The 71,204-nt window shown below is 49.6% G+C and overlaps 1 protein-coding gene across 1 annotated transcript; it reads left to right on the forward strand.

The window, feature by feature from the left end:
- The first annotated feature begins 31,341 nt into the window (after nucleotides 1-31,341).
- On the forward strand, nucleotides 31,342-46,307 carry RIMS3 (regulating synaptic membrane exocytosis 3). The gene is made up of 6 exons (XM_052637899.1): nucleotides 31,342-31,558; nucleotides 37,220-37,361; nucleotides 41,018-41,130; nucleotides 44,563-44,664; nucleotides 45,007-45,146; nucleotides 46,095-46,307. The coding sequence occupies exons 1-6, from the start codon at nucleotides 31,342-31,344 to the stop codon at nucleotides 46,305-46,307; spliced, it is 927 nt and encodes a 308-aa protein (XP_052493859.1).
- Nucleotides 46,308-71,204: the final 24,897 nt, after the last annotated feature.

Raw genomic sequence — 71,204 nt, forward strand, 5'->3', positions numbered from 1 at the left:
TACCAATCACTCCTGATCACTTTACAAACATTTTTCTCATTTAATCCTTACAGCTCCCCTGTGAAGTTGGTACCACATTTGACACGCATGAAAACAGGCTCAGACAGTAGTTCGCAGATAATAAACAGCACAGCAGGACTCTGATGCCGAAGCCTGCTCTGGCAACCACTGTGTTGTGCGGTCGTCACCATGCTGTTTGAGCACAGAGGACCACCTTGGACTAGGGAGGAGGCAGGGGGAGGACTGTGGAGAGCAGGAAACATCCAGGAGGAGTTGATATCTGAACTGAGCCTTGGAGTAGGGTGGGGCGGGGAGGTTGCTATTGTTCACTCACCAAGTCACATCTGACTCTTTGCAACCCCATGGACTGCATGCCAGGCTTCCCTGTCCTTCACTGTCTCCTGGATCGTGCTCAGATTCACGTCCATAGAGTCAGTGATGCTATCTAACCATCTTGTCCTCTGCTGCCTCCTTCTTCTCCTGCCTCCAATCTTTCTCAGCATCATAGTCTTTTCCAATGAATCAGCTCTTGGCATCAGGTGGCCAAAGTATTGGAGCTTCAACTTCAGCATCAGTCCTTCCAATGAATATTCAGGGGGTGGGGGGAGAGTCACTGTAAACAGAAGGCTCCACAGTGTGAACAGCACCTGTGTGACCAGGGTGCAGGGCTGCAAGCAGGTTGCATGCCCCTAAGAGCGAGTGCCTCCCTAAATTTGCACCCTGGGCGCCTCTCTTGCCCCACCCTCATCTGGATCTGGCAGAGAGGGTGGAGTTTGGGCAGGAAGAGTTTTGAAGAGAAGGATCCAGGAGAAGAAGGTGAATTCAACACAGCCTAAGAGATGCAAGTAGTAGTGTCTTGTTTTCAGCATCTGAAATGGACTCTCAGGGCACATCGATAGAGTCCAAAGTGGAAAACCCAAGAGGAATGAGAACCTTTAAAATAACCACGCGAACAACCCTCTCTGCCTGGATTCCCCACACACCTTTCTTCTGCTCACCTTCCACTCTTGCCTTGGATATCACTTCCTCCTGGAAGCATCCCTAGGTCTCCCAGGCTTGCCTTAGGGTACTTGGGTTCCTATTTTGGAATTGCTCTTGGCCTTTCTGTTTCCACACTAGGCTGTGAATTCCCTGAGGACAGGGGTTGGGTCTTCTGACCCTTCCATCTCCAGCAGAGCATGTGGCTCATAGTAGCTGCTCAGTAACAGTCAGATGCAAGAATAACAAACAGCCTCCCAGGGGCCTCTGCCAAGTTCAGGCCATTTTCTCTTTGTCTCTGGAGTACTACCAACCTCAGCATTAGGAATCCTACATGTGCTGGAACCGGGATAAAGCTTAAAACTCATTTATTTATCTCCTTCCTCCCACCTTTTCCAGATGGGTTGATTGTGGTACAATATTCACGTATATGCCAACAATTTCAATCTTATGTCTCCCGCCACAATTTCTCATCTGAACTCCAGACCTAACCAGATGCTTCTGCAGCTCCTCATTTAGGATACTCCAATGTACCTGAATCTGAACACGTCCAGACCTGGACTCAGCATCTCCCCAACCTGGTCCCCCTCCAGCCTCCCCTACCTAGTAAAGAACATCACCACCATCCCCTGCTGCCAGGGTCACAATCTGGGGAGGTCCCTTGCCACCTGTCACCAATCAAAGATCAAGGTTAGTAGTTTCTACTACCTAAATCATAGAATCTCTCCAAGTCCCCTCTGCTGCCTTAGTTTAAATGCCCCGTAACTCTCAATGGACCCCTGTTAAAATCTCCTAATTAAACCCTCCAAATCTGTTATTTCTTTGTTCCAACCCATGCTTCCTACAGCCAGAATGATCTTTAAAAAGTGCTGCTGCTGCTACTAAGTCACTTCACCCGTGTCCAACTCTGTGCGACCCCACAGACAGCAGCCAATCAGGCTCCCCCGTCCCTAGGATTCTCTAGGCAAGAATACTGGAGTGGGTTGCCATTTCCTTCTCCAATGCATGAAAGTGAAAAGTGAAAGTGAAGTTGCTCAGTTGTTTCCGACTCTTAGCGACCCCATGGACTGCAGCCTACCAGGCTCCTCCGTCCATGGGATTTTCCTTCAAGAGTACTGGAGTAGGGTGCCATTGCCTTCTCCAATGCATGAAAGTGAAAAGTGAAAATGAAGTCGCTCAGTCGTGGCCGACTGTTAGCGACCCCATGGACTGCAGCCTACCAGGCTCCTCTGCCCATGGGATTTTCCAGGCAAGAGTACTGGAGTGCTAGTTTCATGTAATTCTTTGCTGATATATTTCCAATGGCTCCCCATTTAAATAATAATAATAACTCATATTGTTATTATAGTTAACACATATGGAAATTTATTATATCCTAGGACCTGTTCTGAGGACTTTACGCACACAGATGAGAAAACTGAGGCTCAGAGAAGCACTTTCAGGGGTTTTGCATCAACTCTTACCCCATACTTGACTCTTTGATCTGGTTGACTGCTATTCAAACTTTGGATGGGTACCGTGGGGAACATTCTGGGACCTCCCTTTCTAGGTCAGGCATTCCTCTGACTCATACCCCAGCTTGCAATCATTGGACTGATGTCTGCCACCCCAATCGGCTTGAAATTCTATGTCCTTCCCATTGTGTCCTCAGGACTCGACATGTAACAAATGCTTGCTCAATATTTGTTGAATGAATTGATAAAAAGGGTTTTCGTTTTTCAAATTTGATTGAAGTTTTGTTGACATGATATTGTGTTAATTTCTGATATACAGCCAAGTGATTCAGTTGTACATATATATATTCTTTTTCATATTCTTTTCCATTATGTATTAGAGGATATTGAATATAGTTCCTTAAGCTATATAGTGGGACCTCATTACTTACACATTTCCATATGCAATAGTGAAAGGGGTGTTCCATAGAAGGGGGGATGTGGTCAGATTTGCTGTAGAAGGATTTCACTTATGTGAAAGTCTGGAGGTGGTGAGACCCAGTCACTGGATTCAGCAGCTGGATTCAGGAGTGAGGATGGCCCTTTGGAGGAAGGGAGTGGCCACGGGGGTGGAGAGCAGACAGGGAACCTGGGAGCACTAGGAGGTAGGCAGGACAGGCCCTGAAATTAATTGGATGGAGGGGAGGACAAGGGTGAGTCAAGACTGACTCCCACGTTTCCAGTTTAGGCAACCTGCACCTTGATCCCAGGTGGGGAACATCTGGGAGGAACAAGGCAGCCTAGACTGGCAGAGCAGGTGGTCCCTAGACCAAATCAACAGAAAACATGGAAAAGTTCTCAAAATCTTTGTGCCCTAACTCCTCTGTGCCCCAACTCTAGCTTGGTCAAGTATATTTGTCCCACCTCATCTCTCCAGCTATCCCAACAGCTCCTCCCCAAAGCCCCAGTCTTCCTTCTCATAGGAGGCTTGTAAGTTCCGTTCCACTCCTTCACCCCTCCTTGAAACTCAACAAGATTCAGCTTTAAGGACATCTCTGGGATCCCTCCCCACTCCCTCCACCCCTTCCTGGGATTAACATGTTCTCTGCTGTTTCCAGGATTCATTGAGTCAGAAATGTTTCTCTTGTCTGTCTCTCCTAATGGCTGTTTTTCTCAATTCTAAATTGCCAGCACCTGGGATAAGGCCGGGATCAAGGTTAATTAAAAAAAAAACACGTTGTTTTATTGGTTTCTCCACGGATTTGGCTTTCTTGCATTAAAAGTAGGGCCAGGAGGCAGACCTTGAATCCTGATGGCACCACTTAAGAGACTGGACAAGTCACTTCTTTCGAATTCTGTTTTCTCATCGGTCAAATGGAGATGATAGTACAGTGGACCCAACTAGAAGAGTTGTTTTAAGGGTCAAAGGAAATAGTCTATGTTAAGTGTTTAGCACAAGGCCTGGAACATTATTAGCTTCCTCAAAAATTTAACTCTTATTTACATTAAGAAAAAGTCTTCCTGCCTTAACTCCGGGAAATGGCAAAAGCGGAATCGAAGGTTGCAGTTCCTGCTATGGCCACACGAGGGAAGTGGTGAGCAGCCTTGGCACACACGCTCCGCTGTGCTAAGGCACCTGCTGCGGACCCAGATGGCCAGGCTGGGATTTCCGGGGCTTCCCGGCCCCTGAACAGGTGGACCCTGGCCAGGGTGCCGTGGGAGGAGCCTTCTCGATGTACTCTGCCTTGACTGTCACTGCCACATCCGTCCCTTCTGCTCATGCCCTTCGCGGCTTGGGGGAGGGGCTGGCAGGGCAGAGGGGCAAGAGAAGAGGGCAACTGGAATGCAGCCCTTCCCGGTTGTATTTCAAGTCTTTCAAACTTGAATGTGATCACACTTCTCTATAGAAGTTTTTATAGTTTTATAATTTTTACAGTCAAATTTATCAGTGTTTTCCCTTTGGTGTACAGGTTTCATCATGCTTAGAAAAATCTTTTCCATTCCATCCCCCCAGATTGTGAAAACATTCACTTATTTTTCTTCTGGTATATTACAGTATTTTTATTTAAATATGGGCTCCACCTGTAATTTATACCCGTGTAGGGTAAGAACACAGCTCTCTCTTATTTTCCCAAATAACTTGCTTGATGGTCCACCTATTTGTTAAAAGGCCTATACTGAATTTCCCCTCATTTACCTGAAGTGCTACCTTCATCCTACACCGAATTCCCCTGTGTGGTTGTCCATTTCTGCTCTCCATTTTGTTTCACTGATTCCTCTAAGTCCGCTTCAATACCACACTGCTTTGAATACACTGGTTTTAGAACATGGTTTTTGTTTTATTTCTTTTTGGCTCGGCTGCTCGTGCTTTCCTCTAGTCGTGGTGAGCAGCGGCTGCTCTCCAGGTGCGGTGCGAAGGCCTCTCATTGTGGGGGCTCCTCTGGTATTGGAGCACGGGCTCCAGGGTGAGCTTCAGAAGCTGCGGCACATGGGCTCAGCAGTTGTGGCTTCCAGGCTGTAGAGCACAGGCTTAACAGTTGTTGTGCGTGGGCCCAGTTGATCCACAGCATGTGGGGTCTTCCCGGACCAGGGACTGAACCTGTGTCTCCTGCATAGGAAGGTAGATTCTTTACCACTGAGCCACCAGGGAAGCCCCTTGAATATGTTTTAGTATCAGGTAAGGTGCAGGAATTTCCTGAAGGTCCAGTGGTTAGGACTGGGCACTTTCACTGCTAAGCATGGCTTCAATCTCCAGTCCAGGAAGTAAGATCCCACAAGCTGCGCTATTCAGAGGGTGGGAGGGAAATCAGGTTAGGCAAATCCCTTTCCATTCCTTTTTTCTAGCTTTATTTTTTTGTCCCTGCCTGTTTAGTCTCCTATGTGCACTTAAGGATCAACCTCTATCCCTCCCTCTACCCCCTGCCCAATCCTTCTGGAAGCCATTATGGAGCTTTGGAGTCCCTGAAATTATGTAAGGAGTGTATATCTGCACATTTCTCCGGAGGGAGGGTCCAAGTTTTCATCAGATGTGCAGAGGGACCTCAATTCCCAAGGAAGCCCCTGGTTCACATGGCTTTGTGATGGGGCACATGGGAGGAGCACAGAGCAGCCTGGATTCCTCCCATCTCTTCCACATCTTCACAGACTCTGCTCTCCCTGTCCTTCACCTCCACCATCCCCAGGAGGGTTGTTTTTATTAAATAATCCCAGTCATTTTCCTTCCCTCCTCCCGCTCACCTTTCCATTCCCCAGTCACATTGTAATCCATGCCCTCAGCAGGGAGACTACTTGCTTTGCCTGCCTTCAGGGAACAGTTAGGAAGGCAAATAGTAATAATACTGGCGCCTCTCTAAGTCAGTGAATTTAGAACACTGGAGCCCAAAAGTGAAATTGACCAGCTGAGCAATGTTAGGCACAAGAAGATGGGACAGGCACGACTCTAGGAGAGACTGTATCAGCAATCTTGTGTCCCAGTGCTCGGGCAGCCCACTTGGAAGCTCCAGTTAGACAGAGGGCAAAGTCCTAAGGCAGGGTTTTTCAGCTTTGGCATTAGTGACATTTGGGGGTGTCCTGTGTGTTGGAAGATGTCTTTCAGCAACCTTCATTTCTTCTCACTAGAAGTGAAGTGAAGTCGCTCAGTTGTGTCCGACTCTTTGCGACCCGTGGACTGTAGCCCACCAAGCTCCTCCGTCCATGGGATTCGCCAGGCAAGAATACTGGAGTGGGTTGCCATTTCCTTCTCCAGGGGATCTTCCCGACCCAGGGATCGAACCCAGGTCTTCCACATTGCAGGCAGACGCTTTAACCTCTGCGCCACCAGGGAAGCCCTCTCACTAGATGCCAGTAGCAATCTCAGATGTGAAAACCAAAGATGTCTCCAGACGCTCTGGAATTGGGGAAGCAGAATTACCCTAAGGTGAAAACCACTGCTCTAGAAGAGGAGAGCGGAGGGTCTCAGGGCAGGACACTACTCTCTTAGCCTCTGTCTGAAAGGGACATCGTAAAGTCTTTTTCTTCATGGCAGGCACTTGGGCAAGCCTTCTCTCCATTCTGGGCCTCAGGTTTTGCATCTGTAAACTGGATTTGAAGTTTGTAGATCATTTCCCCCTTCTCTCACCATCTGACCATCCTGGATCTGGTCCACAGTGTGAAGGGGTATCATGGTGCCAGTGAGGTCCTGGGAGATCCCCAGAGAGAAGGAAGATGAGAAAGAACAGAAAGACGTAGAGGTGGGGGCGGGGGGAGACAGGCATTAGCAGGAGCGTTCTGAAGAAAAGTAGAGGCTTGGCGTGTCCTCTGACCCCGTCCCTTCGAGGCCTTATTAGCGTAGGTCGCCCCCAACCAGGCAAACCAAGACTCTCCAGATTCCCTTAGGCCCCGCCCACCACCACAGGCCCTGCCCCACCGGCCCCGCCCCTCCCAATGGCCCCACCCGTCCGCCCGAGGCCCCGCCCCCATCAGGCCCCGCCTCCCTCTTTGCCTCCCGCCAGCCGGGGCTTGGGCTTTGCACCCGGCGGCGGCTGAGAACCTTGGCGGCTGCGGAGCCGGCAGCGCAGGCGGGCGGAGCGGAGGTGCCCGGCCCGGTGGCGGGCGATGCCCCCGTGAGCCTCTCTCGCCGCCCCTCCCCGCCCCGCGCCCCTGCCCCTCGGAGTCCGCCGCGCGCCTGGGACCGGGCCGCGCCTACCGCCGGGTCCGCGGGGCGGGGTCCCGGGGCAGCACCTGCCCCGCCTTGCGGAGTCGCCTGGGCCAGCCGAGACCCCTCCCTGTCTGGACCCCGGCCCCACCTCCGGGTAAGTCGATAGGCCTTGCTTACCTAGGAATGGATGTGGGGAGGGGATGGCGGAGGTCCGGGGGACCACGGGGCGGGGGAAGGGTCTCTGATGGTGAGGCGCCACGTAGGGACCTAAGTGTTCAGGGTCTAGGGAGGGGGCTTCGGGGAGGATGACAGTGTGTGTGATGACTCGGGTGGGGGGCTAAGGTTTGAGAAAGGAACATTTGGTGTTTGGAGAAGCCCGGAAAATGGAGTAGAGGGCCCCAGAGTCTTGAGTTCTTTGCTGATGCTCAGAGCACCTGGGCCCCTGCTCCTCAACAGCATTGCCTCCCATGGCATTTTTGGAAAGTGCTTAAAATCTATCCTGGAAAGGGAGCTGGCAGGCAGCCTGCCTTTCTTTTTGCTGCCTGTGCCTGGTTGAGAAGCTGGCCACTCTTTCCTCCAATGAGACATCATGGTGGTGCCCAGAGGACCCCCCCCCCCCCCCCACCCCATATAAAGAAAAGGGGTAATGCCCACTCCAGCCCCAGGGTGGGGAGAAGGGACTCCTGGGAAGCCAGGAAAGACAGTTGGTTACTCCATGGTGGGGAATCCAGGGTTCAAGGAGGCTTGGCAAGACCCTTGGTGCACAAACTGGGCATCCTCTCCTTCAAGAGGAGGGTGTTTTCACCTCCTGGCCCCAGGATGCCTGGACTGATGCCCATATCACCTTCTCTGGACAACCCATCCTGAGAAGGAGGTTTCTTCCCAGTACCCTGGGCCTGGAAACCCAGGGAAGGCCCATAGCCCCCATGGTCCTGGTTGGGGAGAGCAATGCCATACCAAGGCCAGAGGAAAGGGGTGCTGGCTGCCCTGCCACCTGGGGCTCTCTGGATGTAGCCCTCTGTGTCTGGGGAGCCTGAATGGAGATCACTATCCAGTTCCAGCCCCAGGGGTGGGGTCTGGATGGAGAGAGGAGGGCTGCCACCTTGGGTCCAGTCTTCTGCTCATGATGACTTAAGTCTGGGGTCCTTGAATTTGGGGCCTGAAGTGATGGGGCAAGGGCTTTTCTGGGCCAGGCCTGGTCACCAAGGGGTTAACTAACCAGCCCCACCATTGCTGCCAGCCACCAATTAGTCTGTCATCAGGCAGCTGCCAACTATCCCTGGGGACATGTGGGCAGCCTAATGGGGCATTCTCTTGTGGAGGTGAGGCGGGGGGAAGGGGTCTGTGAAACCTGTGCGCAGCCCAAGCTCTGTGCCCTTCGGAGGCTGTTTAGGGCCCACAGACCCCTTCCGCGCCCGCTGTCCCGATGCCTGGCTTAGAGACCTCCAGCCCTGGGGTTCCATACCTACCCGACCCTCTGCAGGGAACGAAGCCCAGAGTCAGGCAAACTTGGCTTCCAACCCAGGCTCTGCCACTTTCTGGCTATGCGCTAATGAGGAAATCACTTCTCCTCTCTGAGCCTCCTTCAGTAAAACATACCCACCTTCTAGATCTGCTGGGAGGAGAAAATGAAATGGTGGATTTGAGCCGCTTAGCACAGAGGCTGGCACTCAGGGGAGCTCAGTAGGTAACTGCTGAACTCCTGAGCAAGCCCAGGGCCAAGGACCCGACGGGACAGACAGACAGGAGCCCAGGGCTGAGGACTCAGCAGGGACCAAGATCCCATCCCTTGGGGCGTGAGGTCTCAGTGGGCCAGGCACTATCTCTGCCTGAACTCTCCTCTTTCCCTCCCTCCTTGCCCACAGACACTTCTGGTTCTCTGTACATAATTGGATTTTACTGTGCGGAGCCCAGGGCTGAGCTGCTCCTTTCTGGGCGTGCCCTGTCCCTAACCAGCTGCTAAGCTCTGTGGGGTCTGTCAGGGGTCTGGGTGATGCCTGCAGCTGCAACAGCAGCTGGCCCTTTAAGGAGGGAAGAAAACAATTATCTGGCCTGGGCATTGCATCAGCTGGAGGCTGGAGGGTCCCTGGGGAGGAGGGGGCAGGCTGGTGGTTGATTTCATTAGTGCCATGTGAGAACTCTCACTCGCGTCTATCCCACTCCCAGGCTGCAGCCTTGTCTGCCCTGGGCAGCAGCTGAAACCCAGCCCCACTGACTCCCCCACCCCACCCTACCCTACGCCACCCCCCACCTTGGAGGACTTTGTATACACCCAAGACATGCAGGGGGAGGTAGGGAAGTGTCTCCCACACTGGCCTTTTTGCTGACTTGGGGTGCAAGAATGCTTCCTTGCTGACAATTAGGGGTGTCTCCCCTTCTACTGTTTGGCTGACCTGGGGCGTGATTCTCCCCCACTGGCATCTTGTTAACTCAGGGGAGGGCTGCCTTCTGCACAGGCTTCTCACTGACAGTGGGGCTGTCTCCTGCCCTGGTGCTTTGCTGACCTGACAAAGGAGCTATGCTGCCTGGGCTGTGTGTGAACTGAGGCCACGAGTTAGAAACAGTTGCTCTCTGGTTGGAGGTGAGCTGCCTGGGAACTGTGAGTCACAGAGGCAGAGAGGACTCCAGGTTCTTGGGCACCAGAGAGACCTGGGTTCAGGACCCACATCCTGCACTTCAGCCTCTGTTACACTTCAGGACTCAGATGTCTCTGGAAAATAGGAACCATTTACACCCATACTGCCCCACCCCATCTGGAAGATGCTTGGTGGGTTCAATGTAACTGGATGAACAGCCCGTAGCCCAGGACTGACGGACGGAGGGTGCAGGCTATGTGATGATTCTCTTGCCTTTGTAAATTTGGGCTCCTCACACCTTGAGTTCAGGATGCCTGGACAAGAAAGGAGGGTTGGGGAGGCATTGGGGGAAGGGGAGAAAGAGCACAGGGCCCTTCTGCATCTGTCGCAGGACACCTGATGCGCTCAGCTCTGTGTGTCGGGCAGCTCCTGCCTCCATGGGGTGGGCATTCTAGTCGGGAGACGGCCCAGAACGGGTAATAACACATGTGACATGTGTTGGAAAAAAAGAGATGCAGGGAGGCTAGCATGACAAGGAATCGAGGAGGCAGAGGAGGAGGGAACTGGGTGTGCTAGGGCCTTGATGTTGTGGAAACAGGCCTGGCATGGTGGGGAGGGCAGCAGAGGGGAGGAGAGGGAGCGAGGGGACAGGAGTCGGCACAGTCAGGCCAGACGTCCTGGTCTGTCTAGCAGGACACTAAAGACTTGGGAATTATCCTGAAGCCGATGGCAGCCTCTAAAGATTCTGAAGCAGAAAGGGCAAGGGGTGATTTCCAGAGCATGCGGGCTGGGGTCTGTGGCCCTCAGGCAGAGCCTTCTTGGGGGTAACCTTCTGCCCTCTTATTCTCCTTCCCTGCGCAGCAGCCTGGGTGCCCACGGGGCAGGTTGTTTATGTGACTCATTCCAGGGGGAAGGAGGCCAGTCCCAGTCCCTTCAGCTCCCTCTCTCTGGGCCTTGTTGACGAAGTTTATCTCTTGGGCCCATGTTCTCCCAACCTCCCTGGGGAACCAGAGCGTAAGAGGCAGGGCTTTGGCACCAGGCAGGCGTATATTCACATCCCAGTTCTGCAGTTCATGGGGGTGGGGAACCTCTGGCAAGGCACACCTGTCTCTGATCTTCAGTATCCTTGGTTATGTTGATGTTATGTGTCCATAGGAAGGATAAAATGAAATTCCAGATGGAAATAACAAAACCCTATTGCAATGTCAGTTGGCATTTTAACTCTCTTGCGTTGAGGCTGACCCCGAATCCAGGCTGGGCCCTGGGCTGGCAGGGGGTGGGGACTGGGCTGGATTCACCAGTCTGTGGTTGCACAGAGCAACCTGTGCTTGGAAGGACCCCATACTTCATTTAATGTTTGGCTGTCACCATCTTGCAATTCTTAGTAATTTTGAACAAGGGGTCTTGCTTTTTCATTTAGCACTGGGCCCTGCGTATTATATGGCCCCACAAACTAGGTTGGAATAGGAAGAGGCAAGGAGCAACACAGACTGCAGATAGTCCCCAAATGAAGGAGGTGTGAGGTGGAGGGCATGACAAACTGTCCCAAGGTGGGTGGGATGTTAATAATAGTAACATTTATTTAGTGCTTACTGTGTGCTAGGTTCTCTGCTAAGCACTTGACATCTTCATCTTCAAACAGCCCTATGAAATAGGTGCTGCGATTCATGGGGTCGCAAAGAGTCGGACACGACTGAGCGACTGAACTGAACTGATAGATGGTGAGAGTGAGAGTCAGCTTCTTGGCCAAAGTCACACAGCCATCAAGTGACAGAGCTGGGGTTCCAACCCCAGGTTGTCAGATGGAAAAGCACATGCCTGGACCAGGGAAGTCTTCACCAGGATGAGCCGGGTCTCCAGGGTAACTTGGAGTTTGCCGAGAAGGAAGGAGGTGTGTGGGGAAGGGAAGTGCCTGTGCCTAGAAGTGATACTTGGCTAGGAGAGATGGAACTGAAGCAAGATGCCTCCCAGGGTTGAGAGGTGACTTTTGGATTTCACGGTTCTGATTTTCCAAGCTCAGAGCTTCCGGTCCCTCTGCTCCCAGGCCCTGCTGTGACCACGATTCCTCATAGCTGTCCTGTACCGCCCACTCTCCCCCCACTCCCGGGTAATCTCCTTGACTTGACTTTAATCTCTTCTGGGCTCAAGACCTGTCTGACTACTTCATGGACCATATTTAGATGTCTCACCATCAGTCTCAGGTGGAAACTCAGGCCCCAGCTCCGCCCGCTGGCACCTGCTCTGCCTCGTGTCCCCAGCTCGTCTCTGCCACCACCAGCCACCCACTTGCTCAAGCTGGAAAGCTGGAAGTCCTCCTGGACACCTCCCTCTCCTTCACCCCCACATTCCACAGCCGGTCCTTAGCAAGTGCTGTTGGTTCTCCTGACTCCCTCCCCATTCCGTCATCTTTCTCTCTGTTCACTGCCCTGCTCCAGCCCAACCTCAGCTCTCAACCTGGACCACAGTGACGGCCTCCTAAACTGGTCTCCTGATGTTTCTGTTCTTGCCCGGCTTCATTTCATGTTTCACCCTATAGTCAGAGTGATCTTCTAAAGATAAATGTTTGATTGTGTCATTTCCCTGCTTAAGACCCTTCCAAGATTTCTTGGAATAAACGCCAGACTGACGTAGTCTGCAAGGCCCTGTGGGATCCGGTCCTTGCCTACCTTTTAGGATCGTCTGTGCTGTTCGCCCTCTCTCTCGGCTGTTGTTCCCTCATTCTGGAATGCCCTCCCCCTCCTTATCTATCTCCTTCAGATACCAGCTCGAACATCATTTCTGCCGAGAAGCCTAAACCAGAAACTAAACATCAGCCCCCTCCATAGGACCCTGTACTTCTTCACAACACTCATCACACCTGACCTGCTTTTCCTCGTCCCTCTTTCTCGCTAGACTATGAACTCTGTAGGATCAGGAATCTGGTTTTGCCTGGTCCTTGCGCATAGTAGGTAAACAGTGAGTTGTTCTATGAATGAAAGGACTAGATGAATCGTTGCTGCAGCATCCTAACTGGCCTCTCTGCCTCGAGGCTTGCCTTCTCCATGCCTTTCTCTGTCCAACCCCAAAGCGATCTTCCCAAAACAGAGAACTGACCCTGTCACCCCCTGCTACTTAAAATACTTCAATAGCTCCCCATTGAGGGCAGGAAGTGCCTTGGCTTTTTAGCATGGAATTCAAAGCCCTTTATGATCTGTACCCCCTCCAGCCTCATCTCCCCTCTTACCCCCTCCCCGCACTTTGAACTCCTGGTCCTCTAACACATCCGGCTGCTTTGTGCCTCTGTGCCTCTGCCCTTGTAGTTCCCCCTGCCCAGAACGCCTCCCCACCTCTGCTTTGTCTCCCTGGAGAACATCCTTCATTCTTCAAAATCAAGCTTAGCTGCCCCTTTTGCTGTGAAGCCTCCCAGGAACCCTCCCGGCCCTTCCTGAGCCAAGCCCCCCACCCCCACCCCCACCCTCAGTCATATCTGCACAGAGTCTACATCATTTCTTCCTTGTTTCCTGTGAAACTGAGCTCTTCCGGTGCAGGCAGAGTGATTGCTCATCTTTGTGCCTCCGGATTCCAGCTTCTCCCCTGTCCTTAATTAGGTCTTTGCTTGTATACAGAAACCCACTCAAACCAGCCTCAGTAATAAAGAAGGGTTTCTTATGAGGACACAAGGGGTTCCTGGGAACTGAGGAGCAGGAAAATCATTAGCTTCTAGAAGGTGAGACCTGTTGGCCAAGAGAAATTGAAGCAACTGATTTCTCTGCCTTGTTGACTGCCTTCACCTTTCTCTCTCCACCTACTGGGTCTTCTCTGCTTTTCCAGACATGGGGGCCACCTATAGTTCCTGTATTTCATCCCTCAGTTCCAGCTACATTCAGAGATAGAACCCAGGGCTTGGCAGATCCAAGTCCAGACTCCCAGGAGAGGATCTGATTGGCTCTGGGGAGGTCAGGTGCCCACCTTGGTCCAATCAACTGCAGCCTGCAGGGAAGGATCACAAAGTCAGACACACAGACATGGCTCTTGTTTGTCAGTTATCTGGGCAAGTACTTCGAGAGACATCTGCTATAATCCTTACAGTGCCAGGTAGGCCTGGCCCCAGCCTTCTATCTGGTAGCACCTGGAGAAAACAGACCTAGCATTTTGACTGTAAGGGGAGTCTTTTCCTGGGGCAGCAGCAGTACCCAGGGCAGGAACTGAAGAATCCGTCAAATGTCATTCAGAGGCCTGAACAGAGAGTTAGGGAGGTGAGACCCTGATTTTCTCACCTCTCTTTAGAGTAGAGAGAGAGGCTAGAGAAGAGCATGAGCAGTCAGGACAGTTCTCTCTGCCAGAATCATATTCATCTCCTAGAACTCAACTCATTTCCTCCCCTCAGTGAAGCACAATGCATGCCTTCGTTTCTCCCCATCAGGCATTCTTTACCTGTGTTATTTCTAGTCTGCTGCTGCTGCTGCTGAGTCGCTTCAGTCGTGTCCAACTCTGTGCGACGCCATAGACGGCAGCCCACCAGGCTCCCCCGTCCTTGGGATTCTCCAGGCAAGAACACTGGAGTGGGTTGCCATTTCCTTCTCCAGCGTACGAAAGTGAAAAGTGAAAGTGAAGTCGCTCAGTCGTGACCGACTGTTAGCGACCCCATGGACTGCAGCCCACCAGGCTCCTCCATCCATGGGATTTTCCAGGCAAGAGTGCTGGAGTGGGGCGCCATTTAGTCTTCTACTTCCCTAGTAATAAGCAGTTTTTTGAGCACTTACTCTGTACCAGACTCTGTACACATGCATTATTATTATTTAAATTTTTAAAAATTACTTTGGCTGTGCTGGGGCTTTTCTCTAGTTGTAGTACGGGCTTCTCGTTGCAGTGGCTTCTCTTATTGTAGACGACGGGCTGTAGGATGCAGGGGCTTCGGTAGCTGGGGCGTGTGGCTCAGTAGTTGAGGTTCCTGGGCTCTAGAGCACAGATGTATAGTGACACATGGACTTAGTTGCTCTTGGGCATGTGGGATCAAACTCCCTAGTGTCTCCTGCCTTGAGATTCTTTCCACTGAGCCACCAAGGAAGCCCCCACATGTATTATTTCATTTAACCCTCACACCCTACAAGATAGGTACTATTATTATTCACATTTTATTTTTTTAAGTGCTTATTTATTTAGCTGATCCAGCTCTTTGTTGTGGCATGCAGGATCTTCTGTCTTTGTTGCCTCATTTGGGATCTTTGGTTGCAGCCCGTGGGTCTAGTTCCCTGACCAGAATCAAACCCAGACCCCCTGAAACTGGGAGCACAGAGTCTTAGCCATGGACCACCAGGAAAGTCTCTGGTATCCCCATTTTAAAGACAAGGATACTGAGGTTCAGAGAAGTGACATTTACAGGCTAGGGACAGACAGCAGTGTGTGACTCCCAAGGAACATTTCTTAACCTTAGCTCCTTACTCACTTGCCCCTTTGCCTTTCAGGATCATTTGGGCCTTACAGGCAGACACCGGGTTACAGTGCCTGCTCCCTACTGCCCAGCGTGGGGCCAGCCCAGAGCAAGGGCTCTCAACTGTGGGGAGGAAGGACGCAGGCAAGGTAGAAAAAGCATCTGCCTAGGAGTTGAGGGGCTCCTCCGTGTGGACCTACCCCATGTAGCTGTGTGGCTCTGGGAGCCTTTTAACCTTTCAGAACCTCATTTTCTCATTCAGAAATGGGCATGGTCATCCCTGCCGTGAGGCTTGTATTAGTAGGTGTAAGAACAATTCGTAAATAGAAGAGAACCTAGCAATTTTTAAGGCTTGTTATTACCAGAATGGAATGTGGCAACAGGGCGCCAGCTGGCCTCTGTGCCATCCAAGCTCCTGCAGGAGGCAGGCAGGCCTAGAGCTTCCTTCCCAACATGGGCCTGCTACCATCAGAGAGAACTGAGATGACTTTCAGTGGCTCATGGACGTGTTACTGCCCGCCCTTGGCTCGCATACTGAGAAAATTGGTTCCCTTTCAACCCTATCAAGTCCACGGTTGTCCCATAGAGAAAGTGCCTTGGTGATGTGTCTTTAACAACTTTCCAACACTTGCTGCCCTCCCCTTTAAACAGAGATATTGGGGATTCCCTGGCAGTCCAGAGGTTAGGACTTGGCACTTTCCCTGCAGGGATCTGGGTTCGATCCCTGGCTGGGGAACCAAGATCCCGCAAACTATGTGGCATAGTAAAAAACAAACAAAAAAACCCTGCAGATGCTTTGACTGGCAGCTCTGTGTAGCTAAATTTTAATAATATATCTTTGTTTTCACTGTACTTATTTCACTGTCATTTTCTATTTATTAAAATTGGTATTGGCTTTCCGTATAGAGTAGTCATGCAAAATTTCTATTTAAAATAAATGCATTTGCGTTAATAGTGTCAATTTCAAGAAAATAAATAATGAGCCATACAGGGGTATGGAGATTTGGCATAAATCATTGAGGGACACACAGTGTTATGTAGACAGTGCAAGCCTGGGAAGTTGTCCAGAGACATCAAGTATGTGGACCTGGATAATCTTTAAGCTCCCTTCCATCTGCCTGGAGCATTTGGGAGTGTCTTATGCTATGCCAGCCTACTCCCTTCTCCTCACACCGTGCCCTGGCATGGAGTGCTTTCAGAGAATCCTGCCATGATTGTCGTGTAGATAGAAGAACGTGGGCCACTGTCCTCCACCTTGCTTGAGAGGGGGACTCTTGGAGTTGGGGTGTCTGGATGGGTGTCCCTCGCCTCTGAGCAGGACTTGGGAAACTCCTAGGGGAAGCAGGAGCTGCAGACTCCACAGTCCGCCCGATCGCCATGCACAAGACAGGCCTCAAGTCCTCCCAGGGGGCTGGAGTCCCAGACAGCGCTGAGGCCGCAGGTGAGGGTGAGGCTGTCCGCAAAGCTTAGGGCCCAGCCACAGCAAAGCCAGGAGGCTTTGGGGTCTCAAAGGCCCTGTTCTGCTTGCTGTCCCCTTTCCCACCTCTTTGTGCCACTGAACTCCTGTCCCTGGGGATTGGACAGTGACCTTGAGGGGCCCCTCAGAGGACACAGAGGATGTATCCTTAGGGCTCAAGACCAGGGCCAGGTGGGCAGGAGGGAAGTCCTGCCTGCCCCTCCCTATTCCCATGCTCCCAGTGGGAGGGCAGGCCTGGGCTCCAGAAGGGTGGGGGCCCTGGGTAGTGTGGGGCATGTGCTTGTGCATCCATGGCAAATGTCTAAGGGTCTCTGAACCATATATTGTGTGTGTGTGTTTAAGAGAGAGTTTGTGATACATGTGTGCATGGTGAATGGACCTCTGAGTGATAGTCTGAGGGTCTATGTGGGGAGGCTCTGTGCGTTGTGTGAGTGTGCGTGTGAATGGCAGGGTGTCTTCTGTGTGATGTGCTTGTGGGTCTGTGGTGAATATGTCTGTGTGTAATGTGTGTCTGTGAGGCATCTGGTGTGTGTATGTGTGTGTGCTGTGTGTCTAGGTTGCTTGCATGCTGGGTGTGGTGTGAGCCTGTTGTTTTGTGTATGTCCTAATCTTTTAGAGTGCATGTCTGGCTGTGTGGTGTGTCTGAGTGGCTGCGTGCAAGCATGTGGCATGCACTTGGGGCTTTGTGCCTCAGAGAGGGTGCGGGGCCGGGGTTGAGGGGCGGGGAGGCGGAGGGCTTTGAGGGCGGTGTCTGTCTGGGCCAGGGCCGCGAGGATTGCTGGCTTCCCTGGGAGGGTCCCTGGGGCAGGAGGCGGGCGCAGGCGGCGCCTTCCGGCTCAGAGCGGGCCTGGTAACCGGAGCCCCTTACTCCATGAATTATTGATCCGACCTAGCCATGGCCCTGACCAAATAGGGCCAGGCGAGCAGGGTGCGCGCGGTGGTGGTGGGGGCTGGGGGTGGGAGTGGTGGCGCTGTCCGTGGTGCTGCCGCGTCCCTGGCGGGGGCGTCAGCTCTCAGGCTAAAGCGGGGCTGGGAGGGGGAGAGATTTCTCTATCCACCCACATCCTTAGCGGGGCTTCTGCTTCTGAGGCTGAGCTAGTCTGTCCCTATAACCTGTCAGTTCCGCCACACCTTCTAGGAAGGGAGGACAGGGACCAAATGAATATTTGGGGGGATCCAGTATCCCCCAGGGCTAAGGTTTGCCTGGGACAGTCTTAACTTACTGTGGTGTGATTGTTAGTAGTGTCTCTGCTCACTCTTAGAAAGAGTCCTAATTGGATGATAGATTGTGCTGCCCAGCAATAGACTTTGTTCCAAAGACCTCTTCCCCCAGTTGTCTGCTCTGCCCCTGGGCATTCTGTAGTCGGTGGATGTGCAGGTGCTGTGGGTTGGGAATACTATCTTTCTTGTGCATGGGTTGAGCCAGAATAAGGGCTTGGGAGCCCCAGGCCCCTTGGCAACCTGCTGCAACCCAGACCATCCCCAGGGATTCCAGCTCCCTTCTCCACTAGTCCAGATTCTGCTTTCCATTCAAGCTGTGCTCTTGTTCTGGGCGTCCTTTGCTCTCCTGCATCCTGAGCTATGCAGGCCTCTCCTTGGTCTCCATGTCAGGGTGTGGTCTGGTCTTCAGATTGGTCATCCTTGTACTCGTGACCTTTTCTCTGAGTTCTCCTACCCTGACTTGCTGACTTTCCCTCCTTTGGTGGATTTCGTTTTCCTCCTCCCCCTAACTGTGGGCATTACCTCTCACTCTTCCTTCACCCTCCTCTGGGCATTCTCCTTCCTTTCTACACCCCACTTTTCCCTTTGGGGTACACACCCAAATCCTGCCCACTCACTCTGCTATCCTGAACTCCAGGGAATCTGCTTACCTGCCCAACACCTCCCTGGGGGAATTGCAAAATTATCTCAGACTCATCATATCCGAAATGGACACTCATGTTTCTTTTAAGCCAGCTCTTCCCTCCAGGACCACGTGCTCTGCTGTGGCACCTGTCAGCCCCCACCCTTCCTGTATGTAAATCATGTTGGAGTCTGTTTTTTTCCCTTCCCCCAACTTTGTCCCATCACCAACTTCAGGCAGTCCCCCAAGCCCTTCCACAACTCCTGCATGCCTTTTCTCTTTCCACCAACACTGTCTGAAGCAGTGCAGCCCTTCTTATGTGCCTTCTGACTGCCCTTCCAGCTGTCAGGCTTTCTTCTGATTCTGCCCTGTGTCCGATTGATCTCTGTAAAATGTTACATCTAAGCCATGTCAGATTTCACTCCCTTCAGGATTAAAGCCAACCTCCTCAGCCCTGCATTCAGAGCCCTTTCTGGGCTGTTCCCAGCCCACGTTCCCAGCCCTCTCTTCTGCAGCTGCACCCACCTCCTGCTTCAACCGCACTGCTCTGTTCACCAGCCTCTGAACATACCATTCCTCCTCTGGTCCTTCCCAGCTAGTTTCCATCTCTTTCTTCTCCAAATTGCACCTATCTCTTGAGGTGTTCTGCAGTGTATTGACCCATGATGCCTGCTCTGGTCTTCCCATCCTAAAGAGTTCACTCTTTCTGCAGAGCAGCTAGGGTATTTTTATCTTTACCTCTTGGTGCTTTGGGTGGTCCTCCAACTAACTTTGTGGTATCACCTGAGAGCTTGTTTGAAATGCAAAAACTCAAGCCCCACCTTTCTGTGACCCCTGGAATGAGAATCTGTGTTTCAACCTGATTCCCAGGTGATTTCTGTGCACATTTAAGCTTGCAAAGCTCTGGACTGGTGTGTCCACCAAGGGCAGCATCTTGCTTCTGTTTGGGAGTGGCCTCCAGCCCCAGGGTGTTTTCTAGTGGGATGCTTAAGGACCAAGTCTCACAGCCCCTGTCAGGCAATAGCAGCCACATCTGGCCAGGAGCTATGAGAGGGATTGGGTGATGGAGATGACCAGGAAGCATGTGCACTCTCCCTGGATGTTTTCCCCTGGAATCTATGCCCTGTGAGGCCCCAGAGCTCAAGCTGTAAATCTGACTCCAGAAGGCACTCCTGTGACATGAGAAGAAATCAATTAATCAATAAAAAGACAGTTATCAAGAGAGCAGAACTTTTCCCTGTTCACAACACACACACTGGTGGAAATGTCTGTTATTTTAATGTATGTTTTGAAACGAAAAATACGTATTTTCACTTTTTCTTCATGAGAGCATTAATACGGTTTCTAAAGTAGTAACTCTAGAAAACACAATATGTCACATGAAGAAAATAAAAATGACTCACAATTCTACTATCCAGCTATAAATACCATTTTTTATGTTAATGCTTATTTTAGGTCACCGTGCATTCATTTGACAAATATTTACAGAGTCCTACTGTGTGCCAGGCACTGGGGGATTCTGGATGCAGAAGATGGCATGGTTTCTCTTTCTAAGCAACACACAGCTGGGGTGGGGGATGCAGGTGGCAGGCATGGTGTGGGAGGCAGGCACTGATCAAGATAAGACAAGCAATGTATTCATTTCCTAGGACCAGCTGTAACAAAGTACCACAGAGCAGGTGGCCTAAAACAACAGAAATTTATTGTGTCACAGTTCTGGAGGCTGGAAATCTAAAATCAAGGCGTCAGCAGGGTTGGTTCCTTCCGAGCAAGGCTGTCCCGTGGCGGCCTCCTGGCTTCTGGTGACAGCTGGCAATGCTTGGTAGTCCTTGGCTTGTTGCTCTGTCAGCCTAGTCTCTGCCTTCATCATTACATGGGTTCTTTCTGTGGTCTATCTCTGTCTTCCCATAGCCATAGTCTTATAAGTCCTTCTGGATTAGGGACCCACCCTCCTTCAGGATGACCTCAGTTGGGCTAACCACATCTGCCATCTGCAGCGACTCTATTTCTAACAAGGTCTGAGGTACCAGGGGTTAGGGCTTTAAACTTATCTTTTTTTAGAGGGTCGGGGGACAGAATTCAACCCATAACAGGCAAAAACAGTATAGGGCCTGCGGGAGCACGACAAGGGGTGTAACCTTGTCTGGAAAGACTCTCCCAGGATGTGACATCCAGTGAGGGGCTGAGCACTGAGTGGGGCTGAGCGCTGAGTGGGGCTGAGCCAGCAAAGGTTAGGGTTAGAAGTGGGGCTGAGCCAGCAAAGGAGACGGACCAATGCCAGGTCGTCAGAACACGAGGATGGGGACAGGCTGGAGAAGAGCATTCCAGGCTGACAGGAGGCAAAGTGGTACTTTTGAGGAATAAAAAGAATGCCAGTGTGGCTGGAATACTGAGGAAGGGCAGGAGTCAAAGATGACCTGGGTCACTTCTTTTGTCGGCCTTGTGAGGGGTTTTCACTTTCTCCTGAAGGAAATGGAGCCGCGGGAGGCTGTCATGCAAGAGTGATTCACCCTACCTTGTGAGCCGTCTCTGCACAAGACTAAGTTGTCTGGAGCCGAGTTGTTCCTCTGTGAACCCAGTTCTGAGGGCAGATGTGTGGCCACGTCCTCAGGAGGCCCCTGGCTGAGAGAAGACACAAGGCAGCCCCGTCTGAGGAAGGGAGGCCTGGCTGTGCCCCCTAGCAGCTCAGCCCAAGTAGGGAAGCCCAGCCTTACCCTCAGGAACCTTGTCCTGAACAGGAGACCAGGTGCTCAGCTCTCGGCCTATCTCACCGTGGGGTCTTTGGAGTCTGGAGGACACAGGTTGGGTCCAGACACCCAACCCCCTGCCCTGCTGTGAGGACTGTGTCTGAGAATGGGTCCAGAGCAAGTGCGTGAACCATATGGGCCCCAGAGGCCAGAAGCCCCGAGGCTGGGGGAGATCTGAGTTTTGCAGGGGCCAGGTGCTTAGCATCCTGCTCTCCCCAGGCAATGTCTTGCTGTGGCCTTTGTATCAGGATGCAGACTCAACTCCTCCTTTACCACACCCTCAGAGGCCACGCCTTTACTGCATGTGACGGGAGAGGGCCCCCGGCCCAAAGCTGCTTGTCCCTCCTTGTCTGGGCTAGGTGGGCCAGGCTGGGTGGAGGAGAAGTGGGTCAGCTCCGTAGCCATGGTGACAGCAGCTGCTCCCTGCCAGCCTTCTCATCTCCTTGCCACATGATGAGATCCTTTGTCCGGCCTGTGGGGATGGGGGCCAGGAGGGTGAGACTAGGGGCCAGAGTGTGTATGAATGTGTGTGTGTGTGTGTGTGTATGAATGTGTGTGTGTGTGTGTGTGTGTGTGTGTGTACAGGCTCACACAAGCGCCTGCTCAGAGCTAGTGTGCATGCCTGGCCAAGGGAACCCATAGATCCAGGTAGGACACTTCCTACTTCCCTGCCCACTGAAGGGAAGAGGTTCATCCTGCCTCTCTGAGCTGGGCAGGAGCCAGGGGAAGGGTGTGTGTGTGTGTGTGTGTGTGTGTGTGTGTGTGTCTGCCAGTGGCTGTCAGTGTGGCTGCTTCTGTGTGCTCTGGTGTGGATGAGTATCTTAGGTGTGTGTGTGTGTGCCTGTCTGTGTACACAGATGATTGTGTCTTTAAATGAATATGATTTATATGGGTCTGTATGATGTGTAGTCACACATTTGAAATTTTGTGCCCTGTATCTCTTCCTGTTATGCGTAGTGTGTGTGCAAACCTGGTTTGGAGCAGATAAAAGTCATGTAATCAGGAGAGGAGCTGGCAGAGTGCTCCCCTCTCAGGCTGGTGTCCTTCCTGGGCCCAGCTCACCCTCCCCAACCATGCACCAGCTCTGCCGCCCACCTTTCTCACCCTGATCAGGGAAAGTGAAGGCTAGAAATGAGGGACCCCCCTTCTGCAGATACAGGTTTAAAAAAATCAGTTTTACATCATGAACTGGTTCTCATTAGTTGGTAAGGCTGTACTGTGTTAAGAGGGATTCTGAGGTTAAGTCTGGCTTCTGACATGGGCACAGATAGGCCTGAGTGGTGTGGTGGGCAAGCCCTAGTGCTGGATCAAGGTTGAGGCAGGGGCCTTAAACCTAGCATCCAGCATCTGTTGGGGGGCCAGGAGCTGGGATGCTGGCAGGGGAGATCACAGCATCACGTGCTAGCTCCCACCTCAACTGAGAAGTGCAGGGACCCAGGTCTGACATTTATGCTAGACTCTGGGTGGAAGCACCCAGGGTTGCAGCGGGAGGTGATCCTGTTGGTCTCGGAGCCTTCCTGTGAAGTGGTTGTACCTGGTGTGCAATCCAGACTAATAAGCACCAACACCCATGGAGTCCTTTACTGTTTACAAAGGTACATTATGCAAAGTAATCATATGATGGCCCAACTGAGCCTGTAGCATGTACCAATCCTTATTTTAGCAATACTTATATTTCATCTAAGAATCCTAAAGCAGGCATTATTATCAGCACTTCAGAGATGAGGAACTGTAGGCTCAGGGAAATTGCCCTGCGTCATACAGCTTGTAAGTGACAGATCTAGGTTTTGAACTAAGTCTGCCTCCAAAGCCTGTGCTCTTTTTTTTTTTTTTTTTTGGCTGCACAGCATTGCAGCATGTGGGAATCTTAGCTCTCTGACCAGGGATTGAATCCACTTACCCCCACAGTGGAAGCACAGAGTCTTAACCGCTGGACCACCAGGCAAAGCCTGTGCATTTAAACACTGTGCTGAGACTTCTCTGGTAGCTCAATGGTACCCACCTGCCAACACGGGAGGCATGGGTTCCATCCCTGGTCTGGGAAGATCTCACATGCCACCGACCTGCTGAGCCCCTGCACCACAACTATTGAGCCTGTGCTCCAGAGCCTGGGAACCACAACTGCTGAAGCCCGAGCACCCTAGAGCCACCGCCATGGGAGATAGCCCCTGCTTGCTCCAACTAGAGAAAAGCCTGTGCAGCAACTGACCCAGCACAGCCAATAAATAGATAAATAAATATAATGTATAAGAACTTTGCTTTAAAAAAGAAAATCACTGTACTTTCTTGCTCATTAACTCATCTCATCTCCATTCCAGCCCAGAGAGCTGGGCTGGGTCCAGGTGGCCAGTAAACTTCACTTTATAGAAGAGGAGATGGAGGTTCAGAGACGCTGAATGACCTGCTCAGGGTCATATACTGGAGTCAGGAGCTGGAGCTGGAGCTGGGAGTCGAGTCCTTGCCCTCCAACACCCTCTCCCCAGTACACACACTCCTGACTGCTGGTTGTGTCACAGAGCGTCTGGGGAGGGACACAGACCCATCAGTCAGGGGGAAGACAGAGGGAGAATAGGATCTAGAGCTCGCTAGCATTTGGACCTGGAGGAGTCCCTTGCCATTAGCACCAGCAGTTTACCATTGAGGTCCCTAAAAGGCAGGTCAGGGAACCCAGGAGTTTGGACAGTTTTAAAGGAGGAAATAGCATCAAAGAGTTTGAATGATTGGCTCAGGTGCACACAACTATCTCCAAAGTCTATCTCTTTTACCCCACAGGCTACTGGAAGCCCTGGAGGACAGCTGTCCTCTCCAGCCCTTCCTCTACGCTCTCCTTTTTCCTTCCAGACTCTCATCACATCACCTCCTCCTGGAAGCTACTTTGACTGTCTTCACCTCCTTTCTGGAAAAGTGGTGTCGCAGAAGTTAACAGAGGACTTGTGTAAATGCCCTAGGGGCGTGCTTTTGGGAGGGCCACGCCCCCCTGTGATGGGAACACTACACTCGAATTCATCAGTTCGGTGAGTTGGGGTTTTCTTTAAGGTGAGAGGGGAGGAGGAAACACCTGACAGGTGATACAGGACCTGGGAGTTAGGAGTCTTGGGTTAGAGCTCTGGTTTTGTTGACAGCTTTCTCTGTGACCCTGGGTGTGTCTCCTTCCCGTTCTGAGCCTTTATTTCCTCTTCCGCAAAATGAAAGACTTGGGTTGGAACAGGGAGGCAAATCAGTTTGACCTCATGAGCTGGTTCTCATCAGTTGGCGATGCAGCACTGTGTTAAGAAGAATTCTGAAGTTAACTATGGCCCCAGTGAGAAGGAAAGATGAATTAGTGATGTCTAGGGAGGGGTGGTAAGAGCCTTAGTAACTTGCCATTCCTTCCAGACTAACAGTCCACCACTCTGTGACAGATTCCTTGGTTTTTCTGTTGAAAGAGTGAGTAGGTAGTTTCATCTTGGGCTTTTGGGTAGCCTTACTGACACTCACAGGCTTCCCTGGTAGCTCAAATGGTAAAGAATCTGCCTGCCATGTGGGAGATCCAGGTTTGATCCCTGGGTCAGGAGGATCCCCTGGAAAAGGAAATGTCTTCCCACTCCAGTATTCTTGCCTAGAGAATTCCATGGACAGGGCAGCCTGGTGGGCTACAGTCCATGGGGTTGCAAAGAGTCGGACATGACTGAGAGCCTAACACTTCCTTCTTTCACTTTCACTGATGCTCAGAGAAGGTTTATTACTCGGTTAGACACATGGTCAAAAGGACCAAGGGGCCCAGGGTGGCCGGGCAGAAACTTGAGTCCTGCTTTTGTCAGGATTCAGAGGAGGGTGTGGGGAGCCTTTAGGGTACTGAGACTCCAGGGCAGAGGTCAAACATTGACGACTGGAAAGGAAACACTCCTTCCTTGGGGAGCTTGGAAGGTATCTGCTGGCGTGGAGCTTGGCAGGTACGGGGGACAGTGGGAAAGGACCCCTGGAGGGGATGTCCAAGCTGTCACCACAGAGGCTTCAGCAGGGAGAACTTAAGAGTGATTCTTCCGTGACCTGGCAAGATCATGGGAGGGTTTCCTTCCGTCAGGAGCCATCACCTGGGTTGGAAAAGGGACAGTCCTGCTCAGAGGCACGGCATTGTTGCAGTGACTTTTGCAGACATTCCTTTAGCCATCTCTTCAGTTCAGTTCAGTCACTCAGTCGTGTCTGACTCTGCGACCCCATGAATCGCAGCACGCCAGGCCTCCCTGTCCATCACCAACTCCCGGAGTTCACTCAGATTCACGTTCATCAAGTCAGTGATGCCATCCAGCCATCTCATCCTCTGTCGTCCCCTTCTCCTCCTGCCCCCAATCCCTCCCAGCATCAAAGTCTTTTCCAATGAGTCAGCTCTTCGCATGAGGTGGCCAAAATACTGGGGTTTCAGCTTTAGCATCATTCCTTCCAGAGAAATCCCAGGGCTGATCTCCTTCAGAATGGACTGGTTGGATCTCCTTGCAGACCACCAATATGTGAAATGCTGTGTGTCGGCCCCTCTCCACTCTGCTCCCATCTCCACCTGCTGCCCTGTTCCCACCCCTGTGCTCTGATGACTTGGGGTTGCTGTTCCCACCCCTGTGCTCTGATGACTTGGGGGCTGCTGTGAGCAGCACTGCCTTCCTCATAGAGGCCAGGTGGTTGGCTCCGACTGGCTCTGCATCTTGTCCGTCTCAAGCTAGACTGGCTGCCCGAGAAGCCACCGGAGCTCCGATTCTGAGCCTGCTGCTGCCTTGTGTGTAGGAAGGACTCAAGAGTCAGACTTTATCTGACCCTTTCGGTTTACACACAGATGAGGAACCCAGGCCCAGAGAAGGTCACACAAAGAATCTGTATATACATTATCATCCAGCCTCCTGATTCTCAACTCTCCCCAGCTGCCCTGCTCTGGACTTTGGACCAGAGGTCAGGCCCTGAGACCCTGGGCCCCCCTAAACATTCAACAGCTCTCCTGGGCAGGTAAAAATGAGAATGCAGCTGTGGATGGTGCAGAGTCCTGGATGTCAAACCATCTGCTTGTCGGTTCCATTCATTATTCATAAGGAAACATGAGCCCCTGGGTTGGCAGGGTCAAGAATTTTGTCCCTTACCCTCTTTCCTTCTCTTCCCCTGTGGCACCCAGGAAGCACTTGCTTCTCCAGCTGTGGTCTGTGTGTGTCTCTGCTGCCCCTCAGATGCTCATTGCCAACCTAGGAACCTGGGCCAGAGCAGGTTTTCGGAACACAGATACTTTGCCTGTGGTTTTCTCAGCCTGGAGATCCAGGACAAACCTGTGCAGGAGGGCTGGGCTCCCCTCTTTGGGTGAGCTCTGGGGCGAAAGGGCAGGGGCTGCTGAGCGTATCTGTCTCTTTGTGAGAAAAAGAGCCCCAGAACAGGAGTCCAGGCCTGGCTACTTCTTAGCTGAGTTGGATGGGCGAGGCCTTCAGTTCTCTGAGACTCATTTTTCTCATCTGTGACATGGAGATAACTGCACGTGTAACAGAAATACCCTAAGGAGTAGATTAGGTTTATGCTGTAGCCAATTCAAAGTATCAGATAAGCCATTTCCCACTGTCCACCAGACCATGCAGATACCAAACAAACACACAGACTGGCACTAGAATTGGAAACTAAAGAGGCCATCACAGATCCAAGTCCAGGAGGACTTTCCATTAGCTGCAAGATTGATGGGGGATGGATGGAGAAATACAATCCGAGACTCTGCAGCCTTCACAGGGCCAGTGAGTACAGGCCAGACAGCCACAAAGAAGGCAAGACATGGCTCTGACTCATCCCTACTGTCAGCCCTCATTCTCCAGGCCGACAGGAGCGTGCTGACCAGGAGCGCAGGCAGCCATGCTCAGCTGTCTGGGCCTGTCTTGCTGTCCGCCCGGAGTGATGCCTTCTCTTCCCACCCCCGTTTCCTCTCCCCTTTCTATGTCCTTTTGAAAAAATCAGATTCCCTCGGGATGACAGGCCCTGGGAGTGGGACGCCGCCCTGGGGAGAGTGCTGGGGGCCAGGACCGAACTGGGAAGGGCCAGGTGCAGAGCCCACCTGCAGCCGTCCCTTCTGAACTCTGCCCAGGCCTCGGACTTCGAGGTCGACAGCAGGAGATCCCACGTCCGTGCTAAACAGAACCCTGGGCGCCTGCAGCCCTGCTCCCAGAGTAGTTCCCAGTGCCCCTGTGCTCTTTCCTAGCTCTCATCAGAACTGCCGCTAAACGCGGAGCTGCGTAACTAGTTGCTCACTGTCTGTCTTCTCCCCCGAACCGGAGGCTCTGGCAGGGCAGGATGCATTTGGCCCGGCTCATTACTGCATCGCTGGCACTCAGCGTAGGCCCAGGAGTTTTAGGGGCATACTTTTCTCTTAATTTTATTCTCCGAGAAAAGATATTTTTCTAAAGTATATTATTAAATAAAATGATGACCCTTAGCATGAATATGAGTAATAGGTCAAACTTGGGGTCACTTGTGGTGACCATTTTGTAATGTAATCGAACCACCAAATCACTATGTTCTGTCCCAGGATCTAACATAGTGCTGTAGGCCTTTATGGTTTCATGTGAAAAAATGAATAGATAACAATTTTTTAATTGCTTTGGTTATTTTAGGACATTGTCTCGCCAATTTCTACAAGAAGCCCTGTTAGAATATTGACTGGGATCGCACTGAAACTATAGGTCAATTTAGGGATAACTGACTTTTGGAGGGGGGGGATAGTTTTTAAAATTTAGGTATAGTCGGTGTACAGTATTATACGTTATAGGTGTACAATATAATAATTGACCATTTTGAAAAGTAATACTCCATTTGGGCTTCTCTGGTAGTTAAGACTGCAAAGAATCTGTGTGAAGTGCAGGAGACCCAGGTTCAATCCCTGGGGTAGGAAATGGCAACCCACTCCAATATATAGTTACTTGCCAGGGTCCAGCCCTGGTGGATCCAGGGTAATTCAAAGCAGGGACGGAATCAGCGTCCTAGGAATTAATTGCTTAATTAAAGATATAGAGGGAGATTAGAAAGAAATAGTGTAGTAGGAAGATTAGTGGAGAAAAAGAGGCTGAATAACTTGGTTTACGTGGGATACCAATAAAGCTTCGAGACGAGAAGCTTGAACCACCTACATAGGCCACCAGCACCCACTTGAATATCAGAGGGTGCCCCTCCTTGGGCTCCCTCTTGCACAGAACTTAAAAGCCAGGGCAAAATTAGCAGGTTTGGCGAGCACCCATGCTCCAGATGGGAATTCAGCCAGAAAAACGAAGAACAGGAAAGAACAACACGGGGGAATCAGTCTTTCCAGAAACTGATCCGATTTCTTTATTTTTAGGTTTGCTTATATACCTTTTGTTACACATAGAGACAAATGGAAATTTTGAAGTCACGCAGGGGTCAGCAGTCCTGACCTTTATCAAAATCAGGTGCTTCATATAAAAGTATACATAAAGGTCTAAGGGTTTTTACATCATCTTCTGGCCATGAGGCCTGCTGGCATTTTATGGCCCTTTCTGATAACGGTCAGTCAATCAGAAACTTATTTTTTAGGGGTGATTTTTCTTAAACCAGGTACCGCCCTCCGAAGGTACCAGACAAAGTTGCATTCCTATAGGGTGAGGGTGTAGAGGGTTACAACTAAGAAAGGAATTTACTTAGCCTAAGGTTAACATGATTAATCTTAAAGGTTAATACTTATTTCTTCTACATGCTAGTCATATTCATTATAAGGGCAGGGAATATGGAGATTTAGCAGCAAATATTGGCCCAACAAATGAAAAACCCTTCACCAGTATAATTCCTAATCAACCCGCTATACTGATAATTTCTGACTTCCTAAAACAATCTGCCTTTAGTAAGTCTAAAACATCTCATGCCTCTCACGGTTGGGAGGCTGTAAACAATCACATGTGGCCGGACAAACCTGTACAGACAGGCTAGATAACCTTCAGAGGAGTTCGTAAGTTGAAACACTCTTGTCACACCCAGGAATTTTTATTAACTGGAGCTGTAGGTTAACTCCTTCTCCGAGAGAGGTGATGGGGGAGAGCCCCCCGTAAGGTCAGAGGTGTAGGTGAGAGCACAAAACAGTAAAGTAGGCAGACTCTGGTTTTGGGGGAAGATGCTTGGGAACAGGGGTTTCCTGAAGCTCGATCCTGCCTTTGTGTATGCCAAAGCCTCCTTCCTCATGACCTTTGCCATGGGCGGAGTTCCTCACACTGGCTCCCATGTCACTCAGTTGTGTCCGACTCTTTGCAACCTCATGGACTGTAGCCTACCAGGCTCCTCTGTCCGTGGAATATTCGAGGCAAGAGTACTGGAGTGGGTTGCCATTTCCTTCTCCAGGAGATCTTCCCAACCCAGGGATCGAACCCAGGTCTCCCACATTGTAGGCAGACACTTTACCATCTGAGCCACCAGGGAAGAGCCCAAAGAGAACATCAGGATGTCATGGTGGTGGTTGTTTCGTTGCTAAGTTGTGTCTGACTCTTTTGCGACCCCATGGACTGTAGCCCACCAGGCTCGTCTGTCCTTGGAATTCTCCAGATAAGAATACTGGAGTGAGTTGCCATTTCCTTCTCCAGGGGATTTTTCCCAACACAGGGAGCAAACCTGCCTCCTCTGCTTGGCAGGTGGATTCTTTACCACTGAGCCATCAGGGAAACCCAGTTACTATGAATTGTTGGCTACATTCCCTTTGAATATGTGTTGAATGCAGCATTTGAGAGTAAATTTGTTAACTTTGGAAAGGAATTTGGCCCTGTATTCTGAGAATCAGAAATATGTTTATGCTGTCAGTGTCAGGATGCTTTTGGATGTAACAGAGAACCCCGATTCAAGCTGGCTTAAGCAATGGAAAGCACACCGTCTCACATAACTGGAAAGCCAGAGAAGCCGGGTTCCGGGCTGGCATCTCTGAGCCGTGCCACCCTCAGCAGCACTGGCTTCTTCCTAGGCTGAGCTGTCTCTCAGGGAGAGGTCTTGAGGAAGGGAAAAGAGAGACACACAGAAGGAGAAGCACCTACCGCTCTTGTAAGCCTGGAATCCAAATCTTCCCCTTAAGTTGAATTGAACCAACTTAGTCATATGCCCACCCTTGGACCAGTAAGAGTAACCAAGGTGAATGCCACTCACTGATTGTTTTAAACAGATCAAGATCTGCCTCTGAAACAAAGGATGGAATGGATAAAACCAGTACGCTGCCAGGAAGCAGGAAGGGAGAAGCTACCGGTGGCATTCACATTCGATAGCCTAGTCACTTCATTTCCCGGAGTTGATCCTAAGGAAATAAGCAGATAGAAATCAGTGTACAAAGATCCTTATTGCAGTGCTGTTTAAAAGACAGGAGAGAAAGGGACAGGGAGAGAGATGAGAAAGTTGGGCTTGATCTAAGCAGTAACTGTATTGAAGTATTTAATTATACTGCCTCCATACAATGGAAAATTATGGTGGCATTTAAACATTTCTACTAAGTGTTAATGACATTGGGAAGGTCTTATGATATAACATTAAGTGAAAAATAGCAGGATAGAAAATTGTATTGGCAGGATGAGTTGTTATTTTTTTTAATGTGTAGAAAAGAGACTGGGAGGAAATAGGTTAAAATGCCTGTCGTGGCTGCCTCCCAGTCATGCAATTAAGGATGATTTTTCCTGCTTCTTTATGCTTTTCTGTCCCACTCCCTTCAAGCAGGAGGACCCCTTCGGCAGCCTGCCTGGCTAAAGCCACATTTGTTCTCTCTGCTCTCATTACTGGCTGTGAAAACAACAGTCACGCCTGCTGAATATTTATGCTTTGCCTGACACAGTTCCAGGCACTTTCATCTGCGCTTATTTAATCCTTCCAACAATCCTATGAGGTAAGCGCTTCCGTTTCTCATTTTGCTGAGGTGCTCACTGAAACCCCGAGATGTCTGGTCACGAGGTCACACAGCTAGCATGTAGAGGCCCTTGGAATTCAAGAGTGGGTCGCATGACTGCACAGCCTCCACCTTCCCTGCCAAACCAGGTTGCTTGCCGGGGCAGCCACACGCTGACAGGAACAAGCCCATTGATGGAGCCAGGTTCTGTGCACACCCTTTACACGGACTTGTTCATTTAACCCTCGCAGCCTCAGAGAGGCTGAGTGCCTTGCCCAAGGTCACACAGCTGGGAAGGGCTGGGGCCGAGGTCGAGTGGCCTGGGGTCTGATGCCTGACCCCTTTCTCCATCTCCCTCCCCGACAGGGTTGCCTGAGGTCCTGCCGCCCCGTGGACCATGTTTAACGGGGAGTCAGGTCCGGCCTCGGCTGCGGCCTCCAGGAATGTGGTGCGGAGCTCCAGCATCAGTGGGGAAATCTGTGGGTCCCAGCAGGCCGGGGACGGCACCGGGACCAGCACTGCCAAGAAGCGACGCAGCAGCCTTGGGGCCAAGATGGTGGCCATCGTGGGCCTGACCCAGTGGAGCAAGGGCACGCTCCAGCTGTCCCAGGCTGGTGAGGCCGTGGGCACCCCACGCTGGGGGTGGGGGGGCACGCTCCAGCTGCCCCAGGCTGGTGAGGCCGTGGGCACCCCACGCTGGGGGTGGGGGGGCACGCTCCAGCTGCCCCAGGCTGGTGAGGCTGTGGGCACCCCATGCTGGGGGTGGGGGGGCACGCTCCAGCTGCCCCAGGCTGGTGAGGCCGTGGGCACCCCATGCTGCGGGTGTGGGGGCAGCTGCCCCAGGCTGGTGAGGCCGTGGGCACCCCACGCTGGGGGGGGGAACCTCACTTTGCGGTCACAGGGCCCAGGGCGCGTCACTGTCCTCATGGGTGTACACTCCCACCCCCACAAACACTAATGTTGCGCTACCATACACCAGGTGGTGTTCTGGGGCCCATCTGTCCTGACTCACTGATTCCTCATGGAACTCTCTGAGACAGGTTCTGAAGCACAGAGAAGGGAAGTAAGACACCCTAATCTGCACGGCTAGTAGGTGGTGGAGCCTGGATTCAAACCCCAGCATCAGGCTTCTGAGCTCACACTCCCAACCTTTATACTCTGTGCCTCTCTACCCAGACTCACCCACTAATCAGCAATTAGGCATTACAAAGCCGTCGTGTTCCTAACGCCGTGCTGTGACACTGCCACTCCACGGACACATCCAGGAGACGCAGTCTCACCTGGAAGGTCTGAGTTTCTTAAGTATAAGTAGCCGCACACGTATGTTACAATCCACAAGAGAAACACACACATACAAAGACACGTGCCCTGCATAGTCACATGACTAGCACGCTCGGTTGCTCATAAAAGCTACCGCTGCTGCCAGGAGAACACAGGACATTCGTTGACCCTACACATGGTCACAATAAAACCAGTTATGCAAATGATATACAGTCCTCTGTATACAGATGCACAGACCCCGATCGTGGAAGCATAGTAACATACATGCACCCTCAGTGGCCCGTGGTCACAGAAACACATCACACATGTGTGCACACATACCTCAGGAAGCTGTATTCACACCCTACCTTAATAGCTCCCTCCTGACAAATATATTATACTTTCTCAGACAGCTGCTTATAGAATCCCACTTAGGCCCCAGACTGGTGGGTGACCCACCTCGTCACACACTGTCAGCCCTGGAGCTCACGTCACAGAGGAGCCAGCCCTCCCTCCCCACCAGGACCTCCTCCCTTGGTGGCATCAACCCAGACACCAGCTGGTTTTGTTTTAAAATCTCTTCCTGCTTATTTTGCTCAGAGTAACAACTTCCCTAAGAAACCATCAAATAGGCAGCTGGATGGGGGTGGTGAGGGGGTGGGGGCACCAGAGGATCTGGGGAGAATGCTCCTCGAGACTCCCAGTTGGGGCTGGGGGTGGGGGGGATTTTTCCAGGCCTTAAAATAGATTTTTACAAAGCCCTCCACAGGAGCATGTGGGATGGTCTTTTCCAGCAATCAAGCTGCGATGTGGTTTCTGGCTCAAAGAAATGCCAGACGTGGAGGGGGCTTGAGATGATCAGCAGCATCCCTGGGTGGGCATGGCCCCTGTGAATGTGCCTGACCCTAAGGGAGTTGGGGAGATGGGGATCTAAGAATCTAGGAGTTGGGCTAGAACAGGACCAAGGGGGTGAGATTAAGGTTGGGAGACTAGATTAGGACAGTGGAGGAAATATTGGGCCCTAGGAGTCTGGCTTTAGGAAACCAAGCCCTGCTGATCCCTGGCTGAATTGGCTGATTCAGCTTTAGACCAAAGGTCTCTTCATGCCCAGATAATTTGGAGAGACAGTGTTCCAAGGCCAGAGCAAGTGCCTGAGTCACTGACAGACGTGTCAGTGATATGCCTCGGACTGTCCACCTACCCAGACTCCACAGTCAGCAGGCAGGGATAGCAGACACCAGGATGACCTCCAGCCTTGCAGAGGAACAATCAACAATGGGGCTTCTGGATCACTTGTCTCTGCAGTGTGCAAGGGCATGGATAGAGGCCTGGGAGGGGCAGGGGAATTGCCCACTGCCCTTTTAACTGAAGGCCTCTGTGAATCCTCCAGTTGCCAAATGTCAGAGCAGAAAGGCGCCCTGGAGACCCTTTGGTCCGGTGTACTCATTTCACTGATGAGGCATCTGAGCCTGGAGAAGATAAGAACTTTAAACTGACCTTCAGAGAGACACCCTGTCATTTACTACCTGGGCAGCTTAGGCAAGCTGCTCCACCTCTGTGAGCCCGCTTCCTCATTTATAGCTTGAGGACAATAATACATGCCTTGCTGAGTTGTCCAGGGGACTGAATGAGATAGGATGTGTAGAGGTACCCCCACCTCTTGCCTGACACGTAGTAGATACTTGGTAAATTGTTGGTTATTATTACTGATGGTCACACAGCAGGGCCAAAAAAGAAGCGACTTCTTTTGCCACCCCTTGCTCGTAGCATACTCCCCTCCCGTCTACAATTCCTTGTCCCTGTGTTTTTCTCCCAGGCCTTGGGGTTGCCAGTGTCCCAGTTTAGAGCCCATCCTCCTGGATGGGACAGTCTGGCCTCAGAGGGAGGTGTGGGGCTGATCACTGTGGGCACTGGCCCTGGAAGCTCTGTTCTGGGCTAAGATCCTAGCAGCATGCCCCTGCTGCCCCTGCTGGGATGGCCCAGTTCCCTGAAGGGCAGGGCTGTGTAAAGTGGGGACAGACTCCTCTCTGGGACCCAGTCTTCTGAGTCTGCCCATCACAGGATCTTCCATACCTCTCATTGACTTGAGCCTCGCCCACTCCCTCCTCTTCATTTCAAAGCCTGGATGATTGCACCAGCCTCCCCTCTAGTTCCCCTGCTTGTTGCCTGTTCCTTCCATTTTATTTTCCTCATGTTGTCCTAGAAAGGCCTTCCAAAAACTCACCCGGAAACTTTCGAGGACTAGTCCTGGCTCTCACTTGAGGGACCTTGAGAAACTCACTTTCCCCCTGGGCCACTGTTTCTTCTGTAAAATGGAGGTTAAAAGTCTGTCTCCTAGCTTCCTTCTAGATCTAACATTCTTTAGGTTGTGGGAGCAGAGAGGAAAGTGGGGTCAGAGTTTTGGGTTCCCAGGACACAGGTGGGTTCTGGCCTGGCCTTCAGCTGGGTCCACACAGGGCCATCTTTGGCTGTTCTTGCCTTTGATCAAACAGAGCTTCTCTTTTCAGTACCAAGGACAGCTGCTGCCTCGCTCTGGGCTCTGGACTCTGGACCAGGGTGGGGCAAGGGCTCAGGGACATTCCAGGAGATCCCCTGGGGAGTGCTGCTCGAGGCTGACTTCCTCTTCCTTGTCTGTGGTGGGATAGATGGGATGGCTCCTGGAGTCTGTTGGTCCCCGAGGACCACAAAATTGTTGCAAGCAACTTAGTCCAGTTCACTAAGGAGAGAGGCTACGTAAAGTTACTTCCTAGATCAACAGGGTTCAGATACTGGACTGGTGTGAAACCAGTAGAGGAATTTTCACTGAGGTTGCAAGACCTTCCTTCCCACCCAGAGACATAGAACTTAATCTCTGCTGAATCATGTCTCAAACCAATGTGGAGTTGGTGGAGGGAAGTGAAAAGTAGCGCGTCAGTGGACTGGGAGTCAGTGGGCCTAGGTCTCACTCCAGTTCTATGAATGCCTGGACTTTAGGGTCCCCATCTGTGAAATGACAGGGGCATTTCACGATTCTGTAACTCCCCTAAGCAGGGGCTCACAGTAGGTCGGGCAGCTCAAAGAAAGTAAACTTCCTTCAGATGGGTCAAAGCTTTCCCAAGCTCTAGAAGTGGGGGGTTTGAGGTCATGAGTAGTGAGGCTCTGACTTCAGCTCAGGGTATATGTTGGGGGGATTTGAGGTGAAGGAGGATAAAGTGCTGCCCCCACAGACCCTTCTGTCTTCTAACTGGATTAGAGGGGCTGTGGCAGTTAGGAGCAAGTCTCCCCCACCTACAATTATCGCCCAGTCCCGTGTGTGGCGGGACACACGCCATTTGTGGATTTGCATCTATATATATGATATATAGAGATGATTGAGCATATATATATATGATATGGGTCCAACTCCTAGTGCTGTGGTGTGAAGGTCACATGCGTGTGGCAAACTATGTCCTGTGTACATATGACAAAGACTTGGTAGGACCAGCTGTGACTATGTGACTGATGTATGAACATAACACGTGACCTTGGATGTGAGATCACTGTATCAATATATGTGATTGTTGGCAGTGTGTGTGTGTGTGCCTGAGTAAAAGAAATGCATGAGCTGACTCTGTGTGAATATGTGTGTGTGTCAGAGACACAGACACTGATGGTCTTATTGATTCCTGGACAGAGGCTATTCCAATATCCTGGAAGCTAGCAAGGTTTCAGAGAAGACATGCCTCCTTACCAGCACCCCACTGCCAGTCCCCCACCCCACTCGCTAGCGCTGCTGCCCCTCGCAGTCTTTCCTCTCCCAGTGGGATTTCCTGAAAAATAAGCAGGGCCAAGCAGGAGGGTAAAGTCCCTCTTTCTCCCAGGCTGGGGTCTTGAACACCCTCTCCCAGCCCACCGCTGGGTGTGAGTGGGGATCGCCAGGGTGAGCAGCTCCACCTTCCCGGTGCTTCTGTGCTGCCTGCCTCCCCCTGGCCTCTCCCCATCACTGTAAGCAACTCCACTCTTAGTTTGCCTGGGCCTCTAACCAGTGACAGCAAAGGTTCCTTTGGTATGGAACCTCCCTCTCTGAGTGCCACTACTTCCTTCCCCATCAAACTCCTCAGGCATACAAGCTCCAGGAGGGGAAGTCCCTGCACACCCACCAACTGTCTTCTGCCCCTACACTGCCCCAGCCCTGCCCCCAGGAGGAGAGCGTGTCTAGAGGAACCACACTGCAATGCTGAGGAGGTTGCCGTGGAGACCAGGCAGGGTGGTGTGCCGCTCAGAGAAGCAGTGTCCCATGTTCCTTGCAAGACAAAAGAGGGGGACTAGAGATGTCGAGCCCTCCCCCACCCTCCAGACGGGCGGTATGGAGACACTGGGGGTACGCTCGCAACACACAGCTTCTGAGATTCTTCTGTAGACCTCTTCCTCAGAGCCAAAATCAGTTCAGGTCAACCTAGCAGTCTCGCTCCAATTTCTTTCTCTCATCGCCTCTCCACACACACCCCTCCACATTCAGAGCCACATTGACAATGGGTGTTAGTTTGTGAGTGGCCAGAGTTTGTGTGGATTTTTTTTTTATAGGACCTGTGATGGTTTCACAGAGGTGGTTTGTGATCTCCAGGAGTGATAGGGCTCATGAGAGTACTTGGAAAATGAAAAACAAATCTGAGAATTCTGGAGAAGGCAAACTTTTCAGAAGAAACTTAATCCTTTGGGGCAAGGGCTGAGATTGAGTGGGAAGGTGTGGGTCAGGGGATCCTGGTAAGGATGAGGCTGAGGGACAAGGGCTGAACTCTGCTGACTTCCCACTCATAGCCCCAACATCTCCATTCTGCCTTCAGCCATCTTTCTCATCTACTTTGAGTCACTGTGCTGAGCAGGATCAGGGGTCAGGCTGTGGGCTCGCTCTACAGGTCATCTCAGCATTGCCCCTGCCTCCAGTCAGAGCCCTGCCTATTCTGGCCCCTCCCAAGAGGTTGACTTCAGCAGTGCTCTCAGCGAAACCTCATCAGCGATCTGACCTTCTTCCCTCTCTGTGCCTCGGGGGGTCACAGAAGGGGCCACCAAGAAACTGCGCAGCAACATCCGGCGGAGCACGGAGACGGGCGTTGCCGTGGAGATGCGGAGTCGGGTCCCTCGCCAGGGCAGCCGGGAGTCCACAGACGGCAGCACCAACAGCAACAGCTCCGACGGCACGTGCGTTCAGCCCACCCCCACCGTGCCCCCACCCTCTTCCTGGGTCCTCTGGTCACGGGCGCAGGGTTGGAAAATATGGTTGGGCGTGCAGGCCAGATATCTGAGTTCCTCTGTACTCGTGCTTTCCTCTGTCCTCGTCCCCTGGACACCGGCTGCCTGGGCCCCAGTCTCCCTGGTGCTCCTGGCCGCTGTTCCCCATCAGAATACTCCAGTGGCCCAAGAGCAGCCCATCCCTTTGGTATGTTTCATGCCTCCCACCTCCCAGGGCTTACACGCCCTTCCACTCCAGAGGAGAGAGCTAGAAAGGAAAATGGGCTCCTAAAATCTTTTACATGCAAAACAGCTGGTACAGCTCAGGTGCATGGCATTCTCACAGGTGGACTTACTTGGAGCTTAGAGAAGGAATTTGGACTAGATTGGTGTTTTTCAAACCAGGTGTTGACTCACAGGCAGGAAGTCAAATCAGTGTAGTGGGTCAAAACCAGCATTAGAAAAGGAAATAGAACATTCAGGTATATACTATTGGAGGAAGGAAGAGTTACCTTGTGAACTTCTTTTTGTGTATGTAGATGCATGTGGTTCTATGACGTTAAATATATTTCTTACATATGCATATGGGTTGCAGTCAAAAATTTGAAAGTCTCTGGGTTAGATATTCCCTTGATCTCTTCAAATCTATGAAATGATGGATATATGATTAAGATTTTTTGAATCAGCTTCGTAAGGCTCAATAATTTCAGAATTCCATGGCCCTATTATTTGAGATTCTATGATTACGTCTCACTACTATGCCTGCTTCTGTGAATGTGAGTAGCTGCTTGGATTTATCTTACCATATGCAGGGCACTGCTGGCTCTTCAAATCAGGGCCTCTTATTCTGCGATCTACCAGTCAAAAACAGTGTCTCAGTCAATACAGTAACCCTCAGGGATGTTGGTGCTACCAGTATCTCCATTTTACAAATAGAGAAACTGAGGCACGGGAAGAGGGTATGGCACCTTCCCAAGGTCACAGCTATAAAGTGGTTAGTGGAGTCAGGTTTTGAATTAAGGACATTTGACCCTAAATCTTTGTTCACAATCTCAGCACAGTCGATACTAAGCTCCTGAAATTCTGTGACCTCAAGAGTTATATTTCCTTTTGTTGCTATCCTTTCTCTTTTTAAAAAAACTGAAGTATGGTTTATTTACAATATTATGTTTCAGGTATATAGAAAAGTGATTTGATGATGTATATGTCTATGTCTATATTATTTTTATGATTCTTTTCCATGATAGTTTATTACAAGGTATTGAATGTAGTTCAATATAGTTTAATATAGTAGGGTATATCTGTTAATCCCATATGCACAATTTATCCCTCTGTACCTCCCCTCTGGTAACCATTATGTTTGTTTTCTATGTCTGTTTCTGTTTTGTAAGTAAGTTCATTTGTACTATTTTTTTAGATCTCATGAATAAGTGATATCATATGGTATCTGTCTTTCTCTGTCTCACTTAATTCACTTAGTATGACAATCTCCAGGTCCATCCATGTTGCTACAGATGGCATTCTTTCATTCTTTTTTATGGCTGAGTAGTATCCCATTGTATGGGGATACATTTTATATATATAGATAGATAGACAGATAAATATATATATTTATGGATATATAGTACACCCACCTTCTTTATCCATTCATTTGTCGATGGACATTTTGATTGTTTCCACATCTTGGCTATTGCGAATAGTGCTGCTTATGAACATCGGGATCATGCCTACTTTTTTTTTTTTTACATGTACACACTATATTTATGTATTCGCTTTATTATTTATTTTTGGCTGCACTGGGTCTTTGTGGCTGCTTGCGGGCTTTCTGTAGTTGTGGTGCAAGGGCTTCTCATTGAAGTTGCTTCTCTGAATACAGGCTGTAGGCACATGGGGTTCAGTAATTGCAGCACGGAGGCTCGTTAGTCGTGACTCTCGGACCCTAGAGCATGCAGGTCCCAGTAGTTGTGGGGCATGGGCTTAGTTGCTCTGCAGCATATGGAATCTTCTGGGACCAGGGATCAAACCTGCACCCCCTGCATTGGCAGGCGGGTTCCTAGCCACTGCGCCACCAGGGAGGTCCATCATGCCTGCTTTTGATACTGTGTGGGATGGGTGTCTAGCCTTGGGAATACTGAGTTAAAAGGTGCTGTAGTGTTCTTGTTGTGATGAGAAATATTTCATCATATATATATATTTCATCATATATATATATATATTCATAAGGCATGTTCAGTAAACTCCCTCTGGGCCATTGATATGCCTGAGACCTAAGAAGTTGAAATAACTTAGCAAACCTGCAAAGTAACTTTTGGTTCTACTGAGGTGATGACTTTTATAACCAGCCTGTGTTTTACAGATCTGTGGAGTTTTGAGGCAAGTACGTGAATCAAGACTGTCAGCTATTCATTTAAATTTTTCAGATCCCACTATCCAAAAAACATGATGTTAGACTACTGCTAACTCTGGCCAATAAAAATGGATGGGCCTAAAAGCCCCCTCCTAGAGAGCAGAGGCTGAGCCTGGCAAGGGAGAGACACAGGCCCTTCTGATAAGTCTGTGCAACCTGTCTCCCCTTCCTGCCTGTCTCTGGCCAAAGGGGACTCAGGCCAAAGGTTCCAAGGTTGCTCCTAGGACAGCCTTTTCTCTCTCGAGGCAGGAGCCTGGGCTGTCCTAGGATCTGGGAATATCCTGTGATCCATTGTAGCCCCTGGGCAGTTCTGGGCCAGCTCTCCCTCACCTATCCTTTCTCTGCTGGCCACACCCAGAGCATCTAGGCTTGAGGACAGGCACAAGCACCCCGTTTCCTGTGATGGTCACACCAGCAGCGGCAGTAGCTGCCGCCGATCGTTTCCTGTCTGTCTGGAGCTTCTCCTGCTCCCTCTGCCCTAATCCTCACCATCGCCCTGGACGCCTTGAGTGTCAGCTCTGTTTTGTAGGCAAGACAAGTCTCTCACCTCTTGGAGCCTCCGTTTTCTCATCTGTAAACCTGGTTTATAGCTCCTGCCACCCACAGTGGCTGTGCAGATGAAATGATACCCATCTGGAGCATGCGGTACACTGTTGGCATGTGGCCAACTTTCAATCACTGTCGGTTTTTCTCGTTACTATTTCCACCCACAGCCATGGACCACTCCACACATCCCCCCCCCCCAACACTTGTCATTAATCTCAACCCTGTAATTGTGCTATTTCGGTCTCAGTTGCTGTTTAGAGCGCCACCTGACATTCCTGACTTGGATTTCAAACTCATAGTCAACTCAACCTCTGTTTTGGAACTTGCTCCAGGCACTGAAATATCTGACCTTTGTCTCTGGTTCTTGGCATTAACACCCCTGGTGAGGACACAAAGTATCTAGCAAGTCCTGCCTTTTCAGGGTCACCTTAGAAATCCTAGCGCTTGAAGATTTAATATCATGATGGTTAGTCTCTTTGCTCAAGTGACATCAAAGTCTTTCTCTGTAATGTGCAGAAATGAACAGTTCTGTTTGTCCCCAGTCACAGTGGTAGACTTTCAGTATGTCCAGGGGAGACTGGGGCACAGAGGGAGTGCCCCAGTGCCCCAGGGGCAGCGCTCCTGCATCCTGCCACCCAGATGCCCTCACATACCCCTCTGCCCCCTTCTTCAGGTTCATCTTCCCCACCACCCGGCTTGGGGCCGAAAGCCAGTTCAGCGATTTCCTGGATGGGCTGGGACCAGCCCAGATTGTGGGGCGACAGACACTGGCAACACCGCCAATGGGTGAGTCGTCTTCTTTTATTTATTATTTATTTTAATCTTGGCTGCGCTGGGTCTTCATTGCTACACATGAGCTTTCTCTGGTTGCAGCCAGTGGGGGCAGCTCTCTAGTTGGGGTGCTCGGGCTTCTCATTGCAGTGGCTTCCCTTGTTATAGAGCACGGGCTCTAAGGCTCTCAGGCTTCCATTGTGGCGTGTGGGCTTAGTTGCCCCGAGGCAAGTGGAGTCTTCCTGCATGAGGGATTGAACCCATGTCCCCTGCATTGGCAGGCAGATTCTTAACCATTGGGCCATCAGGGAAGTCCTGGGTGAGTCTCCTTAAGGGCAGGGTGAGTAGGGCAGTGGCAGCCAAGCAGCAGATCAGATGAGCTCAGCGGGGGCCCCACATGATGCAATACAAGCCTCAGAAAGGAGCCCTCACTCTGGTTCTTATGCCAGTGAGGAGGCGTCAGCATAGCGAGCCTCAGTCCCTCCCACAGCACAGAGGAGAGGGGTTCCAGCCTTTCTCTGCTGGCCACACTGCAGCAGCTTTTCTGGCACATTCCCACCCTCACACCACCACTCTCACCCACTATCTCACCGCCTACCATGTGCCCGGCAGTGCTAGTGCCAGGCATAAGATGGTGAACAAAGATTCTCATGGCATCGACGTCCATGGAGTCTGCTCTGTCACTGATTCTTTGTGGGACCTTGGGCAAGTCACATCCCTTCTGTGAGCCTCAGTTTGCTCATCTGTAAGATGGGAATAATAATGCCTGCCTTAGTTCTGCAATCTGAAGACTATTTTTTGAGTCCCTGTTTGATGCCTTGCATGAAATATTTCATTTGCGCCTTAGGAACTGTGTCTTATTTGACTTGCTACTTCTAACAGTGCCTGGCACCTAGAAGCCTTTTAGTAATTTTCTCATCCCTCCTCGCAGTAGCTAGCAAGTACTCCCTACGGTCTATTCTTGGTCCTCTTAGCTGCAGTTCTGGCTCCTTCCCCCTCTCTCTCCCTCAGATTCTGGCTGTGTTGGCTTCAAGCAGCAGCTCCCAGGCTAGCTTCCCTAGAGATGCCCGTTGCCTCAACCCCTCCCTCCCCATCAGTCTGACCTGAGCAGTGTCTGACCCAGACGTCTGCACTCAGCCCTCACATAGACAGTGTCTAACCTTCGACCTCACAGCAAATGAGAAAGTTGAGTGCAGACAGTGCCCTGCTGTGACCATGCAGTGGAGCTGACATTCCATTCCAGGCCAGGACTCCTCCCACTGCACTGCCCTGTCTTCCTGGAAACGGCTCACACAGGAGCCTTTGTCTACTGGAAGAGGGGTCCATAGGGACTCTCAGAGGGTAAGTGGCAGTTCCCATCTGGCTCTTGGATGGGATTTGGCTAATTCCCAGTCCTTGCTTTCAGGCTTTTAAGGGCCTGGAGAGTCTGGTTGTTCCAGCTCTAGGCTCAGCCAAGGGCTGGGAGGTGGTGAGAAAAACCAGCCACTTGCACAAGGCTTATGCGCCATCGCAGCCTGGAACACTCGTGTATGGCGCCCCCTGGTGTCCAAAGTTGGGAAGGACAGGTTTGCATTGGTTCTCCTTGTTGGGGATGTGACATTGAGAGTTGCTGCTGCTGCTCTGTGAGACCCCATAGATGGCAGCCCACCAGGCTCCCCCGTCTCTGTCATTCTCCAGGCAAGAACACTGGAGTGGGTTGCCATTTCCTTCTCCAATGCGTGAAAGTGAAGTCGCTCAGTCGTGTCCGACTCTTAGTGACCCCATGGACTGCAGCCTACCAGGCTCCTCCGTCCATGGGATTTTCCAGGCAAGAGTACTGGAGTGGAGTGCCATTGCCTTCTCTGAACAGTGAGAGTTAAGATTAATTAATTCCTGAGACTTCCCCCTCCCCATTCCCCGTGGGGAGGTCAGGAATAGCTAGAGGGAGAGGGATGAATTGCAGGATGTCTCCTGGAAGTCATAAGTCCCCATCTTCCAAAGTGTGCAAATACGCAGTGGCATAATGGTTCAGAGACTCCAAAATGAGTGGTTGAACCCAAAGTCTGGCACATTTTAATTTTTCTGCATCAGGCTTATGATTCTGAACCCCCTTTTTTTGGCCACACAGCATGCAGGATTTTAATTCCCTGACCAGGAATCAAACCCATGCCTCTGCAGTGGAAGCAGAAATGACTAGCAAAGATGGGCACAATAAAGGACAGAAATGGTATGGACCTAACAGAAGCAGAAGATATTAAGAAGAGGTGGCAAGAATATACAGAACTATACAAAAAAGATCTTAATGACCCAGGGAAACAATGGAAACAGTGACAGACTTTATTTTCTTCGGCTCCAAAATCACTGCAGATGGTAACCACAGCCATAAAATTAAAAGACTCTTGCTCCTTGGAAGAAAAGCTCTGACAAACCTAGACTGTGTATTAAAAAGCAGAGACATTACTTTGCAAACAAAGGTCCGTCTAGTCAAAGCCATGGTTTTTCCAGTAGTCATGTATGGATGTGAGAGTTGAACCATAAAGAAGGCTGAACACTGAAGAACTGATGCTTTTGAGCTGTGGTGTTGGAAAAGACTCTTGACAGTCCCTTGGACTGCAAGATCAAATCAGTCAATCCTAAAGGAAATCAATCCTCAATATTTGTTGGAAGGACTGATGCTGAAGCTGAAGCTCCAGTACTTTGGCCACCTGATGCCAGGAGTCAACTCATTAGAAAAGACCCTAATGCTGGGAAAGATGGAAGGCAGGAGAAGGGGATGACAGAGGATAAGATGGTTGGATGGTATCACTGACTCAATGAACACGAGTTTGAGCAAGTTCCAGGAGATGCGGAAGCTCAGGGAAGCCTGGCATGCTGCAGTCCATGGGATTGCGAAGAGCTGGACATGACTGAGCGACTGAACAAGAACAACTTTGTACTCCTGGGACATCTCCTGCTTTCCCCCATCCTTCATCAAGGGTGGGGACAGGCCCTCATTTCTGAGGCATGCCTCATGGTCTGGGAAGTCTTATATCTTGTCACCTCTCCAAACTGATATTCTTTAAGTATCTGTTTGACGTTTATTTAGGGGAGTAGCTGATGGCCACTGTGTAGAAGGTGAAGACATCTATTGAGCACACAGCCTCCTCTGTCTTCCTGATACAGAAATGTGTCCCCAAACTTGCTATTCCGCTCAGTGAAACAGAGCCCCCTCCCTTCTCCCAACCCAGCTTACCTTTGTGATTCCCTAAGCAGGGCCCTGGAGGGTCACACCCCCACCCCACCCCAAGGGCCCTATCAGAACATTTCTCAACTGCTTTAAATTGGCCTCTGGAGAGCAGCTCCAGTGCATGCGGTTTTTGTCCTTCTTGTGCCCTTTCAGCGCTGGAGCATCGTCTGCAGACTGCATGCTGTGGGCCAGCCTGCCCCTTGGTCTGACTCTGCCTCGACTGTCCTCCTTCTCCCTTGCAGGGGATGTGCACATTGCCATCATGGACCGCAGTGGCCAGCTGGAGGTGGAAGTGATTGAGGCTCGGGGCCTGACCCCCAAACCCGGCTCCAAATCCCTCCCAGGTGAGGCAGAGCAGCTGGGATGAGGGATCTTGGAAATGGGGTCGTACCAGGGAGGGATTCACAGCTGAGCTCTGGGTCTAGCAAGTCCTGGCTCCCTGTTGGCCTAATCAGTATTCTCAACAGTGGAGTCATGGATTGCCTGGAAGGCCAGTGGGGGGCGGGAATGGGAGGGGAGGACGGAGGAGTTGGTATTCGAGTCCATCTTGTCCACCTCCTGTCCACTGTTAGCTCCTCCTGCTCCCCCTGGTCCCCTCCAGGATCACGTGGAAGTTAGGGGTTGGGGCAGGCCACAGCAGTTTCCCCAGGACCCGCCCCCACCTCATGCTCTCTTCCGTCCCTCAGCCACCTATATCAAGGTTTACCTACTCGAGAACGGGGCCTGCTTGGCCAAGAAGAAGACGAAGGTGGCCAAGAAGACCTGTGACCCCCTGTACCAGCAGGCTCTGCTGTTTGATGAGGGACCGCAGGGCAAGGTGCTGCAGGTGAGCATCACGAGGCCAGGGGGCGGGGCAACTCTCAAAGACTACAGACTGTCATTTAAAATTCATTTATGGTTTATCCTGTGCCAGCACTTTAATACCCTTTACCCACTTTTTTGTTACAACCTAATGAGGTGTTATTGCCTCCTGTTGATTGAAAAGGAAACCAAGGTTTGGGGGGATAACTTGATTGCCCCCAGGTTGCACAGCTGGTAGGTAGAAGCAGGTTTTATTTTTTTAAGATGTTTTTGTTTTGGTGTGGACCATTTTTAAAATCTTTATTGAATTTGTTACAATTTTGCTTCTGTCTTACATTTTGGGTTTTTTGGCCGAGAGACATGTGGTATCTTAACTCCCCAATCAGGGATCTGACCTGCACTTCCTGCATTAGAAAGCATATTCTTAACCGCTGGATCACCAGGGAAGTCCCCTAGAAGCAGAGTTTGACCACTGCCTTCTTCCACCAGGTGGTAATGTTTATCATCCCATTGTGATCCAGCAGCCGAGTGATAGCTGTGGCCCAGGTCCTGGACTCTCAGCCTGCTTCCGGCTCTGGAAGCCTGTCATCCTGGATGCTAGGAGGCTCTGGAAGTCAGGGCCAGGTTCTGATCCCAGCTGTGCCACCAACTGCCATGTATCTTTGGGTTAGTTGTTCGCTCTGAGCTACATTTCCTTTTTGTGGAAATAATAATCCACATAGCACCTCTACCTAGATGGTTGTAACAGCGGAGAGAATATGTATGAAGTCTGTACACCATAATGCATACCATAAATGCTTAATAAGCCTGGCACACCACAAGTGCTTAGTAAGTTGTTGCCTGAAGTCAGTCTGAGTTCTGCCTCTCGCAGTCCCATCTGTGCCCTGGCAGTCTCTACACAGTTCCTAGGCCCACCACCCAGCCCTGGAGTTGGAGAGCTGGCTCAGCTCCTCTCTTTTCCTCCCACTGGCAGGTGATCGTCTGGGGAGACTACGGCCGCATGGACCACAAGTGCTTCATGGGCATGGCCCAGATCATGCTGGACGAGCTGGACCTGAGTGCTGCGGTCACCGGCTGGTACAAACTCTTCCCCACGTCCTCAGTGGCGGACTCTACACTCGGCTCCCTCACCAGGCGCCTGTCCCAGTCCTCCCTGGAGAGCGCCACCAGCCCCTCGTGCTCCTAAGGACCTCAGGGAGAGGCTGGGGTGCGATGTGAGAAGGGGCGGGGCCGCCTCCCACCCCCTCCCCCTGTACATAGTCTCCACGTCTCTCTGGCCCCCTTGCCCTGCTGCATGCCTGTTGGCTACTGGGCCTGTCCCAGCTGTCTTTGGAGACTCTAGCGCGTGTGCGTGTGTTTGTGTGAGTGTGTGTCTGTGTGTGACCATGTTAGATCTATTCATTTGTCTGGGTGTAGTCTGTCTTGGTGACTATATGGGCTGAAACCCATGTCTCTCCGTGTCTCGTTGTAAAGAAACCCAAAGGAGAATTGTGTGGCCAGGACTCCCCGCCGCCGAATCCAGGGGTGGGAGTGGGGGACACGGCCATTGGTTCCTCCCGCCTGGCCCCGGGCTCAGGGCAGAGCCTGCGTGTTCCCACCCGTGCCTGTTCTTGGTGATCTCTGCTCAGTTTTCCGTCTTGTCCTTTGTTCCACGACTGCCTCTCCCAGCACTGCTGCTCTTTTTTGAGGAATGTAGCATCCACTGCAGCCGGCCACACTGAGGCCCCTCTGGGAAGCCTGACACCCTCCTTTCCACCGAGCTCTCCAGCTGCTCTTCCCACCGAATGCATCCGCAGCACGTAGCAGCTCACACAGGGCCCTGGCCAGCGCCCTGGGGAGCAGAAGATGCCGGGGGCTGAGGGCTTGGAGATCGCTTTCTCCCTCCAGCTGGCACCTCCCCCTTACTAAAAGTGAGATCCGAAGGGGTGTTGGTTCCCAGGGCTGCAGGCGGGAAGTGCGAGTGCCTCCTTTTGCATTGTTCACCTCCGGTCTCCCTTTAAGCCTCCTTGCTTCTGACATGCCAAAGGAGCTCTCCCAGTGGACCCCAGGAGGTGCGGACTGGATGGTCTTAACCTGCAAGAGGTTGGCCTCAGAGGGGATGTTGTCTGCCAGAGTGGACAGCCCCTGACAGTACCCGTGTCCTTCCCAGGCCCTGAGGGTGGTCCTGTGCCCCTCGGGGCTCATCCTGAAGGGGCCTGGCTTGTTGAGGGGCCACGGAGGGCAGGGTTGCTGGCAGGAAGGAGGAGGGCTGGGACTGACTTGCTCTAAGAATCCTGTCCGACCTTCAGGGATTAGCTGCATGAAGCTGACTATTAGCGGCTCTATTTTTTTTTTTTTTTGCTCATTTCCAGACCAGGGTCTGTGTTTGAGAGCTCAGACTTACTGAAGCTCCAGCCTCTGGGCTCCCGCACAGCCTGGTTCTGCACTCTATAGACCATGACAGTCACCAGCTCTGTACAAGCAATACTCACCCCCTCGGCCTCCCCGCCTCCTGCGCTCTGCCGCTGCCCTCTGGAGAGTAGCCGGGCCTGCTCTTGATGCCACACCTGTCTCTGCTGTCTTTCCACCCTTGTCTGGTTGGAGCTTTCCAAAGCCACTCAAACCCTGACCTGATTGGACAGCTGGACCCTGGGGGTGGGCACCAGGGCCTGGACTGGACCTTGTGAGATGCCAGCAGGGAATCCTGAAGTCTGGCTCAGGAGCCCAAATCTGTCCCTCTGCCTCCTCGGGTCTAGTGTGAAAGGCGAGAGGTTGCCCAGGAGATGGACATGACGGGGTCAAGGTCTGGGGCCACTCCACCCCTTCCCCAGACATCACCCCTGAGCACGGCATGACTGTCACCCACATACGTGGGGGGAGCCGTGGAGAGGTGCTTGGACTCCATCACCAAAGCCAGGTGGACATGGGGATGGATGCTGAGGCGGGGACGTGGAGGCAGAGGCTCTGAGACAGACCCTTCTCCACCAAGGGGTTTCCTTTTCTGGCAGGATCCGCACTGGGCTGAAGCCAGGGCCTGACCACCTCCCTCCCGAGAAAACTGCCCACGGACAAAATGTGGGTGAGGGCAATAAGAACTAACAAAACGAGAGCCTGGCCTGACTCCTGCCGGAGCCGGACGGGAACTGTTGTGTTTGTGGAGAGAGAGAAGAGACAGCTGGGTTGAGTTTTCTCTTTCTCAGAAATTCTCTTCTGGCTTTGGGACTGGGTAATGCACTTCTCATGTGTCTATGGCAAAGGGCTCTCTGGTCTTGGATCCTAGGGTGGGGAGAGGGAGGAAACTCGCTTGCAGGAGAGTATTTGTATGTCCTGTGGGTGATGCAGAGCCGTCACCCTCAGAATGGTGTGCAAATACTCGACAGCTTTGGAGTGGTGGGATTATTACTGACCCATAGGTTCGTGTAGATCCTTCTTGATGTGGCATGGAGCGGTGACACCCAGACTGTGTGGTCACCCCCAGGGAATGAGGACTATCAGAGAGGGTGTCACCCTTCTTCCCCTAGGGACCTAGAAAGACAAAAGATGGGGAGCTACCAGCTGAGGCTGCCGCTGGGGAGTCAAAGGCTGCTGGTCCCTTGCCTCCGGGGAAGGTTGGCTAGCAGCGGGCACATACTAGCCAGAGGGGTGGCCTGACCTGTCCTAGAGGTGGGCCGCTCCATTGTTCCGCCTCACTAATGGAAGTCATTCCCCACCCAAGTCGACCTTGGGGGATTATTTTTAACCCTTTGTACCAAATCAAGTTAATCCAGTTACCCCACCTGGATTTTCTCCCATGTGAATGAAGTCTAGTAAGGCTCCATATATGTGTGGTGGTGAGCGGCTGGACGTACAGGTCTGGGCCTCCTGGATGCAGGGGCTTGTCTGAGAGGCTGCTCTGGAGCAAGCCTGTCCCAGGGGAGGAGGGAGCACGTGTGACTGCTGGCCTTCCCTGGAAGGGGGAGCGCCCATGCCTTGAGGAGGGCATGGTGGGAAGGGAAGGAACATGATTCCTCCCAGGCACTGTTAGACGCAGTGTCACAGCTCCACATGCCCGCTCCTTGCCCCAGGGGGCCCTGGGGCTGATGACAGGCTGGGCTTTTTGTCACTGCGTCTCCCTCTGCTCAGGCAGGTTTCTCGGAAGACGTGGCACAGCCAGCCCTGCAGCGCTGCCGGGCTGTGGGCAGGAACCATGACAGATGATTCCGAGCATCTGTCTTCATGTTTCTGCTGTGTTCAATCTGTCCCACTTCCTTCACAGACTCCTTTCCTAAAGGGATAGCTGTGATGGGCCTTTGGTATGAATCAGACGCCAGCGAATGGGGCCAAGTCTTGGTTTTTCCCTGAAGGATCACATCCCTTTTGTCAAACCATCTCCCGAACTACTCCCCACCCAGTTTCTGGCCCAACCTAGCACTCTTAGGAAAGGAGGCTCTCAGTGTGCAGCAAGCCCAGGCACTGCCAGCATTTCAGGGGGCCAAGAGAGAGGGTTGCCCCTCTCGTTCACCACTCATGGGATCACTGGTTCTCCCTGGGGCCTGACCCCCACCAGGGCCAGCATGCCTGAGTTCTTTACTACCAGCCTTGAGGAAAGCGGAAGCCTCCCGCCCCCTTCAAAGATGCTAGAGCCCTGCAAGGGCACTTCTTTGGAAATGAAATGTAGCACAATCTCAGACTGTGTTACCAGGAGCCCTGGCACGCAACCAGGGTCCTTGTTCCATACCCTGCTGCCCAGGAGAAGCTGGGCTCCCCGCCCCCAACCCCCACCCCCCAGCCGGGGCTCCAGAGCTCCTGATAACCTCCGAGTCCCCATCTTCTTCAGCCCAGAAAGCAGCAGGGCTTCAGAAAGGCTGTTCTTCTGCTTCTTTGGTTGCTTCCTGCACTGTGTAACCCTGTGGACAAATTGCTGCCTTTGCTCGTCGGTGGAGGGGGGCGCGTGTCCTTCAGGACCAGGAAGCCGGCCATCCGGCAGGGTATCTGCAGTGGCTGCCAGGAAAGGGAGGGGGAGAGGCCTGCTGCCCACTGGCTCCTTTCTCTCTCCCTCTTTCTTCCTCTCCCCAGAGTTTTCTTCTCCAATATCCTGACCCAGAAAGAGGTTCCTTAAAATGCTGCTTCCTGTACTGGACTACTGTCCACTTGCATGATCAGGGAGGAGATAGGAACGTAGACTCGTCCCCTACCTTCTCCCTCGAGTCTGCTTTTCACTCAGGTCAGAAGAGGCTGGGGCAAAACAAAAACAGTCGTGACTGAAGGGCAAGCGTGCCCCGCCTGCTCCAGTGAGGCCTGATGGGGACTGGATCGGCGTGGGCTGGCTGGGCAAGGGTTATTTTGAAAGAGTGCCTGAGCATCTCAAAGTGATGTCAGTGATGCCAAAGAGAGCAACTTGGCCTCCTTGGGCAGCAGCTCTGCCAGCTGAGCCGCACATGGTGTCGGCGTGCCCCATGGTGGGACCTTGTTCTCTGACAAAGGGCTTAATCTTTCCATGTAGCAAAGCAACTTCCTCTACCCCCCAACCCTGAGCTCAGGCCTTTGTGGGCCCAGTAAGGCTGTGCCTGTGAGGGAAACTTGCATTCTCCCAGGGGCCCAGACTGGCTTGGGGAGGATGCTCGCCACAAAGCATGCGTGTTACTGCTCCAGGAGAACCTCCCCACATTCTGGTTGGAAACTTGGCTAGCAAGGATAGGAACCTTCAGCCTCCCAGGCAGTTTGCACTGATGCCAGGAAGGTCCTTGGGCCTGGGTTCTGGAGAGCTTGGCAAACAGAAATGGGCCCTGGGAATCCCAAAGGCAACAGAGCATCCACCCCAAAGGTCAATGGCCTGGGCAGCCGGCTACAGAGACTCCAAGGCTGTTATATACAGAGAAACTGTGACATTATGCAAGTCTCCTCCCTTTTCTGGGTCTCAGCTTCCTCATCTGCAAAACCAGAGCATTTGCTAGTTATTCCATGCTCCCTCCGGGTTTTTAAAATCTGATCTGGAGCTGATGAGGATTGTGAGCCTGATATACCTGGCACCTGGTCCCACAGGCTGGTTCTTTCCAGCCCTGGGGGCAGGTCCTCACCCATCCACGCCCAGATGCTGCTTCTGACAAGAACTCTGGGAATCCTAGCAGACTCTGCTCCTTCCACCTCCTCATGGTTGATTGTTCTCTTCCTCTTATGTGATGAGATAATTAAGGGTCATCTGCAATGGACAATTTCCAAGGTGCTGGTGTGAGGTTACAGCCTCAGCCGTATCCTGTGTAGGTCAGTATCCCCACCAGCAGACGATGCTGGGTTGGTCCTCATCTCTGCTTCGAGAACAGGATCAGTGTGAAAATCTTAAAAGAAGAGGCTCTCTGATGGGAGGAGAGAGGGAACTTATTTCCCTTCAAAGTATTTTGCTTCTTGAATAAAAAAAAATACATATATATATATATATATATATATATATATATATATCACTCTTCTCCAGAATGCCTTTTGCAGACACCATCTCAACAGGCAGAGTGGCTGCTGCTTCCTTAGGAAAAGCTGGCCTGATTGTTTCATCCACCCCTTGAGAATGTAAATTCACAGGAGGCAAGAACCCCTTTTTTTAGAATTTCCAAATGCATCCTGCAGAGAGAGAGCAGACAGGGACTGACAAGCACACTGTTTAGATAAGAAGCAATTAGCCTTTTACATTTTCTATATGCAGCATCTTCCCAAACTTGTTGTGGCTCCCAGGTGGCAGGTGGATGGCTGGGAAGGACTACCGGCTGTTTCTTACAACATTCTTGCCAATTCCCTTGAGGAGAAAAATCCTTCACATGGCTTCTGCATGTACAGTATTTGGGCAGCACACACACAAAAAAAGTTATTAAAGTCAGTTTGAAAATGGTTTCACGTGTTGCTTTCTGAAGATGGTTCTTAATTCTAGGAGAGAGAAAACAGTTCCAGAGGACTGAAACAAGGCCTTGGCTGAGAAGCAGAAGAGAGAAGTACATCTCAGAAAAAGCCCTCAAAGGTCTGACCTGGGCATCTGGGGGATCTGTTGTCACCGTATGCCACTGAGCCATGGAGTCTGACTGCTTCAGGCAGCTTTCTGGTTCTGTCTCCCAGGATCCCTGCTTACAGGCCCTCAAAGCCTTCTCTTCCCACACATTCCACCAGGGCTGCCCGGAACCAAATAGAGGGAGCGGCAAGATGGAGCTGAGGCCACTGCCCTTGGCCCACTGCTGCTTTCTGCGCACTTGGGTCCAGAAGCTCCGCTCAGGCATGTGGCTGGGCAGCCTCCTTGCTCAGCCACCCGTGATACAAGCAGTAAGCACAGCTGTTGACCTCCAGTGCTGTGACGCCTGGAATACCCCTTTCTCTCCTTGCCTCAAGGAAGGATATAGTCACTTCTGGGAAGTGCCACTGTCCTCTCAGGACTGGATCTGGGGGTGTGGAAGATGGATAAAGTATAGCAGTGTCACAGCACATGCTTGCCAGGAGAAAGGCTGACACCTGCCTACCAAGAGCCTTTCATAGTAAACTCCACTGCTTCGGCTCTGGCCCTTATCCTTGTAGTTCCACTGGGCACCACCTCTTGTTGGACAGCTCATGAGACCTGTATCTAAGCTCTGGTGCTCCCCCAGCATTCTGTCTTTTCTTTCTTTCCCACTTCTGCTCTCTGAGACATCTCATATACTCTCATGGGTTTTAAGAACTTCCATGCTTCTAGCCAGTAAAAAAAAAATTTTTTTTAAAGAGAGTCAGTAAAATTAAGAAAAGAGGGACAGACAACAAAACTGAGATCCATAGAGAGATTCTGAAAGATGTTCTTCAAACAGAAGGAAAATGGTACACACTTCATAGGGTTATTGGGGGAATTCAAGGGAGGTAATATGTTTAAAGCACTCAGAACAGTGCCTGGCACATAGCATTTACTATGTTTGCTGTTGTAAAGAAAATGATGGAATGGCTGAAATGTAAGAAAGAAATGTGAGCAAAGAAATAAGATTAGTAACTATTAACATACAGATTATAAAACTAATAATCCTTTTTAAAATTAAATATAGTCATGAACTAAAATACTAGAGAATGAGAGCACATAAATTGGTCCTTGGAATGTTCTTGGAGGTGAAAGATACTGAATAACTTCAATCTTCCTTAAGCATCCATTCTAAAATCTAGAGTAAATACTAAGAAAATACAAATAGAATCAAGTAGATTCAAAAATCCTACATATAAACTATGAAGTTTAGTAGTGTATTAAAAATGATATAATCATGATCAACTGGGCTTCCCAGGTGGTGCTAGTGGTAAAGAATCTGCCTGCCAACGCAGGAGACATGGGTTCAATCCCTGGGTTGGGAGTATCCCCTGGAGTAGAAAAGAGCATTCCATTCCAGTATTCTTGCCTGGAAAAGTCCATGGGCAGAGGAGCCTGATGGGCTGCAGTCCATGAGGCTGCAAAGAGTTGGACACAACCGAACACACACACGTGTGTGATCAACTGGTGTTTATCCCAGAATATAAGGGTGATTCAATAGAAAAATTCACTGTAATTCACCACATCAATAGACTAACAGAGAAAAATAATTATCCTAATGCAGAAAAAGCATTTTGTAAGGTTTAATCCTATTTGTAATAAAACTATTGGCAACTTTCTTGATTTGATAAGAGACCGCTCAAAACTGAAGAGGAACTAAAGAGCCTCTTAATGAGGGTGAAGGAGGAGAGTGAAAAGGCTAGCTTAAACTAAATATTAAAAAAACTAAGATCATGGCATATGGCCCCATTACTTCATGGCAAATAGAAGGGGGAAAAGTGGAAGTAGTGACAGATTTCCTCTTCTTGGGCTCTAAAATCACTACAGATCGTGACTGCAGCCAGGAAAGCAGAAGACGATTGCTTCTTGGCCAGGAAGCTATGACAATCCAAGACAGTGTGTTGAAAAGCAGACACATCACTCTGCCGACAAAGGTCCGTATAGTCAAGGCTATGGTCTTCCCAGTGGTCATGTATGGTTGTGAGAGCTGGACCCTAAAGAAGGCAGAGTGACAAAGAATTGATGCCTTCAAACTGTGGTATTGGAGAAGACTCTGACAGTCCATTGGAGGCTCTCAAACTCTCAAGCAAGGAGATCAAACCAGTCAATCTTAAAGGAAATTAACCCTGAATACTTGTTGGAAGGACTGATGCTGAAACTGAAGCTCCAGTATTTTGGTCACCTGATGTGAACAGTCCACTCATTGGAAAAGTCCCTGATGCTGGGAAAGATTGAGGGCAGAAGGAGAAGAGGGCATCAGAGCATGACATGGCTGGATGGCATCACTGATGCAATGGACGTGAACTTGGGCAAACTCCGGGAGACAGTGAGGGACAGGAAGGCCTGGTGTGTTGCCATCCATGGGGTCACAAAGAGTCAGACATGACTGGGTGGCTGAACAACAACATACACCAAAAAGCCTGTAGTAAATGTTATGTTAATGAAAACATTTAATGTATTCTCTTTAAGATCAACAGAAGAAGAATCAATGATGTTTCTTGGACCTGGCAGAGAACTGATGTTGGAAGGCAAACTGCTACCTTGAAATCTGGAGAGCACACACAGAGAATTAGAGCTAGTCTATGATTACCAGGAGAACCCGCTGGAGCCAAAACCTGATGGGAACACTTAATACTAACAAATTTCTGGAGGCTGTGTGTGAACTACTTTGGGTATGATCAACAATTAGAGGCTGGGAAGGGTGCATACTTTTATGGGCTTTTTTTCTAGGCACCCACAGTAGAGATCTGAGAAAAATCTAGTGGTCTTTTTCAGGGAGAGGGTAAAAGTTCTGAAAAACATCCAGAGTCTCCTCCATGACAAAGGCCTACTGTCCAGGGAAAACACTGAACTGACTCATTGGAAAAGACCTTGATGCTGAGAAAGATTGAAGGCAGGAGAAAGAAGGGAACGACAGAGGATGAGATGGTTGGATGGCATCACCGACTCCACGGACATGAGTTTGAGCAAGCTCTGGGAGTTGGTGATGGACAGGGAAGCCTGGCGTGGTGCTGTCCATGGGGTCGCAAAGAGACACAACTGAGCAACCGAACTGAACTGAACTGACCCAACCCTGGGGGAGGGCATTTTCCCCACTCAGGGGCCCCCTAGATTTCCTCTCTCACCTAAGAGGAGATGAAAAGCTCAGAAAACACTTGTGGAAGTCATGACACAGGAAATGGACCCATTAAAAGAATGAGGTGCAATCATATTACAGAAGGCTTCCTCTGCCCCACAACTTATCCCCTACAAACAGGGATCTAATGGCTTACAGTTGAAATAGCTGCAAGACACAGCCTATTAGGGAAGCCCCAAATCAGGAGGGGAGATTAAAAAACCGGTCACCAGCGGAATTTGAAAATCTATGACACCTATGTGCATGAGACCATCTAACCATCTCATCCTCTGTCGTCCCCTTTTCCTCCTGCCTTCAATCTTTCCCAACATCAGGGTCTTTTCAAATGAGTCAGCTCTTTGCATCAGGTGGCTGAGATACTGGAGCTTCAGCTTTAACATCAGTCCTTCTAATGAACACCCAGGACCAACTTCCTCTAGGTTGGACTGGTTGGATCTCCTCTCAGTCCAAGGGACTCTCAAAAGTCTTCTCCAACACCACAGTTGTATGGGAATCCTGTACAAAGCCATAAAAACAAAAAAAGAGGAAGGATTGAAAAAAGAGATAAAGCTATCATTTATAGATAATTTGATTACTACCTTACTAAGAAGAACAATTATTAGAACTCATGAGAGTATTCAGCAACAAGGTTGCTGGATACAAGGTCACTCTACCAAAATCAGTTCCTTTTTTTTTTTTTCTGTAACAGCTATAACCAGTAAACATGAGATATTATCCTCAATAGCAATTCAAATTATTAAATAATAAGAATACATAAGACCTCTACAGAGAGAATTTTCAAATTCCTAAGAGTTGATCTAAATAAATGAACAGACATTCCCTGTTCTTGGATAAGGCAGTTTAATATAAAGATATTAACTTTCCAAGTTGATCTGTAAACTCAACACAAGCTAAAAATTTCAGTTGGTATGTTAAGTAAACTTACTCTACAACTTATGTGCAATAATATAAATCTATTAATGATTAGATCAACTTCTGTTTAAAGAAGAGAAAACTCAAGGATTGGTATGTAATATATCTAGGAAATTAATATATGATGAGAAGGGTACCTTAAAACAATGAGGAAAAGTGGATTGTTTAAAATATGTATTAGAGACACTTTCACTATCTGGACAAAAAAAGAAAGAAATCCCTGCTGTTGGGTTGCACTCCACAGACTTGCAAGCCTTGTAGCTGCCTAGCCTGCAGAGGGAAGAGGAGTCTGGAGACAGCGCCAGAATCATCAGCAGTTTATTGGACAGGGGCTATCACACATCCAGAGCAGAAGATCCTGGAGTGACACTCCGCTGTACATAACTAGCAGGACATGGCGGCAATCTTCGCTACCTGAGAGGAGAGGGAGGCTACCTTTATGGGGGAATGACGTGATCAGTTACCAGGGAGACCGTGGCTGGGGCAGGAGGCAAGCACGCAGGCAGTTACTGATTAAGCCCTCTAATTAAGAGGATTGGAAAGTTATGTGAGTGAGGCAGGCCCTGGTGGAGCAGGGTGGGGTGTACAGAGAGCAAGAGAGCAGCCATCTTGGGTGGTCTGGCCATATACCACACCTATATACCTTGCTGGACCCTTACGATCTTGGTCCAGCTCTCTTCCATGCTATCCCTGGGATCAGGTATGTAGAGGTGCTCTGCAACCAAATACCACGAAGGCCATACAGACACCAGCAACTAGAGGGTATGAAGAGTAAGATACCTGCTACACTAACAGCAGGGATTGCCAAGAGGTGGGCAATTGTAGAGCCAGACACTTGGCATGCAGGACAGGAGGAAGGTGAGAGTCGTCAGTCGCCCCTACATGGTCACGTTAGCTGGGTCACTCTTCCGTGGAAAATCGCTGCAGGCCTAGCAGTGTGACTCATTGCACAGTGAAGCCACCATTATCACGCAGTCTGTGCACAGATTCCCTCCACTCAGGCTAGGGAGGAAATGTGAGATGTTCAACGGGCACAGTACAGGGGAGATCATGACCATTATACAAAATAGAAACTGTATTCTGAGATAATACCATCCCTGCCTGAGGTGTTTGTCCTGGCCTGAAATACCATATCACCTGTCCACCACTTGGAGAAGGAAATGGCAACCCACTCCAGTGTTCTTGCCTGGAGAATCCCAGGGACCGAGGAGCCTGGTGGGCTGCCGTCTGTGGGGTCGCACAGAGTCGGACATGACTGAAGTGACTTAGCAGCAGCAGCAGTCCACTTCTGTCCCCATAGCTGGTGCCCAGTCCTGGAGAGGTGGTATAGCAAGGGCACAGAGTTAATAGGATGGGGAGGGGGAGCATCTTTCCCTAGTAGGGTTCCAGATTAATTACCTTAGTTATCTTGGGTGGGGCCGGGAAGAAGATAGGTGAAATCTCCAAGTCCCTTTCTAATTCTGCTCCTCATCGGGTGGCACACCCAAACCACCAGGAGCTAACCTGCCAGCCCCAGGGTCATTTTATAATGTTTCCCTGGGGGCAGATCCTATGATAGCAAAAAAGTGAGCTGCTATCCTGACCAACAGTTGGCCACAGTCCTTCGGTAGTAAACAGTTGAACTCAGATGGTGTTGACTAGCTGCCTCTGGGTTCACATGGCATTCACAATCACTCCTGGGATGTCCAGTTATAGTTTGTAGGACTTGAGTTAGCCTCCTGGCCCATGGGTTGAGAGCAGGATTCCTGTCTCAATGGTGGTTCTGTCCCCCTCCCTAGCTGGGACCAGAAGTCCAAAGGGCCTCTTATTTTGCCATTGCCAAAGGCCTTACCCAAACCTTTCTGAGTAACTGGCCATGTCTGATTCACAAGCCTGTCCCTATCCCTGAGTTAATATCCCTGAAGTCTGTGTCAGTGCTCGTTTAGGGGTGGTAGGCCAGGGGTATCCTTGTATTTTGTAGATAATTCAGGTCTTTGCACTTTGTCTCTATTCACCAGCCATCCCCATGCAATCAGATGAGTCACAAGCATGGCGCTGCTACTTTTTAACTGGAAAGAGACTCTGAGGTTAAGAAAATATCAGCAGTGTAATGAAAGAGATAGACATCTCTTCATGTAGTCAGCTGCCATAGAGCCCCTAGCTAACGTCAGGATCACCCCACAAGCTTCCATTCCCCATCCTTATTTCTTCTTGACATCTCGGCACTCACAGGAGTTTGCTCAGCCTCCTGACTGGTTCACCTATTGTTGGGCTGCACCCCACAGGCCTACAAACCTTGTAGTTGCTCAGCCTCAAGATGGAAGAAAGGGCCTGGAGATAGCAACAGAGACATCAGCACTTTATCAGATAGAGAAATCTTACATGTCTGAAGCACCCCATTATGGGTGGCTGGCTGGCAGGCAGGCAGGCCGGCCACAGCAGCGACCTTTGCTCCTCAGGGAGGAGGGAAGCTACCACTTTTAGTGGGAACTGAAGTCAGGTTGGCTTCTCAGTTACCAGGGAAACCTGTGGCTGGAGCAGGAGGCAAGCACGTAGGCAGTTACTGATTAAGCCCTATACTTAAGAGGACCGAATAGTCAGGTGCGTGAAGCAGGCCCTGGTGGAGCAGGGGGTGTGCAGAGAGCACAAGGACAGCCATCTCGAGTGACCTGACCATATACCCACCCAAACCAAGACACAAAGAGAAACCTTAGATGGCTCAGTAGACCCAAAAATGAAAGGTGAAATATAAAGTTAATGAGAGAAAAATGTAAGATAAATAGTTCTGTGAAAGAAAAGCAAGGAGGAACTTTGAATATTTCAAAAGTACCAACTATACTTTAGAAAACTGTGTAATGTGATTACATTAAAAGTAAACATTTCTATTTAATGAATGGCACCATGGACAGAAGTTGATAAACAGATTAAAGAGTGGGAATTTACAATGCCAAAAAAATGGCAAGGGACCAACAGCTATAGAATATACAAGGAAGTCCTGCAAATCAGCAATAAAAAGGTAACGACTTCCATGGGAAATGGGCAAAGGAAAGAAACAGGCAAACGCCAAAAGTTGATAAGCATATGAAAATAGCCTCAGAATCATTATAATAAGAGATATGCAAATTAAAGAAATAATGAGATATCACTTTACACCAATAATAATTGATAAAAATGAGAAAACTGATAATGCCAAAGGACATCAAGGACATGGAGGTATAATCGGTGTAGCCATTTTGAAGAGCAAGCTGACATTACCTGGTCTAATTATATGCAGATCCTATGACCTACACATTTGTATATATCTCCATTAAAGGCACAGGTACAAGGAATATTCATCATGACGTCATTTGTGGTAAAGTGTGGCTGGCAGAATAGTGAACCCCCTGAAGATGCCCACATCCTAATGCCTAAAACCTGTGACTATGCTAATTTACATGACAGAAGGGACTTTGTGGATACGACTAAATTAAGGACAGGAAATTAGCCTGCACTATGTGGATGGGCCCAGTCTAATGATCCGGGTCTTAAAAGCAGAAAACTTCCCAGCTGTGGTCAAAAGATGTGACTGCAGAAGGATGGACAGAGACGCAGTGTGACAGAAATTAACCCTGAAGGCACGGACAGTTAATCATACTCTGTTCATGGACTGGAAGACACTATATTGTGAAGATGTCAATTCCTCCCAAATTTACCTCTAGAATCAGTGCACTTTTAGTAAACATCCCAACAGGTTTTCCCTGAAGAACTTGGCATGCTGATACTAAAATTTATTTGCAAATGCAAAAGACCTTGAATAGCTGAAGGAATTTTGAAAAGGAAGAGCTGAGTTGGAAGATTTTATTATCTGATTGCAAGACTGATCATAAAGTAACAACGGTAGTGGCATAAAGATAGATCAATGGAACAGAACACTATGGAAATAGCTTTTGACAAAGGTGCGAAAGTCATTCAATAATCTATACAAGTGGTGATGCAATAACTGGATGCTGGAGTGCAAAATATGAACCCTTCATGATATACACAAAAATTAACTCAAAATGGTTCATAGACCTAAATATAAAAGTTAAAATTATAAAACTTCTACAAGAAAACACAGGACAAAGGATCTTCACAATTTTATGGTAGACAGCAATTTCTTAGAACATAAAAAGCAGTAACCCTAAAATAGAAATCAAAAGATAAATCAGATTTCATCAATATTAAAATTTCTTCTCTTTGAAATATACCATTATGACTTATAATAAGATGACAATTTAATAAGACAAAGTAAAAAAAAATGGGCGAAAGACAAACAGATGGGTCACAAAAGAAGTTATACAAATTGCCAATTTGATGGAAACATAAAATGGTATAACCACTTTGGAAAACAGTTTGGCAATTACTTTAAACTTTCTTATACACTTACCCCAGTTCAGTTCAGTTCAGTTGCTCAAGTCGTGTCCAACTCTTTGTGACCCCATGAATTGCAGCACGTCAGGCCTCCCTGTCCATCACCAACTCCCGGAGTTCACTCAGACTCACGTCCATCGAGTCAGTGATGCCATCCAGCCATCTCATCCTCTGTCGTCCCCTTCTCCTCCTGCCTCCAATCCCTTCCAGCATCAGAGTCTTTTCCAATGAGTCAACTCTTCGCATGAGGTGGCCGAAGTACTGGAGCTTCAGCTTTAGCATCATTCCTTCCAAAGAAATCCCAGGGCTGATCTCCTTCAGAATGGACTGGTTGGATCTCCTTGCAGTCCAAGGGACTCTCAAGAGTCTTCTCCAACACCACAGTTCAAAAGCATCAATTCTTCAGTGCTCAGCCTTCTTCACAGTCCAACTCTCACATCCATACATGACCACTGGAAAAGCCATAGCCTTGACTAGGCGGACCTTAGTCGGCAAAGTAATGTCTCTGCTTTTGAATATGCTATCTAGGTTGGTCATAACTTTTCTTCCAAGGAGTAAGCATCTTTTAATTTCATGGCTGCAGTCACCATTTGCAGTGATTTTGGAGCCCCCCAAAATAAAGTCTGACACTGTTTCCACTGTTTCCCCATCTATTTCCCATGAAGTGATGGGATTGGATGCCATGATCTTCGTTTTCTGAATGTTGAGCTTTAAGCCAACTTTTTCACTCTCCTCTTTCACTTTCATCAAGAGGCTTTTTAGTTCCTCTTCATTTTCTGCCATAAGGGTGGTGTCATCTGTATATCTGAGGTTATTGGTATTTCTCCTGGCAATCTTGATTCCAGCTTGTGCTTCTTCCAGCCCAGCGTTTCTCATGATGTACTCTGCATAGAAATTAAATAAGCAGGGTGACAGTATACAACCTTGACGCACTCCTTTTCCTATTTGGAACCAGTCTGTTGTTCCACATCCAGTTCTAACTGTTGCTTCCTGACCTGCATACAGATTTCTCAAGAGGCAGGTCAGGTGGTCTGGTATTCCCATCTCTCTCAGAATTTTCCATAGTTTATTGTGATCCACACAGTCAAAGGCTTTGGCATAGTCAATAAAGCAGAAATAGATGTTTTTCTGGAACTCTCTTGCTTTTTCCATGATCCAGCAGATGTTGGCAATTTGATCTCTGGTTCCTCTGCCTTTTCTAAAACCAGCTTGTACATCAGGAAGTTCACGGTTCACATATTGTTGAAGCCTGGCTTGGAGAATTTTGAGCATTACTTTACTAGCGTGTGAGATGAGTGCAATTGTGTGGTAGTTTGAGCATTCTTTGGCATTGCCTTTCTTTGGGATTGGAATGAAAACTGACCTTTTCTAGTCCTGTGGCCACTAATGAGTTCTCCAAATTTGCTGGCATATTGAGTGCAGCACTTTCACAGCATCATCTTTCAGGATTTGAAATAGCTCAACTGGAATTCCATCACCTCCACTAGCTTTGTTCATAGTGATGCTTTCTAATGCCCACTTGACTTCACATTCCAGGATGTCTGGCTCTAGATGAGTGATCACACCATCATGATTATCCAAGTCATGAAGATCTTTTTTGTACAGTTCTTCTGTGTATTCTTGCCACCTCTTCTTAATATCTTCTGCTTCTGTTAGGTCCATACCATTTCTGTCCTTTATCAAGCCCATCTTTGCATCAAATGTTCCCTTGGTATCTCTGATTTTCTTGAAGAGATCTCTAGTCTTTCCCATATATTGTTTTCCTCTATTTCTTTGCATTGATCACTGAAGAAGGCTTTCTTATCTCTTCTTGCTATTCTTTGGAACTCTGCATTCAGATGCTTATATCTTTCCTTTTCTCCTTTGCTTTTCACTTCTCTTCTTTTCACAGCTATTTGTAAGGCCTCCCCAGACAGCCATTTTGCTTTTTTGCATTTCTTTTCTATGGGGATGGTCTTGATCCCTGTCTCCTGTACACTGTCATGAACCTCATTCCATAGTTCATCAGGCACTCTACCTATCAGATCTAGTCCCTTAAATCTATTTCTCACTTCCACTGTATAATCATAAGGGATTTGATTTAGGTCATACCTGAATGGTCTAGTGGTTTTCCTTACTTTCTTCAATTTAAGTCTGAATTTGGCAATAAGGAGTTCATGATCTGAGCCACAGTCAGCTCCCAGTCTTGTTTTTGCAGACTGTATAGAGCTTCTCCATCTTTGGCTGCATAGAATATAATCAATCTGATTTTTGTGTTGACCATCTGGTGATGTCCACGTGTAGAGGCTTCTCTTGTGTTGTTGGAAGAGGGTGTTTGCTATGACCAGTGCATTTTCTTGGCAAATCTCTATTAGTCTTTGCCCTGCTTCATGCTGCATTCCAAGGCCAAATTTGCCTGTTATTCCAGGTGTTTCTTGACTTCCTACTTTTGCATTCCAGTCCGCTATAATGAAAAGGACATCTCTTTTGGGTGTTAGTTCTAAAAGGTCTTGTAGGTCTACATAGAACTGTTCAACTTCAGCTTCTTCAGCATTACTGGTTGGGGCATAGACTTGGATTTCGGTGATATTGAATGGTTTGCCTTGGAAACGAACAGAGATTATTCTGTCGTTTTTCAGATTGCATCCACATACTGCATTTTGGACTCTTTTGTTGACCATGATGGCTACTCCACTTCTTCTGAGGGATTCCTGCCCACAGTAGTAGATATAATGGTCATCTGAGTTAAATTCACCCATTCCAGTCCATTTTAGTTCGCTGATTCCTAGAATGTCGACGTTCACTCTTGCCATCTCTTGTTTGACTGCTTCCAATTTGCCTTGGTTCATGGACCTGACATTCCAGGTTCCTATGCAATATTGCTCTTTACAGCATCGGACTTTGTTTCTATCACCAGTCACATCCACAACTGGGTATTGTTTTTGCTTTGGCTCCATCCCTTCATTCTTTCTGGAGTTATTTCTCCACTGATCTCCAGTAGCATATTGGGCACCTACTGACCTGGGGAGTTCCTCATTCAGTATCCTATTATTTTGCCTTTTCATACTGTTCACGGGGTTCTCAAGGCAAGAATCCTGAAGTGGTTTGCCATTCCCTTCTCCAGTGGACCACATTCTGTCAGACCTCTCCACCATGACCTGCCCGTCTTGGGTTGCCCCGTGGGCATGGCTTGGTTTCATTGAGTTAGACAAGGCTGTGGTCCTAGTGTGATTAGATTGACTAGTTTTCTGTGAGTATGGTTTCAGAGTGTCTGCCCTCGGATGCCCTCTTGCAACACCTACCATCTTACTTGGGTTTCTCTTACCTTGGGCGTGGGGTATCTCTTCACGGCTGCTCCAGCAAAGCGCAGCCGCTGCTCCTTACCTTGGACGAAGGGTGTCTCCTCACTGCCGCCCTTCCTGACCTTCAATGTGGGATAGCTCCTCTAGGTCCTCCTGCACCAGCGCAGCCACCACTCCTTGGACGTGGGCCCAGCAATTCCAATTCTAGCTGTTTATCAGGAAAAATGAAAGGCTATGTCCACCCAAAGACAAAAATACTCACGGCAACTTTATTCATAATAGCCCCATGTTGGAAACAACACAAATGCCTAATGTAGCTGTCAGCAGTCAATCAAAAAATAGAGACCACATAGTTACTTGAACAAGGGAATGTTACTATTAAATATTATTAACTCTTTAAGTGTTAGAGAACGTGATAAGAGAAATATACAGAATATTCTAAAGCTGAGGGAGTGTCCAAGGAAGGAACAAATTGAAAAGACGACCTCTCCTTCAAGCTGGCACTCAAAATTTGTTGGAAAACATGTGTCGTGATATGAGGTGTGCTAGGAACCCAGGCCAGGCCTGATCCATAGCCTCCAGGCCAGTAGGAAACATCCCTCTGGGGTTCTGATGGCAGAGGCTGCCAGGGAAACCCTGGAGAGTCCAGGTTAGGAACCTACTTTCAGGCTGAGTGGTGAAGGCTTAGGACACTTGTGCCCATGTCTGGAGGAAACAGCCTTCCAGGAAGCTGCTGGGTGGAGGCTGGCAGGTGGGTGCACAGGGAAGTCGGAAGCCTGCTCATCCCTGGGATGATGCCTGAGGACCACCGAGTCCACTGTGGGAGGCTCTAGTGAGGTGGGCACAAGCTGTGAGTTCACAGGCATGTTCTGGACACACAGCTGGAGCAGAATGTTAATGGATGCTGCTGGGCATCTGCCTCTGGGAGCAGGGCAATTGCAAGAGAAACAGAGCACATGAGACCCAGGAAAAGCTTCTTCCTGCAGTGTCCCTCCATCGCCATCTACTGACACAGCTTAATACTGTTCTCACTGTGAAGGAGAAATCCGTAAAGGGGGCTATCCAGCTATCAGAGAGCAGGTAATGAAGGGTAGATTTGGAATGAGAAGCAACAAGTTGACAACAGTCATATCTCGCTACATGTGCCATGGAGAAGCAATTGGTGGCAAATCAATGTAATGGGATACCACTCGGCACCAAACAGAATGAATCAGTGGTATATGCAATAGCACAGAAGGATGGTGAAACAGGACCCTAAAAGAAAGACACCAGACACAAAGAGTAAGTACCGTTACGTGAAATTCTAGGCCACACGAGACTCATCTATAGGGGAAAATGTCAGTCAGCATTGCCTGAGGATTTGGAGTGACTGGAATTTTTTAAACATTTTGTTTATTTATCTGTATCAGATCTTAGTTATATTTTAAAGGGACTTGGTGTTTTCAGTGCAGAGGGCCCAGGTTCAACCACTGGTCAGGGAACTAAGATCCTACAAGCTTCTCAGTGTGGCCAAAAATAATAATAAAATTTATAAATCAATTTAAACAAATTTAAAAATGTATTCAGCAAAAACAAGACTGGGAGCTGACTGTGGCTCAGATCATGAACTCCTTATTACCAAATTCAGACTTAAATTGAAGAAAGTAAGGAAAATCACTAGACCACTCAAGTATGACCTAAATCAAATCCCTTATGATTATAAGTGGAAGTGACAAATAGATTCAAAGGATTAGATCTGATAGAGTGCCTGATGAACTATGGACTGAGGTTCATGACAGTGTACACAAGGCGGTGATCAAGACCATCCCCAAGAAAGAAATGCAAAAAGGCAAAATGGCTGTCCGAGGAGGCCTTGCAAATAGCTGTGAAAAGAAGAGAAGCGAAAGGCAAAGAAGAAAAGGAAAGATATACCCATCTGAATGCAGAGTTCCAAAGAATAGCAAGGAGAGATAAGAAAGCCTTCTTCAGCGATCAATGCAAAGAAATAGAAGAAAACAATAGAATGGGAAAGACTAGAGATTTCGTCAAGAAAATTAGACACCAAAGGAACATTTGATGCAAAGATGGGCACAATAAAGGACAGAAACAGTATGGACCTAACAGAAGCAGAAGATATTAAGAAGAGGTGGCAAGAATACACAGAAGAACTGTACAAAAGAGATCTTCATGACCCAGATAATCACAATGGTGTGATCATTCACCTACAGCCCGACATCCTGGGATGTGAAGTAAAGTGGGCCTTAGGAAGCATCACTGTGTACAAGGTAGTGGAGGTGATGGAATTCCAGCTGAGCTATTTCAAATCCTAAAAGATGATGCTGTGAAAGTGCTGCACTAAAGATGCCAGCAAATTTGGAAAACTCAGCAGTGGCCACAGGACTGGAAAAGGTCAGTTTTCATTCCAATTCCAAAGGCAATGCCAAAGAATGCTCGAACTACCCCACAATTGCACTCACCTCACACACTAGCAAAATAGTGCTCAAAATTCTCCAAGCCAGGCTTCAACAGTACATGAACCGTGAGCTTCCAAATGTTCAAGCTGGATTTAGAAAAGGCAGAGGAACCAGAGATCAAATTGCAAACATCTGTTGGATTATCGAAAAAGCAAGAGAGTTCCAGAAAAACATCTATTTCTGCTTTATTGACTACGCCAAAGCCTTTGACTGTGTGGATCACAGTAAACTGTGGAAACTTCTGAAAGAGATGGGAATACCAGACCACCTTACCTGCCTCCTGAGAAATCTGTATGCAGGTCAGGAAGCAACAGTTAGAACTGGACATGGAACAACAGACTGGTTCCAAATCGGGAAAGGAGTATATCAAGGCTGTGTATTGTCACCCTGCTTATTTAACTTCTATTCAGAGTACATCATGCGAAATGCTGGCCTGGAAGAAGCACAAGCTGGAATCAAGATTGCCGGGACAAATATCAATAACCTCAGAAATGAAGATGATACCACACTTATGGCAGAAAGCGAAGAACTAAAGAGCCTCTTGATGAAAGTGAAAGAGGAGAGTGAAAAAGTTGGGTTAAAACATTCAGAAAACTAAGATCATGGCATCTGGTCCCATAATTTCATGGCAAATAGATGGGGAAGCAATGGAAACAATGACAGACTTTATATTCCTGGTCTCCAAAATCACTGCAGATGACTGCAGCCATGAAATTAAAAGACGCTTGCTCCTTGGAAGAAAAGCTATGACCAACCTAGACAGCATATTAAAAAGAAGAGACATTACTTTGCCAACAAACGTCTGTTTAGTCAAAGCTTTGGTTTTTCCAGTAGTCATGTATGGATGTGAAAGTTGGACTCTAAAAGAAAGCTGACCGCAGAAGAATTGATGCTTTTGAACTGTGGTGCTGGAGAAGACTCTTGAGAGTCCCTTGGACTGCGAGGAGATCCAACCAGTCCATCCTAAAGGAGAGCAGCCCTGAATATTCATTGGAAGGACTGATGCTGATGCTGCAACTCCAATACTTTGGCCACCTGATGTGAAGAACTGACTCATCTGAAAAGACCCTGATGCTGGGAAAGATTGAAAGCAGGAGGGGAAGGGGATGACAGAGGATGAGATGGTTGGATGGCTTCACTGACTCAATGGACATGAGTTTGAATAAGCCCCAGGAGTTGGTGATGGACAGGGAAGCCTGGTATGCTGCAGTCCATGGGGTTGCAAAGAGTTGGACACAACTGAGCGACTGAACTGAACTGAACTGAAAAAATATATCCACAACTAAGACTTGGCACAACCAAATAAATAATAAGTAAAAATAAATATTAAACAAAAAATAAAAATAATACAATCTCCATTTATATTTGATTTAAGGAGTGGGAATAGAGACACTCTAAACTCAGGCAGCAAGATAACCAAGACATGAAAGTAGCTGTCTACATGAAAGTAGCCCATCTTGGGAAAGAGACTCTTACCTGAGGGAGCTGCCCCACCAGGTTGTGTGTCTGCTCCCCATCATCCAGTGTCCCCCAGGTCACCAGGATGCTACAGACCACATTCTCAGGACTTCCGGGAGTGGCCAGGTGCCCCACTGGAAGGGACAGGAGGCCCATGATGGAGAGTGGGGATCATCAGGCCTGGTGAGGGCTGGTTGGGGCAGATGTCCCAGCAGAGGCAAGGGAGGCTTATGTGGGCCCAAGGTCCACGCAGGTGGGGAAGAGACAGGGTGTGGAGGAGGGGCAAGGGGCAAGGTTCAAGGCAGGTGTGTCAGAAAAGAGGGGAACAAGTTGGAAGGGGCAGCGAATGGAAGGGAGAGGGAAAGGCGAAGGTGGGTGGTAGGAGGAGCAGGGGGATAGACCAGGGTAGAGGTGATCCAGGCAGCAAGGTGGGAAAGTGCCGGGGTCCAGCCCCGGTGGATCCAGGGAATTCGTAGGGTGGACGGCGTTGGCGTGGAAAGACTTGTTTATTGATTGATATAAGATTAGATTAAGAAACTATAGCGTAGTAGGAAGATTAAGTGGAGGAAGAGGGCTGAATAGCTTGGGTTACGCGGAAGACCAATAACATTCCAGACAAGGAATTTGCACCATCTACGTTGAGCCGCTGGCGCCCGCTTGAATATCTAAGGGTGCCTCGCCTTAAGCTCCCTTTCGCGCGGGTCTTAACAGCCAGGGCAAGTAAGTAGACTTGGCGGGCCTCCGCGCCCCAGGTGGAGATTCAGCCTGAAATTAAGGTAAAGAGCAGAGAGGGAAAGGGAGAGAAGAAGAGAGACAGAGACACGGGGGGAGCCAGATTCCCAAGAAACCAGGCCGAGAGACTAGTTCGAGAAACTGGTCCGAGAAACTGGTCCCATCCTTTATTGTTCAGAAGGCCTTTTATACTTTTGATAAAACATGGAGATCACATGGGTAACACAAAATTATGTAGCGTTCGCAACCCAGATTCTTTCCGTATATCATTTTGTATACAAAAGGTCTCAGGTGATTTACATTATCTTCTGGCCAAGAGGCTTGTTAACACTTTTTTGGCTCTCTTCCTTAATGAATGTGAATTTTGTTTCCCCTGAAGTGTTTTTCTTTAATCTGCATCTCCTTAAAGCGCTAAAGTTACATCTCTATAGAACAAAGGTGCAGTGGGTTATAACAAAGAAGGTACTTAACTCAAAGATCTAATGTTGCTAATATAAGGTCTACTACTTGTTTTTCTACATACCAACTATATCTAAAAATAAAGGATATGAAAATTTAGCAGCAAGTATTGACTCAACAAATGAAACCGTTAATCAGTCTTATTCTAAAGATTTTGACTCCTCGGAAGCCCCTATATTCCTAGGATGTTTTAAGCTTCCTGTGCCTCCTGTGGTCAGGAGGCCTCAAACAATCACACGCGCAGCTGTACGAGCCCTGCAGGCAGGCTAGAAAGCCGTCAGAGGGGTTTTGGATTGAAACACTCTTTCAAATGCAGAAGACTAAAGCCCTGAATTGACTTTTTCCAGAGAATGTCAGAAGAGTGGAAAAGCAGAGCACAAAAACCAGCAGATTTTTGTTGGGGTACATGCTTAGGAATTTCCAGAGGGGTCCCTGAAGTCTGAGCACGCCTTGCGTATGTCAGCTTCCTTCCTCATGACCTTGTCACGGGCGGGATTCCTCACACTGGCTTCCGGCAGGAAAGGGAAAAACTAGTAAGAGGAGGGAGATGGTCTGGGCATGTGGTAGGAAGGGGACCAGTGTGGTCTGAGTAGCTGGTGACTGAGGCAGGCATCGGGTGAAGAGACAGGGACGACATAGGGACAAAGGCAGGACAGGAGGCAGGAAGCGAGCCAAAAGCTGAACCTGGGCAGACGAAGGGCCATCGAGCAGGAAGGAGACAGGGCAACTCCTTCTGCATGACTCTGGGTTGAGAAGTGATGGGTTCAGTGTTCAGCATTCTTTCTGTGCTTAATGCCTTTATGACTCAGATTCCATCAACAGGCAGTGCTAAATTCTGTGGCATTTTGACTTGGAAGATACCTTTAAGATCCATGAGTACGCCTTCTCCATCTTATAAATAGAGAAACAAAGGCTCAGAGGGTTGCCCAAAGTCCCTCAACAGTTAGTTAGGGGCACGGTATGGACAAAATTCAATCCAGAGATCACAAAAACAGTCCCAGGTTGACCAGGGAGTGGGTCAAATGGGAGGATTCTCGAGGGCCTTGGAGGGGGTCCCTCTGGCTATTACAGCCCACCCTAGATAGAGGCACTGGAGGTATCTACTCTCCATTTTTGAAAAGTACCTTCTATCCCTGACTAGCATTGTCAGAACCTGCAAGGAGCCTCTTGTCTCCCCACCATGGGAAAGCCCAGGAAAGGGACTGAACATGAAGGAAGTACCAATACTGACCTGCTCTCCAAAGAATGAGTGAGTGAGTGAGTGAGTCAAAGTCGCTCAGTCATGTCCAACTCTTTGCGACTCCATGGACTGTAGCCTACCAGGCTCCTCTGTCTATAGGGATTCTCCAGGCAAGAATACTGGAGTGGGTAGCCATTCTCTTCTCCAGGGGATCTTCCCAACCCGGGGATCAAACCCAGGTCTCCTGCATTGCAGGTGGATTCTTTACCAGGGAAGCCCCCTCAGACAATAATTTAGCTCAAATGGGCTAGAGGTACGGGGAATAGGGGAGGAAGGACCTGGAGCAGGGGGATGGGTCAAGGAGAATTTAGACCCTCCCTCTAGTCTTTGCATTAGATGCTGCTACGTCTTGCTCACTATCTCATTGGGAGTTCACCAGGTAGGGACATTACCTCCATTTTAAGCAAGAAGAAACTATGCCCAGATTGGCGGAGGCACTTGCCCAGGGCCACTCAGCATTGGAATAACAATACTAAGACCAGAATCCTGGGACCTGAGTCTGTACTCTTTCCATTAAATGACTACTGGAGAATGGGATGGAAACACAAGGGAACAAGCCCCTGCACTAGAATGAGAATTTGGTTGAGTTTAAAGTTTTAGAGGTGGGGCAGGGCAGATGGTGGTGGCAGATGGTGAAGAGAAGGAGAATTAGCTGAGAATTAGGGAGATTTTGCAAAAAATGATGGTGAGCAGCAGTCCCTTCTGGAAAGGCTTTGGAAGCCACCTTAGACAGAATGGCCTTCATTCTATGACATATGGGGAGGCGAAAGGCATGTTTAGAATCATGCTTTAGAAACACTACTCTGACTCCAGCGTGTGGGATGTAGGGACAGGAGGAACTGGGTTCAGAAGAAAAGATATTGCACTGAACCAGGAGAGGAAAATCATAGAGGGGGAAATTTGAGATGAATTAAGGAGACAGAATAGGTAGAACTTGCTGGCCCACTGGAGCAAGACATGGGGAGAAGTAAGCTTAACACTCAAGTATCCAGTTTAGGAGACAGGGTGGAAGGGGAATATAGGAAGAGTAGGCTTTTTTCTTTCTTTCTTTCTTTCTTTTTTTTTTTGAGGTGT

This window comes from Budorcas taxicolor, chromosome 3 (assembly GCF_023091745.1).
Source record: "Budorcas taxicolor isolate Tak-1 chromosome 3, Takin1.1, whole genome shotgun sequence".
Lineage (NCBI taxonomy): Eukaryota > Metazoa > Chordata > Mammalia > Artiodactyla > Bovidae > Budorcas > Budorcas taxicolor.

Excerpts from the sequence above, each read along its gene's own strand:
- RIMS3 (XM_052637899.1), top strand. The coding sequence starts at position 31,342 with ATGTTTAACGGGGAGTCAGGTCCGGCCTCGGCTGCGGCCTCCAGGAAT. Across the intron at positions 37,362-41,017 it reads AGCAACAGCTCCGACGGCAC|GTTCATCTTCCCCACCACCC; the intron begins GTGCGTTCAGCC and ends CCCCTTCTTCAG. Across the intron at positions 45,147-46,094 it reads CGCAGGGCAAGGTGCTGCAG|GTGATCGTCTGGGGAGACTA; the intron begins GTGAGCATCACG and ends TCCCACTGGCAG.